Source organism: Capricornis sumatraensis, chromosome 12, assembly GCF_032405125.1.
Source record: "Capricornis sumatraensis isolate serow.1 chromosome 12, serow.2, whole genome shotgun sequence".
In the NCBI taxonomy this organism is placed as follows: Eukaryota; Metazoa; Chordata; class Mammalia; order Artiodactyla; family Bovidae; genus Capricornis; species Capricornis sumatraensis.
Genome location: NC_091080.1, coordinates 19,650,661 through 19,722,749, shown reverse-complemented (window position 1 = coordinate 19,722,749; position 72,089 = coordinate 19,650,661).

Here is a 72,089-nt window from a genome sequence, read left to right as displayed (position 1 = left end):
TTAAATATCTTCAAAATGCAAATATAAGAATAAATACAATAATAACAATGTATTATGTAGTTTATGTAAAACATACACAGTAGGAGCCTAGAGATCTGCACTGGAGAAATGGAAGTATTCAACTGTGAAATAGTAAAATTTGTATGTGGAGTGGTATAATAAAATTTTAAGACAGGTTGTGCAGAGTTAAAAATGTAAACTACAAATACCAAAGCTACAACTAAGAAGAGTTATAAATAATAAACCAGGCAGGTAGAATTTAACTCATACTTAATTGAAATGATAGTAGAGAGAAAGAAAGAGGTAACAGATAAAAGTCAGAAACAATCAATTGTATAAAAAGTTGCCTACAAAAATGCAATCCCTATATAGACATCAGTTCAGTTCAGTCACTCAGTCTTGTCCGACTCTTTGCGACCCAAAGAATCGCAGCACGACAGGAATCCCTGTCCATCACCAACTCCTGGAGTTCACTCAAACTCAAGTCCATTGAGTCAGTGATGCCATCCAGCCATCTCATCCTCGGTCGTCCCCTTTTCCTCCTGCCCCCAATCCCTGCCAGCATGCGCATCAGGTGGCCAAAGTACTGGAGTTTCAGCTTTAGCATCATTCCTTCCAAAGAACACCAAGGACAGATCTCCTTTAGAAAGCTGGAGGAACTATATTAATAGCAATTAAAGTTGATAGAAAAAAGTGCTTCTAGGTGTTCAGTTCAGTTCACTCACTCAGTCATGTCTGATTCATTGCAATCCCATAAACCACAGCACACCAGGCCTCCCTGTCCATCACCAACTCTCAGAGTTTACCCAAATTCATGTCCATTGAGTCGGTGATGCAATCTAACCAACTCATTCTCAGTCGTCCCCTTCTCCTCCTGCCTTCAGTCTTTGCCAACATCAGGGTCTTTTCAAATGAGTCAGCTCTTCACATCAGGTGGCCAAAATATTGGAGTTTCAGCTTCAACATCAGTCCTTCTAATGAACACTCAGGACTGATTTCCTTTAGGATGGACTGGTTGGATCTCCTTGCAGTCCAAGGGACTCTCAAAAGTCTTCTCCAACACCACAGTTCAAAGTATCAATTCTTCGGTGCTCAGCTTACTTTATAGTCCAACTCTCACATCCATACATGACTAGTGGAAAAACCGTAGCCTTGACTAAATGGATATTTGTTGACAAAGTAATGTCTCTGCTTTTCAATATGCTGTTTAGATTGGTCATAACTTTCCTTCCAAGGAGTAAGTGTCTTTTAATTTCATGGCAGCAGTCACCATTTGCAGTGATTTTGGAGCCCCCCAAAATAAAGTCAGCCACTGTTTCCACTGTTTCCCCATCTATTTGCTATGAAGTGATGGGACTGGATGCCATGATCTTATTTTTCTGAATGTTGAGCTCTAAGCCAACTTTTTCATTCTTCTCTTTTACTTTCATTAAGAGGCTCTTTAATTCTTCTTCACTTTCTGACATAAGGATGGTGTCATCTGCATATCTGAGGTTATTGATATTTCTCCCAGCAATGTTGATACCAGCTTGTGCTTCCTCCAGCCCAGCATTTCTCATGATGTACTCTGCATATAAGTTAAATAAGTAGGGTGACAATATACAGCCTTGACATACTCCATTTCTCATTTGGATCTAGTCTGTTGTTCCAAGTCCAGTTCTAACTGTTGCTTTCTGACCTGCATATAGGTTTCTCAAGAGGCAGGTCAAGCAGTCTGGTATTCCCATCTCTTTCAGAATTTTCCAAAGTTTATTGTGATTTACACAGTCAAAGGCTTTGGCATAGTCAATAAAGCAGAAATAGATGTTTTTCTGAACTCTCTTGATTTTTCCATGATCCAGCAGATGTTGGCAATTTGATCTCTGGTGCTTCTGCCTTTTTTACATCCAGCTTGAACATCTGGAAGTTCACGTATTGCTGAAGCCTGACTTAGAGAATTTTGAGCATTACTTTACTAGCATGTGAGATGAGTGCAATTGTGTGGTAGTTTGAATATTCTTTGGCATTGCCTTTCTTTGGGGTTAGAATGAAAACTGACCTTTTCCAGTCCTGTGGCCACTGCTGAGTTTTCCAAATTTGCTGACATATTGAGTACAGCACTTTCACAGCATCATCTTTTAGGATTTGAAACAGCTCAACTTGAATTCCATCATCTCTGCTAGCTTTGTTCGTAGTTATACTTCCTAAGGCCCACTTGACTTCACATTCCAGGATCTCTGGCTCTAGGTGGGTGATCATACCATCATGATTATTTGGGTGGTGAAGATCTTTATTGTATAGTTCTTCTGTGTATTCTTGCCACCTCTTCTTAATATCTTCTGCTTCTGTTAGGTCCATACCATTTCTGTAGTTTATTTAGTCCATTTTTCCATGAAATATTCCCTTGGTATCTCTAATTTTCTTGAAGAGATCTCTAGTCTTTCCCATTCTATTGTTTTACTCTACTTCATTGCAATGATAGCTGAGGAAGGCTTTCTTTTCTCTCCTTGCTATTCTCTGGAACTCTGCATTCAAATGGGTATATCTTTCCTTTCCTCCTTTGATTTTCACTTTGATTCTTTCACAGCTATTGGTAAGGCCTCCTCAGACAGCAATTTTGCTTTTTTGCATTTCTTTTTCTTGGGAGTGGTCTTGATCCCTGTCTGCTGTACAATGTCATGAACCTCCATCCATAGTTCATCAGGCACTCTGTCTATCAGATCTAGTCCCTTAAATCTATTTCTCACTTCCACTGGACAATCATACGAGATTTGATTTAGGTCATACCTGAATGGTCTAGTAATTTTCCCCATTTTCTTCAATTTAAGTTTGAATTTGGCAATAAGGAGTTCATGAACTGAGCCACAGTCAGCTCCTGGTCTTGTTTTTGCTGACTGTATAAAGATATCAAAATAAAAGCAGGCAAACGGTAGAGAAATAACAATGAAACTAAAAGTTGGTTCTTTGGGAAGGTCAATAAAGATGATAATTGCTAGGAAAAGAGAGCGGAAAATTAAAGAGAAGTGACAATAATTGCCAATGGTTAAAGAATGAGAAAGAGAATGGTATTACACATACTACAAATATTAAAGAGGAAATAAAGAAAAAATGGGCCTCCCTGGTAGCTCAGACAGTAAAGGATCTTCCTGCAATGTGAAAGACCTGGGTGCTATCCCTGGATTGGGAAGGTCCCCTGGAGAAGGGAATGGCTACCCACTCAAGTATTTTTCCCAGGAGAATTCCATATACAGAGGAGCCTGGAGGGCTACGGTCCATGGGGTTGCATGGGGCCTCTAAGAGTTGGAATGACTGAACAACTAAAAAACACACACAAAGGAAATATAAACAATCTTGAACAAATATTTGCCAAATTTGTCACCTTTGATAAAGTGGACACAGCTACCACAGCTCACTGACTCAATGGCATCCCCGACTCAGTGGACATGAGTTTGAGCAAGCTCTGACTCAGTGGACATGAGTTTGAACAAGCTCCGGAAGTTGGTGATGGACAGGGTGGCCTGGTGTGCTGCAGTCCATGGGGTCGCAAAGAGTTGGACCCGACTGAGTGACTGAACTGAACTGACCAAAGCTCAGGCTTGTTTCAGGTACTTTCCAGCACTTGTTTACAGCCGAGTTTTTGAAGGTAAATCATTCTATCATGCTTGTTTGCAATGATGAGAACAATTGGAACTTTCATATACTTCTTGTGATAAGGTAAAATGATACAGTTACTTTGGAAAAGAATTTGGCAGCTTCTAAAGATTTTAACCATAACCTTCCACATGACCCAGCTATTCTGCTCGTAGGTATTTACCCAAGAGAAATGAAACCCTATAACTATACAAAGATTTGAAAACACATTAATAGCAGCTTTATTTGAAACAGACAAAACTGGAAACAATTCAAATGTCCACGGCAGGTAGATGGATAAACAAGTTCTGGTGTATCCAAACAATCCAGTATTACATAGAAAAAATCAAGCCCAAACAAAAACAACCTGTCTGTAGAAGCCAACAGCATAAATACATCTCAAAACAGTTTTGTGGAATGATGCTTGACAAAAAAGAGCTTATGCTGTATGATTCCATTTAGATAAATTTCTAGAACTGCAAACAAATCTATAGTGACAGATCAGTGTTTGCCTGGGTACTGGCATAAGGAAGTGATTGCACAGAGACACTAAGAAACTTCTGTGGATAATAGATATGTTCATATCTTAACTGAAGAGATGGTTTTACAGGGTTTAAACATGCCAAATCTTAGCAAATTTTAAACTTTAAATATGTGTTCTATATTATTGTCTATATCATTTTTTAAAAAATCTGAAGGATAGCTCTATTTTATTTTTATTTTTTTAACTTAATTTTTATTGAAGTTTAGCTGCTTTGCAATGAGCTCTACTTTATGGAACTATCAACTGTTTGCAGTTTTACAATTTCTGAATTTATAAAATAGAATATAGAAATATTACTTTCTTTTCTAAAATATATTGAAGTAATGTTGACTTACAGTGTTACATTAGGTTCAGGTATGAACCAAATATAATAGGTTCATAGTTCATAGGAACTTGATACTTTTATAGATTATACAGCCTAAAAAGTTACTGTAAAATATTGACTATATTCCCTGTGTAGTGCATTACACCACTGTGACTTATCTATTTTATGACTGGTAGTTCATCTTAATACCTTTCACCTATTTCATTCGTCCCCCAACTCTCTCCCCTGCTAGTTTGTTTTCTGTAGTTTACTTTTGTTTTGTTTTATTCTGTTTATTTTATTAGACTCGACACATAAATGAAAACATGTTGTATTTGTCTTTCTCTGTCTGACTTATTTCACTAAGTTTAATATCCTCTAGATAATTCCACATGTTGCAAAGAGCACTGTTTCATATTACTCAGTCATCCAAAAGAAATCATGTGTAAAATAGTTGGTGGGAACCTGCACTGTAGCACAGGGATGACCTAGATGGGTGGAATTGAGGAGGGTAGAAGGGATGTCCAAGAACGAGGGGATATGTGAATACATATAGTGGATCCACTTCGTCATATAACAGAAGCTAACACAGCACTGTAATGAAAAACAACACAAAAAGAAAACATGTTCTTACTTGGATTTGGTACAAACAAGTCTCCAAAATCTGTAGTGCTTATTTACAGACTATATAAATGGTCTTTATTAAAGTGAAATAAGTTGGCAATTACACATTTAAGAATGAATAATTTTAAGTCATTAGTAGCATTCAGCATTTTATACATTGATTTCAATATTTTTCTTGTCATGGTCTTTAAATGACTTTTGTTTAGTCTTTATTTCTTTGACTGTTAACACCAGTTGTTTGACATACTTGCAACTAATTCATGACTGTGAGTAGCAGTTTACCTGCATAAAAATATTCCATTACCTCATATTTTAATTAGATGCTCCATAAAGCACTTTGGAATATAATGTAATTTTTATTTGCAATCACAAGTTCCTAGAACTATAGTTTATGAAGAGATGCATACCCATTTAATTTCTGTGATTTGTTTCATCCTTGGTACATTGTTATGCATGTTTAATGATAAACTTCTCAACTTTTCTTCTCTACCTAACAGAAACTATTGTCTGGTCAATTGTATATATTGTATTTTTAGTATTTTATGGTTAAAAAGATCTTTGATAAAAATTTTACAATGAAATTTCATTGATTTTATGTAATTAGATCCATAATATGTATATATGTCTGTTTTTATAATCTTTTCACAGTAGCCATTGATTCATAAAGATAACTAATTTCGATTTTTCCTCAAGATATAGCTTTAACGTGCACTTTAGACCAAAGGAAATTACACTGGGAATGCACTATTTCCAGAGAGATTTCCAGTTAGCATTCTAGATATCTCTTTTTTCTTGCTGGCTTGCTTCACTTCAGTTGTGTCTGACTCTTTGTGACTTAGGGACTATAGCTTGCCAGACTCCTCTGTCCATGGAATTATCCAGACAAGAATACTGGAGTGGGTAGTCAATTCCTTCTCCAGGGCCCCTTCCTGACTCAGGGATCTATCTCATGCTTCTAGCATCTCCTTCACTGGCAGGCAGGCTTTGAACACTAGCACCACCTGCTAGCTCAATTGGTAAAGAATCTGCCTGCAATGCAGGAGACCCCAGTGCCATTTCTGGGTTGGGAAGATCCGCTGGAGAAGGGATAGGCTACCCACTCCAGTATTCTTGGGCTTCCCTTGTGACTTAGCTGTTAAAGAATCCACTTGCAATACAAGAGACCTGGGTTTGATCCCTAGGTTGGGAAGATATCCTGGAGAAGAGAAAGTCTACCCAGTCCAGTATTCTGGCCTGCAGAAGTCCATGGGGTCACAAAAAGTCGGACATGACTGAGTGACTTTCAAATTCAGTTTCACCAGGGAAGCCCATATTTCTCTTTGGTGACTCTTAAAGTAGATTAACACTCTGATATCATGACTGGTATGATTCCAATGTCTACATTTATGCAGTCCAGTGCATGGTGGGTCTATTTTACATTTACTGTATTCTGATAGAGATCAGAACTATAAAAGCTAAACTGGTAACCATGTTTTGGAGATGAGGGTTCAGTTCAGTTCAGTCACTCAGTTGTGTCCAATGCTTTGCAACCACATGGACTGCAGCACGCCAGGCCTCCCTGTACATCACCAACTCCCAGAGTTTGCTCAAATTCATGTCCATCAAGTCGGTGATGCCATCCAACCCTCTCATTCTCTGTCTTCTCCTTCTCCTTCTGCTTTCAATCTTTCCCAGCATCAGGATCTGTTCCAGTGAGTCAAATCGTCACATCATGTGGCCAAAGTATTGGAGTTTCAGCTTCAGCATCAGTCCTTCCAGTGAATTTTCAGGACTGATTTCCTTCAGGATTGACTGGTTGGATCTCTGTGCAGTCCAAGTGACTCTCAAGAGTCGTCTCCAACACCACAGTCCAAAAGCATCAATTCTTTGGCACTAAGCTTTTTTTATAGTCCAACTCTCACATCCATACATGACTACTGGAAAAACCATAGCCTTGACTAGACTTTGTAATGTCTCTGTTTTTTAGTATGCTGTTTAGGTTGGTCATAACTTTTCTTCCAAGGACCAAGCATCTTTTAATTTCATGGCTGCCATCACCATCTGCAGTGATTTTGGAGCCCCCAAAATAAAGGCTGTTACTGTTTCCCTTGTTTCCCCATCTATTTGCCTTGAAGCAATGGGACTGGATGTCATGATCTTCATTTGTGAAATGTTGATTTTTAAGCCAGTGTTTTCACTCTCCTCTTTCACTTTCATCAAAAGCCTCTTTAATTCTTTTTCCCTTTCTGCCATAAGGCTGGTGTCATCTGCATATATGAGGTTATTCTTATTTTTCTTGGCAGTCTTGATCCCAGCTTGTGTTTCATCCAGCATAGCATTTCGAATGATGTACTCTGCATATAAGTTAAATACACAGGGTGACAATATACAGTTGACGTATTCCTTTCCCAATTTGCAAGCAGTCTGTTTTTTCATGTCCAGGTCTGACTGTTGCTTCTAGACCTGAATATAAGTTTCTCAGGAGGCAGATAAGATGGTATGGTATTCCCATCTCTTGAAACATTTTCCACAGTTGTGTGAGTCACACAATCAAAGGTTTTGGCATAGTCAATAAAGAATAAGTAGATTTTTTTTTCTGGAATTGTCTTGTTTTTTCAATAATCCAGTGGATGTTGGTAACTTGATCTCTGCTTCCTCTGCCTTTTCTACATCCAGCTTTAACATCTGGAAGTTCTCTGTTCATGTAATGTTAAAGCCTGGCATGGAGAATATTGAGCCTTACTTTGCTAACATGTGAAATGAATGCAATTGTATAGTAGTTTGAACATTTTTGGCAAAGCCTTTCTTTGAGATTGGAATGAAAACTGACCTTTTCCAGTCCTGTGGCCACTGCTGTGTTTTCCAAATTTGCTGCCATATTGAATGCAACACTTAAACAGCATCATTTTTTTGGATTTTAAATAGCTCAACTGGAATTCCGTCATCTCCACTAGCTTTGTTCATAGTTATACTTCCTAAGGCCCACTTGACTTCACATTCCAGGATGTCTGGCTCTAGGTGAATGATCACACCATCATGCTTATCTGGGTCATGAAGACCTTTTTTGTATAGTTCCTCTGTGTATTCTTGCCACTTCTTCTTAATATATTCTGCTTCTGTTAGGTCCATACCATTTCTGTCCTTTATTGTGCCCATCTTTGCATGAAAGTTTCCCTTGGCATCTCTAATTTTCTTGAAGAAATCTCTAGTCTTTCCCATTCTATTGTTTTCCTCTATTTCTTTGCATTGATCACTGAGGACGGTTTTCTTATCTCTCCTTGCTATATTTGGAAATTTGCATTCAAATGGATATATCTTTACTTTTCTCCTTTGCCTTTCACTTCTCTTCTTTTCTCATCTATTTGTAAGGCCTCCTCTGACAACCATTTTCCCTTTTGCACTTCTTCTTCTTGGGGATGGTCTTGATCACTATATAATGTCAGGAACCTCCGTCCATAGTTCTTCAGGCACTCTGTCTATCAGATCTAATCCCTTGAATCTATTTGTCATTTCCCCTGTATAATCATAAGGGATTTGATTTAGGTCATCCCTGAATGCTCTAGTGGTTTCCCATACTTTCTTCAATTTAAGTCTGGATTTGAGATAAGGAGCTCATGATCTGAGCCACAGTCAGCTCCCAGTGTTGTTTTTGCTGATTGTATAGAGCTTCTCTATCTTTGGCTACAAAGAATATAGTCAATCTGATTTCGGTATTGACCATCTGGGGATGTTCATGTGTAGAGTCCTGTCTTGTGTTGTTAAATAAGGGTGCTTGCTATGACTAGTGCCTTCTCATGGGAAAATCCTGTTAGCCTTTGCTCTTCTTCATTCTGTACTCCAAGGCCAAACTTGCTTGTTACTCCAGGTATTTCTTAACTTTCTACTTTTGCATTACAATCTCCTATGATGAAAATGACATGTTTTTCTGGTGTTAGTTCTAGAAGGTCTTGTAAGTCTTCATAGAATCATTCAACTTCAGCTTTTTCAGCTTTAGTGGTTGGGGCATAGACTTGGATTACTGTGGTAGTGTACGGTTTACCTTGGAAATGATCAGAGATCATTCTGTCATTTTTGAGATTGCACCCAAGTACTGCATGAGGGATACAGAGATATTTCTCATGATTTGACTAATATTAAAAGCAAATTCCATGGTATTTAATTTTTTGTGAGAGGTTGAATCTTCTCTCAAAAAGAAACAAATGTAAAGTTTTATAAAGATTACCAAACTTAGATATACTTGGGGTTGGATAAGAAGTAATACTGTTAAAATATAACAGAATATTACAGAATATTCTGAATTCCTTTTGACCTTTGTTAAGAGAGAAAAATAATGGTCAAAAAGACATTTATTATCTGAGTCAAGCTATATGGAAGAGATAATTTGAGTGTTTACGTATAAGCAGAAAACTAATGGCAAGAAATAAGAATTAACCATTTAAAATAAAAGTTTATATTCTTCACAATATTATACCTTATTGAATATGAAGGGGTTTGTGAGCTGCAGTCATAGCTCATGTTATTAGTTGTTTTATGACTATACTTACCAGGGCAAGAAATCACTCATACTTATTCACGCAAAGGCACAGGTACACACAGATGCTGAGAGTCACGGAGCTCACACATTTCATACTTACCTTTGTTGCTTACATTTCCCTATTGTGAAAAATGTAGGAAAATGTCATCTGAAATTATAAGCCATGTCTTGGAGAGTGGACATATAACCTGTAGACCCAAGAAATATAACATGTGATGGTGAGAAGCAGCCACCTCTTTTTGTCTCCTCTCAAATCTTTTCTATGTGATCAAAGAACATTGATTCTTTCCTGAAACTGTTAATGTGGTTGTTGTAGTAAAAGTAGAATCTCTGGTCAAAACCCTGAGAGTAGAATACATTTTGTAGTTCGAATAACTTGCTAATTTGCAATTGTTACATTTTCTAGACTGCAAGGAATTCTTTCTGGTTTGACAAGCTTGTGAGGAACCTCAGGAACCCAGAAACAGACAATACATACTTTTGCTGAAGGTTTCAGGACATATTATATTCCATTTATCTTATGAACTATGTTGAAATTTTTGTTCAGTTTCAGAATTTGGTTATTTGCACATAAATATTCTTCACCTATGGGCTTTCCAGATGGTAAAGAATCTATCTGCTAAGGTAGGAGATACAAGAGATTCAGGTTTGATCCCTGGGTTTGGAAGATCCCCTGGAGGAGGAAATAACAACCCACTCCAGTATTTTTGCCTGGAAAATTCCATGGACAGAGGAGCCTGACAGGCTACCTTCCATGAGGCCACAAAGAGTCGCACACGTCTGAGCACTGAGTGTACCTCATGTATAAATAACTCTCATATAATTTTTTCTATGTTATTGTAATGTGACATCCCTAAAAACAGAGTATCACTCCTTTTATTTTGCTATTTCCAACATGATGGAAAAATTGATAAACTAGCTTCCACTGCTTTGGAGAGTCTAAACTCTTCCTAGAGATTAGAAAGTCCATATTCTTGGGTGATATTTATCTTAAGTCCTTATAGAACTGCTATTGGAACTGTGTTTGGTAAGGACATATTTTCAGCTTTTACCAGGGAGCACTATAGAAAATACACTGCTGCTATATTTGCTGAAGAAATAGTATTGAGGCTATTGTTTGTGATATCACACAGCACCCTGATATAAAATTTCAACTGAGAAATTTCCTGTTGAGTCATTGCTAAAATGAACTTGTTTCCCAACCAAACTTGTTTCTGTTTGCCTACAGGCAGTAAAACAAATCTACTGACAGAGGGTTATGGTGAAGTGTGAAGGAAAGTGCAGGATTTATTACAGGGTGCCAAGTAAGGAGTCCAGGGCAGCTGGTGCTCAAAACACTCAAGCTACCTGATAGGTTTCAGCAAAGCATTTTTAGAGGCAAGGTGGCAAAAAGAGGCATCTCAGGGTATGTTTTCAGCTCATGTGCAGTTCTGATTCGTTGATCATAAAGTAACTTGGGAGAGTCACAGGGGTTAATATTACAGGCAAGAGTACTGGAGTGGGTTGCCATTGCCTTCTCCAATTATCAATCCTTAGGCACTAGTAACTCTGAGAACTCAGTGCCCATGGTCATCAAATTGTTAATTTCTTCCATTCGATTTTAGCATCTTTAAAACAATTTAGGGAATGGGCATCGTATATTAGTATGTAGGTCCTTTAGAGACGAGCTAAAGCAGAGGCTATGGGGAAGGGTTCTGTACCAAGAAGGCCCAATAGAGTCCTGCAGAATCGCAAACTTTGCTTCTTTTTATAATTTCAAATGTTTTAAATTTTTTTGAAAATAATATTTTTTCATATGTATGAATTATAAATTGTTGTTATTTAGTCACTAAGTCGTTTTCAACTCTTTTTCAACCCCACCAGCCTCCTCTGTCCATGGGACTTTCCAGGTAAGAATACTGGAATGGCTATTTCCTTCTCCAGGGGATCTTCCTAACCCAGGGATAGAACTCGCTTCTTCTGCTTGGCAGGCAAATTCTTTACCACTGAGCCACCTGAGAAGCCCATATATTATAAATTAATTATATCATAATGAGGTATAATAAATTAATTTATAACTTATATGGGAAAATACTGAATCTTAAATGTATAGCAAGATCGATTTTGACATGCATTTACCCCTGTATCCAAACTCCTCTATCCTCCTATCTTTTCAATATTATCTCCCAAAGGTGGTTACTATTCTGACAGATATATCAATAATTTTCATTCTACCCATTCTTGAACTTGATATAAACAGTACCATACAGTATGTATGAGTTTGTCTTTGGCTTGTTTCACTCAAGATAATGGTTTGAAGTTTATTGAAGTTGTTGCATTTACTAGCTTGTTCCCTTTTTTAGTATCAAGGTAATATTTATGCACATACCATTCTATTTGTCCATTTTTAATCTAGTCAATTTTCAGAAAAAATCTAGTCAATTTTCAGAATCATGAATATCACAAGAGCCTATTTTTAGAACATTCTAATCCTCCTGATAAAATGCCCCATGCTTATTTATAACTAATCATCTTTCCCACACCCAGCCCTAGGCAACCACTACTCTACTTTCTATTACTATAAATTTATCTGTTCTAAACATTACATATAATTGTAACCATACTATATGTGGTTTTCATGCCTGGCTTTTCTCCCTTAGCATAACGCTTTGTGTGTATCTTTCATGAGTGGTCTATGTCATTGTTTAATTATTTTTTATCATTCAATACTATTTCATTGTATAGATGAACCACTTACTTTTGAAATCTATTTACCAGCTCACTGACATTTATTTCTATTTTTCATCTGTTATAAATAATACTACCTGAAAATTCATTTGACTGTTGGGGATGGACATATGTTTTCATGCTTTTTCATTTATATATATACATATATATGAGATGAAACTGATAGGTTATATGATACAATTATGTTTAAAATTTTAATGAACTGCTAAACTGATTTCCAAAGTGACTATGCAATTTTATATCCCCACCAATAATATATCAAGATTATTGTTTTCCCATATTATTTTGCCTCTTTGGAAGAAATTTTAATAGATCTAGAATTCAGTGTTAAGATATTTTTTTCCTTTAAACACTGAAAATATGTTTTATTATTTTCTACCTTCCATTTTCTTAATGGCATATCAGTTGCTATCCTGAATGCAATGTGTATTATTTTTCTTTAATTTTTCTAAAAATTTTCTATTTATTTTTGGTTATTGATAGTTTTATTCTAATAAGTCCTGTTGCAGTTATTTAAAAAATAATATTTTGGGGATTTGCTGAAATTCTTAACTGTTTGGGTTGATTTTATTTGTTAAATTTGAAATTTTCTAAGTCCCCAACTTCCTTGAGTGTTTATTTTGAGTAGTTTTTTCTTCCCTCTCCTGTGTTTTCTCTTCCCTCTCCTTACTTTTATACAGGTGCTAGATCTTGTGATAGTGTCACTGACACTGTCTCCTGTATATATCATACATTAGTTTTATCTCCTTGCTCTTCAACTTGAATAGTGTCTACTCATCTGTCTTTGAGTAAAATGATTATTTTGCTTCATCCTACATATTGTTAAGTCTTACAATATATTCAGCATTTCAGGTATCTTAATTTAATTTCAATACATATTCTTTCAGTTTATCTTTGTCTTCTGAGATATTCCATATTTTACCCTGTTTCTCTCTCTTCCCCTCTACTTTATTTCACATATGTACATATAGTAGATATTGCCATAAATCAGAGGTTTATGGAAACTATGAAACCCAAGGGAAAAACCACTATTTTGTAGCCAATATCATTGTGAACAAAATCATTATAATCTAAGAATCAATAAATTTGATGAATCCATCAATGCAGAAGGAACAAAAAACCTACTTGGGCTCTATAAGCAACACATAGAATGCATTGATTCCTTTATCAAAAACGTTCAGAAGTATGCAGGTGCCAGGAGAGGCTTGTTCAGGTTGGGCAGGCACTGAGTCCCGCTCTCTCTGTTCCTACTCCTTTGCTCTTCTGTGGTGGTGGTGCAGTTCTTGGCAGACTGTTCCCTCATGTTTGACAGATGGCTGCCAGAACATTTGGAGCTTTCTCATTTGCATCTAGAAACTTAATTAGTTTTCTATTGCTGTGTAACAAATTGCCACAGACTTAATGGATTAAATAACAGAAATGTACAGTCTCACAGTTTCTTTGGTCAGATGTCCAGCCTAGTGTGTCTGGGTTCACTGTTCCGAGCTTTATAAGGGTGGCATTGAGATGCAAGCTGATCGAGCTCTCACTGAAACCCAAGGGAAGGTTTTCATCCAAGCTTCTTACTGTTGGAAGAATTCAGTTTGGTGTAGTCCTGGGGACTGAGGTTGACATTTCTTTGCTGGTGGTCAGCTAGTCTCACTCTCTTAGTCTGTCCACATTCCTTACTGTGTTTCCCCTCCATCTTCAGGCCAGCAGTAATGACACAGATTCTTCTCATCTTTTCTGATTTCTTTTCCTGTTACCAGCCTGAGAAAAATGTTTTGCTTTTAAAACATTTATTGATTAATTTACGTCCACCTAGAAAATCTCCCTACCTAAGGTTCATCTGATTCAGTTCAGTTCAGTTCAGTCGCTCAGTCGTGTCCGACTCTTTGTGACCCCATGAATCACAGCATGCCAGGCCTCCCTGTCCATCACCAACTCCCGGAGTTCACTCAGACTCACGTCCATTGATGCCATCCAGTCATCTCATCCTCGGTCGTACCCTTCTTCTCCTGCCCCCAATCTCTCCCAGCATCAGAGTCTTTTCCAATGAGTCAACTCTTTGCATGAGGTGGTCAAAGTACTGGAGTTTCAGCTTTAGCATCATTCCTTCCAAAGAAAACCCAGGGCTGATCTCCTTCAGAATGGACTGGTTGGATCTCCTTGCAGTCCAAGGGACTCTCAAGAGTCTTCTCCAACACCACAGTTCAAAAGCATCAATTCTTTGCGCTCAGCCTTCTTCACAGTCCAACTCTCACATCCATGCATGACTACTGGAAAAACCATAGCCTTGACTAGACGGACCTTAGTTGGCAAAGTAATGTCTCTGCATTTGAATATACTATCTAGGTTGGTCATAACTTTCCTTACAAGGGCTAAGCGTCTTTTAATTTCATGGCTGCAGTCACCATCTGCAGTGATTTTGGAGCCCCAAAAAATAAAGTCTGACACTGTTTCCACTGTTTCCCCATCTGTTTGCCATGGAGTGATGGGACCAGATGCCATGATCTTCGTTTTCTGAATGTTGAGCTTTAAGCCAACTTTCTCACTCTCCTCTTTTACTTTCATCAGGAGGCTTTTTAGTTCCTCTTCACTTTCTGCCTAAAGGGTGGTGTCATCTGCATATCTGAGGTTATTGAGATTTCTCCTGGCAATCTTGATTTCAGCTTGTGTTTCTTCCAGTCCAGCGTTTCTCATGATGTACTCTGCGTATAAGTTAAATAAGCAGGGTGAGAATATACAGCCTTGATGTACTCCTTTTCCTATTTGGAACCAGTCTGTTGTTCCATGTCCAGTTAGAACTGTTGCTTCCTGACCTGCATACAGATTTCTCAAGAGGCAGGTTAGGTGGTCTGGTATTCCCATCTCTTTCAGAATTTTCCACAGTTTATTGTGATCCACACAGTCAAAGGCTTTGGCATAGTCAGTAAATCAGAAATAGAGGTTTTTCTGGAACTCTCTTGCTTTTTCCATGATCCAGCCTTAATTACATTGCTACACAGTGCAGTGTAATGTAACATAATTATGGCAATAACAGAAGAGGATAAAGGCTATCTTTTAATCCTGCCTGTTTTATAATCTATCTTGTAATCCTTGGATCTATTTTATAATCCCACCTAGGAAACAGAGTTTACTATTCTTGTAGCTCATTGTGTTTATTACTGAATTAATCACTGTTGCCAGAGAAGCGGGATATACTGATTGGCTCTGTTGGTTTACAGTGCATCTCATCTGTATATTTGGGAAAGTGAAAGTCTTGTTAAATTGAAGATGGAGTAATACTCCATTGTGTATATGTACCACAGCTTTCTTATCTATTCATCTGCTGATGGACATCTAGGTTGCTTCCATGTCCTGGCTATTATAAATATGCTGTGATGAACATTGACATATACGTGTCTCTTTCATTTCTGGTTTCCTCCCTCAGTGTGTATGCCCAGCAGTGGGATTGCTAGGTGATAAGGCAGTTCTATTTCTACTTTTTAAAGGAATCTCCACACTGTTCTCCATAGTGGCTGTACTAGTTTGCATTCCCACCAACAGTGTAAGAGGGTTCCCTTTTCTCCACACCCTCTCCAGCATTTATTGCTTATAGACTTTTGGATAGCAGCCATTCTGGCGTGAAATGGTACCTCATTGTGGTTTTGATTTGCATTTCTCTGATAATGAATGATATTGAGCATCTTTTCATGTTCGTTAGCTATCTGCATGTCTTCTTTGGGGAAATGTCTGTTTAGTTCTTTGGCCCATTTTTTGATTGGGTGGTTTATTTTTCTGGAATTGAGCTGCAGGTGTTGCTTATATATTTTTGAGATTAGTTCTTTGTCAGTTGCTTCATTTGCTATTATTTTCTCCCATTCTGTAGGCTGTCTTTTCACCTTGCTTATGGTTTCCATTGTTGTGCAAAAGCTTTTAATTTTAATTAGGTCCCATTTGTTTATTTTTGCTTTTACTTCCAATATTCTGGGAGGCGGGTCATAGAAGATCCTCCTGTGATTTATGTCGGAGAGTGTTGTGCCTATGTTCTCCAAAGTTTCTGGTCTTACGTTTAGATCTTTAATCCATTTTGAGTTTACTTTTGGGTATGGTGTTAGAAAGTGTTCTAGATTCATTCTTTTACAAGTGGTTGACCAGTTTTCCCAGCACCTCTTGTTAAAGAGATTGTCTTTTCTCCATTGTATATTCTTGACTCCTTTGTCAAAGATAAGGTGTCCATAGGTGCATGGATTTATCTCGGGGCTTTTAATTTTGTTCCATTGATCTATATTTCTGTCTTTGTGACAGTACCATACTGTCTTGATGACTGCGGCTTTGTAGTAGAGCCTGAAGTCAGGCAGGTTGATTCCTCCAGTTCCATTCTTCTTTCTCAAGATTGTTTTGTCTATTTGAGTTTTTTTGTATTTCCATACAAACTGTGAAATTATTTGTTTTAGCTCTGTGAAAAATACCGTTGGTAGCTTGATAGGGATTGCATTGAATCTATAGATTGCTTCGGGTAGTATACTCATTTTCACTATATTGATTCTTCCAATCCATGAACATGGTATATTTCTCCATCTATTAGTGTCCTCTTTGATTTCTTTCACTAGTGGTTTACAATGGAGTATTACTCAGCCATTAAAAAGAATACGTTTGAATCAGTTCTAATGAGGTGGATGAAACTGGAGTCTATTATACAGAGTGAAGTAAGCCAGAAAGAAAAACACCAATACAGTATACTAATGCATATATATGGAATTTAGAATGATGGTATTGATAACCCTGTAAGTGAGACAGCAAAAAAGCCACAGATGTATAGAACAGTCTTTTGAACTCTATGGGAGAGGGAGAGGGTGGGCCGATTTGGGGGGTTGGCAGTGAAACACGTATATTATCATATAAGAAACGAGTCGCCAGCCCAGGTTCCATACAGGATGCTTGGGGCTGGTGTACTGGGATGACTCGGAGGGATGGTATGGGGAGGAAGGTGGGAGGGGGTTTCAGGATGGGGAACACATGTATGCCCATGGCAGATTCATGTTGTTGTGTGGCAGAACCAATACAAAATTGTAAAGTTTAAAAAAATTTTAAAAAAAGACTAAGTTAAGGGTAAAAAAGAGGATATGTGGTCTATAGTAAAACAATAATAAAGCCTGAAGTCTCGGTTCTTCTTAAAAAAAAAAAAATCAAAGGAGGGAATAGCCTCTGAGAAGGCAGTCAATAAATGTTCACTGCACTTAATAAGTTCTGGTCCTGGTACTGCCATTTAAAGCCTGGTACTGTCATGTGAGTTTTGACAGATTGTTTCCAGATCTGCAAAACAGTAATAATAACTCAAATGTAGCAGACACTATTGGTGCTTCAATAAACTCCCATCACACTTTTCATCATCCTTATGTAGACATTCCCCAAATTACACGTGCTTTGTTTCTAAAATACATACCTATTACTCTTATTATATAATTGAACTTAGGCTACAGCTTTCCCTCAAAGGTCAGATAACTGCACATCCCCCATGTTCTTAATGTTAAGAGATAATCTTTCATCACTTTCTATATCCTTACTGATAATGGGCTAAAATCCAGAGAGTTTAAAATAAAATTTATTTCATTTTGCAAATATTCTGTTCAAACATAATTCCCAAATAGACAGGATTCCCAAACAGTTTGCCATTCATTCATCTCAGAGGATGTATCAGGAAAAGTAGATTGTTTTCTGTTGCAAATCCCATGTACATGTTATTGAACTAGACACACATTATTCTTTTTTTCTTAAAGATTATGGTGTTTTATACTAACTTGAAACTTTCATAGGCAAGCAACACTGATGACCCTTTGCCCTAGAAATTTTGCCATCAATTACCCAATTAATCATTTTCTAGTAGAGCCAGGTGGAGAAGGAAATGGCAACCCACTCCAGTACTCTTGCCTGGAAAATCCCATGGACGTCAGAGTCGGACACGACTGACTGACTTCACTTTTGACTTTCATGCATTGGAGAAGGAAATGACAACCCACTCCAGTGTTCTTGCCTGGAGAATCCCAGAGATGGGGGAGCCTGGTGGGCTGCCATCTATGGGGTGGCCCAGAGTCAGACATGACTGAAGTGACTTAGCAGCAGCAGCAGCAGTAGAGCCAGGACTAATTTCTAAGGGAAAAAACAAAAAATGGAAAATTACACCAAGTATACTTCTCTAAAATGGTTGGCATTCAGGCATAATTCTTCATTAGATTCCTTATTTATATTTGCTCTTCTCAACTGGTTGGCAAAGCCTATGATTGTGCTTTGATCAGAAGAACAAAAGTTCTCACCTCTAGATTCTTGCCAATAATATAATCTTGAAATTCCTACTGTCAGTTTGTTATTAAATGCCCATTATGAGACTTAATATGTATGGAGAATTTCCTGAAGGCCATTCAACATATGCTGTCGTGGCTGTTCAGAGTGTTGCTTTTGGATCAAGTCAAACCATCACAGGTCTATTATACTGTGTTGGGCTGTATTATTTTGACCCCTCTTAGGTTTACTTCTACTGAATTATGCTTTAGTGCTGGTCATTGACCAACATGAAAAGATTATATTTGAAGCAGCTACATGAAATGCATTATTATAGAAAGAGTAAGGAAGCATAGGAAACATTGAACTTTTTATCACACAGAGTCCTTTTTTATGAAAAACCAAAGGAAGAAATTTCCCTCAGGTTTACCAATCATGACCAGCTCTGCTTCTACTGAAAAACTGATTTGATTTCCTATTATGGCCCCTGTGAATCTGGTAACAGATAATGCTTTGGTCACTAGGAGCTACATTTGTGGAACCTCATTCCCCATGCTTTTATAATGGAATATGGAATGCTTTCTTGGTGTGCTTATTCAAACCAAGGTGTGATTATTTCCCCTTTGTAATGACTCTCTTAACTGTTTATTTTATCTTTTGTACTGAAACATTTTTGTAAGATGCTTCAAATTCTTTGTGAAGTGGAAAAGGGTATTTCAAGAACAAGTCAAATACTGCTGTTTTATTCTTCTCAGTTTTCTATTTCTTTTTAAAATTTGTTAATTGTTTGTGTTGCATACATTGCCTACTTAAATTCTGTCATTCTTCTATTCATTAATCAAGATATTTTATAGAGCTTTTATGGCCAAACTTAGTGCAGAGAAAAATAGATGAAAGGTAAAATTCCTGTTAGAAACAAACCTTATATTTTGTCGTACCTTCTCCAGTGGTAGAGACAATAAACTGAGCGTGATATGGTGTGAGGCTAAGGGAACAGATATCAGGGGATACCTAACTCAGACCTGAATTTCATCAGACAAGATGTCACAAAAAACGAGTTGGATTTTGAAGGATTCCTTTTAGACAGGCCCAGGGATTGGAGGAATAGGGGCTGGGGAAGAGTTGTTGCAGGAAATTCACAATGGAAATTCACCAAGACAACAGGGGAGAGGCATGGTGACTTCAAAATGGCTTGAGATCAAGTTCTACCATAGCGCTCTCAATAAGCGATGCTAGATCACAAGCCGTCTCTGATGTCAGAAAAGGATTCATTTTTCTCTCTTTTTTCTTAAGCAACACGGAGCCACGACAGGATCGTGGAACGTTCCTCTCATGGAACGTAATGAGGTCAAACAAAGAAATTTCTTCTGTCTCCCTCAATAGTTGGCATTGTGTCTTTCAAATGTTAGGTATTAAATGGATTTTGTTGTTGTTGTTCTGTCACTAAATCGTGTCTGACTCTCTTGCGACCCCATGGATTGTATCCCCCACAAGCTCCTCTGTCCATGGGATTTTCCAGGCAAGAATACTGGAGTGGGTTGCCACTTCCTTCTCCAGGGGATCTTCCTGACTCAGGGATCCAACTCTTGTCTCCTGCCTTGCGGCAGATTCTTTACCACTCAGCCATCAGGGAACCCATTCAACTGATATGACTAAAACATTGGGAACACTAAAAAATATAACTGCATATTTCACTTGCAATCTTCTAAACACTGTTTACTTCAAAAGATTTTAACTCATGAACTTTGTTAGACAAAGAAGTCATTTGATCATTTTCCCTTTTCTGCTCATTACTTGAGGTATCTTTTGGTGAAGTTGTGCACTCGAGTCAGGAAGCCAGTTTGAATGTTGACTCTGCCACTGATGATGTGCCTGGAACAAAGTTCATAACCTCTCAGGGTCTTCTTCACAGGGCTGTTGAGGGGTTTAATGAGTAAATGTACTCTGAACTGTTTAAACAGTGCTTGGCTTTTAGTGACCTTACAGGGTTAGTGCTATGTAGAGGTGGTATTCTATTTCTAATCACTCTCTTTTCACATGTGTTCTATTCCTCACTGATGTGTCTGCTTTGGCAAAGTGGCAAATATCTATAGTATAATATCTATAGTAGTTTCATCTCACAAGCTTCTATAGAATATATGCAATTAACAACATTTTTTAATATACATGGTCTTTATTTTACTGATGTGAAGATAGCTTTTGTCTCACTATTTCTACCTTTTACTTTAGTTTTGAAAATTTTATGTTATTGTTCTTCATTCTCATTCTGAGAATCTGAATCCTTGCAAATCCTCTTCTGATTTTTATTCCTATTTGGATGCATTGTATCCTCTCAAAGTAAGTTTCAGTAGGCAACCCTAAATTAACAAATAACTCATTAAACTAATCTTTTTTTATATAGGTGAGTTATACATTTATTATCATATATGTATATATATAAAGCAAATTATATATAGATATATAATAAATATAAACACACAAATATATATTAATACATATTTCTTTTAATTTTCATTTTCTCTAGCTTGAAAAACCTAGGGAGTACCAAGATTGAAAAGTATTTTTAAATTTTATTGTGAATTAATTTATACTCTGCTGTGTTCCAGAAAGAATTCCAGGTCATGTATAATAATAATTTTAAAAAGTTATAAAACTAAAACCCATTAAATTCAGTATAAAGCAACAAGAGTCCAGTAATAAGAGAGCAAGGGGACTATTGGAATCTATAGGAAAACACTCTTTAAACATTTTGTTGGAACACAGAATCCAGTGGGTTCAGTGAAATGTATTCTCTGGAAAGTCTGCTTTTATCATCACTAGCAGCTTGTTTTAAATTGCCCCCGAACAGGGAGTTTGGGAAAAACTCTTTTTCAAGATTCTGCTAAATCATTATTATCTCATTGCCTCAGTTACGTCTCAATCCATCTATCAGAAGCCAGTCTTTGTTTTCTCTCCCAGTGGCCCAGATTTCATTGCTCTCTTCAGGGTCTCCACCATGCTTGTTTCATGAGACTTGGGTCTGTCATTCAATACTCACTCTTGTTTTCCCAGATTCAAAGTGGTGTTTCATCTCAAGAATGACATTTACTTTCCTTGACAAAATACTTTTGTTACAACTGCCTGCCTACCAGCATTTTGCTTTTTCTAGAAGGAATGCAGAATATGCAGGCCAGACTGAGATAGGAACTGAATTTTCTGGCTCCTCTCTTTCATTATGTGGCCCTTTTTAGTACTTACCCCATATGTTCATATGAGGCTTATCCATTTCCTCTTTCCCCTCTGATCCTGGACTTTTTGGAGCTTTTTTTTTTTTTTTTTTTTTTTTAATTCTGGGTCTCAAGTTTGGGCTGGAAGTTTGATTGAACAGAAGGACCAAGGGGAAACAAACACAACTCATTTTATATTTATGTCATTTTTACTTGGGGGCTCAGAAGTGCCATAGCAATTATCTCGTCTAACAGAGTAATAGTTATGAAGCAACTTTGCATAGATTTCTCTGCCAGTCCCAGTGCCAAGGCTGAACTTTCATTTTCCTTTGTGCAGTATATCACACGTAATGATTTTGTCCAACTTAGTACTTTTCACACTGTTCATTGCCCCCTGATCTTTCAACACAAGCAAACAATCTTCTGAAAATACCTCTCTCAGTTTGAAGGACAATTAATGAGAAACATACCAGAAAGGTTATAATGCCTATTTTCTGGCCGGAGCCCTTTGAATCACCCAAAGGGAAGCTAAGTATTATTTTGACATTCATTATTGGCCGAACACCGACTATGTGTTTCTGAAGATCAGATTGGCAAACTGCTTCCACAGTCGGATCCACACAGCATGGCATGTGCTTCTGAAAGGGACTCATCTGGTCTAGGTTCTCCTGCCCTAATAGCATGCAGAGTTCAGCTGCAATTGAAGGCCTGAGTAGCATTTCTTTCCAAAGGCCATTAACTGTCCATGAGACCCCAAAGTTATTAGCAGCTGTAACATTCCATCCATCTTGGACTATTGACTAATCATACGCCTAATTGCATGGTAACACAGTAGACGGTCAGTTTTTATTGCACTTGTTAATTTAGAGATTTTTTTTCTTTAAGGTGAAGAGCATCAAATCACCAGCTCCTAATAAAGAAGAAAAGCTTTCAAATTGCACTGTTTTATAGTCCTTGGGTTCTTTCTGGATACTGGCCCTTGTTTTCCCTCTAGGTCCTTTTTTTGTGTTTTCTTAACTTTTGTGACACTTTTTCTACACATTTACATTTCTACCCCTAGCAAACTTCTCTTTCCCCAGTGCTGCCTTTGGAATATTTAGGATAAATCCTTCTAGCTGTCAGCAAATTTCCATGCCTCACCTTGTCACACGCTTATTTTGCATAACAACCCACTCCAGTATTCATGCCTGAAAAAATCCCATGGACAGAAGAGCCTGGTGGGATGCAGTCTATGTGGTTGCAAAGAGTTACTCTGACTGAGCAACTGAGCCCTTTCACTCCACTCAAAGAACCCAAGAGAGTACTTAGAACAGGTGGGAAAATATGAGCTGTTTTCCTATTCCATCATCAGCTTCCATAATTTCTCTTCTTTTACCTTAAGCCGATATACAACTCTATCATGCTGCTTTTATAGCTGCTATTCAAACTTTAATGAGGACGATCAATGCTTGCTCTGCCTTTTTAAAAAACAGATTAGAACTCAGAAATTACAATGTCCAACAACTCTAATTGAGCAAACACAATTATATTAAAGCTGTGAATTAAAAACAGTATCTTACAAATTTAATACCTTAATTTATAGACTGTTATGCATCTGAAATTGCTATTCAGTCGTGGTGACCTTGCTTTGTTTGGCAAATAACATTCCAACCCATTTATTCTTTTTCCGGCCTGAAGAGATCAGTTATACCTCACTGTATTTTTTCAAACAAAAGGCATATGATAAAAATAAGTTTAGTATACCAACATTTGATTATCCTTGAGTATCCACCTTAGTGACTGAATCAATTATACTAACAGTTGCTATTTGTTCTATAGTTTTATTCCATAGCTTGGCAACTAAATAAACTTAAGTATGGAGATTAAAATTAATTAGAAATGATAACAGCAGACACACCTTTTTTCTGGGTTTTAATATTGCAAAAGTACCCAGAGATGACCTCAGTGAGTGAGATCTTAGACTTTATGGAGGGTATTGCAGGGGAACAGAGTATAGCAAGAATGTCCCAGGTCTCAAGTGAGTTCCTGGGGTGCGTGCCCAAGTGGAAGTGTTTGGGGGATGGATGGGGATTTCTAGGAACTGTGTCATCATCCATTTTTGGCCTGGGAACTGTCATGGTGCCTGTGGGTGCGTTACTGAGCGTATGTTAATGTATTATGATTACTGTATAATGAGGCTCAAGGTCACTTGGAAGTCGAATCTTCTATCAATGTGAGGCTAATCTGTTCTAAGCAGTTTTTGTTATATCTTCAACGTCTATGTCATTCTTTTAACAGCTGCCCCTTTCCTCCTCCTTCCTGTCTCACTGGTGAAGGTAACTTCTGTACCTACGTTCAATATGTGAACACTTTCTGATAGTGAGCCCTCACTTGGATATAACAAAACTCTCTTTTCCTTTCTATAAATTGAGGATGAAAGGGCCTGAGTCACTGAACACAATGACTTTTCCTTCCATGGAAATGGTGACAGGAGAGAGCCACAGTTATTTTACCCATTGTGAGGATTAACTACAAACCTAGGACCAAAACCCCACCACCCAGAAGAATTATACCGTTGCATTCTGCACAGTCCTGGCTGTTTTTGGAGAAGCGTGAAAGATTTTCCTAAAACAAGTGAGCAGGTGTTAATTATACATATCAAGTACAAATGCCACAAATGAATCCATCAGTGGAGGCTCCTGAGTTATACACAGGCCTTCTCCACGTGTGCATTTTTCTTGCCATTCTAGCTCCTGCTGGCTCTTATGTGTGTCCCAATTCTTCACTGTGTTTAAACAGGGACTCCTGCTTCTCAGTCATCTTCAGTGTGATGGTAAGAAGGGAAAACAGCCAAGCCCTGGGAGGATAGGAAGAGACTATGGGCCATCCCATGATTAGCTCCACCTTGTGAAGCAAATTCACAGCCTTCTCTTTCCCATTAGGAAGAATGTTCACAGGGTTTACCGGCATCACTTCTCTATGCACAGTATCTAATTCTTCTCTTTGATTTTAATTCCATTTAAAAGACCTTTGCTTCTTTTCTGACCCATTTCACTCTTTTTTTTTTTTTTTTGCATATTATAAGGTCCAGTCCCATTAAGTACGGCCCACTCATACCTAAATTCAACAAGCCTTGATCATATTGCCTTTCACATCTCCTCCCTACACCATAATCTTTCTTCCATCCCTGATGGGTACATCTGTCTCTCAAGGTTCTGTTGGCTGTCCCTAGGGCCTTACCTGCCTCATGTTCAGGGGCAAAGACTCTGCAGTGGATCTTATATTTTACTTCCTTTTATTCCCTGGTTCCCAGGTTAGTGATACACTTCTGGTGCCATTTTATCTCCATTACCAGCTAAATATTTCAAAAAGAAGAATAGAACATATAATTCAACTTTCTCGCCCATAGTTTAGAGTTTTCAATAGCTGACAGTGTTAAAATGGATTTAGAAGGCTGGTGGGAAAGAACCTTGATTGCTTGACTCTGGGGGATTCACAGATTTGCCTGAGAAGAGGTGACACTGGGACCACCCTAAATCACAGAGATGATCATGTTAAAAAGAAAACTTAAGTAGCCCCTTACTGAAAGATATGCATATCATGCTCACTCTTAATCTAGACAACTTTCTCCACCTCCTTGTAGCTTCTCCTTCTTAAGCCAGAATCAGCACTATATATTACATATTATAGTGCCTCTATATTATAGTGCCTGTGTCTCAGCATGCCTTTCTCTTTGCATTTTCCCCAAGACCTTTAAGAGTCCTGATATAACACTGGTTTAAATCTTGCTCCCTTTGTGAGGTATCCCGTAATAAGCTTTCTCTCTGCCTCCCTGTTCTATGAATGGTGCACAATACCCTTCTCACTTTCTCTGCTTTCTCCTCCTATTCTTTCCTTACCATGGATCTATGTGTTTCCATGTTGCAGAATATTGGAAGTGAAATCTCTCTTCTCTGCCTCAATCTACCTCCAACCTTTCCTTGTCCGATTTCAGAAAACTGTAACTCAGAGAAGTTATGATATGCATTTTTTTTATAGTTATTGACAGGACAGAACTAGAACCCAGTTGTCATGCTAAATTGTGAAAGCAGGCCAACTACAACCATCAACCACAAATGATTGCTTTGTTAAATTATCAACTCCTCAAATAACCGGGATATTTTGAGCTTTATTTTCTGTGGAGAGTTGTCAGTACAGCTTCTTTTAATGGGCTTCCCAGGTGGCATTAGTGGTAAAGAACTTGCCTGCCAATGCAGGAGATAAGAGATGCAGGTTTGATCCCCGGGTCAGGAAGGTCCCCTGGAAAAGGACATGGCAGTCCACTCCAGTATTTCTTGTCTGGAGAATCCCATGGACAGAGGAGCCTGGTAGGCTATAGTCCATATAATCACACAGAGTTGGAGATGACTGAAGTGACTCAGCAAGCATGCACTTCTTTGAATATCAATTTCTCATGTATTTACATTTTAGAAGTAAGTCCTTATATCATTTTATACGGAAGTAGATCTGTTTTTTCTTTATGAATATTATTCTTCTTACTTTGTGTACTAATTCCTCGCTTACTATATTCTTTGGTCCTTCCCTTTTCTCTTACCCTCATTTTTTGCCTCTTTTCTAGGCCCTGGTCTCTATGATTTTGTCCCTTGGTCTGCCCTGTTCCACTGTTTTCCCTGAACTTTTCTCACCCAGCATCTTGATGGGCCTCAAACTTGGTCTCTGCTGGTGAAATGGATGTATCAGTTGTCTTAGATCCACGTTACAAACTGTTGTCAGATTGCATTTGCTTTTATCATTCAATTGTTTGGCTACTCCTTTTCCATTAAACTGACCTAAAGCAGTGAGCTGTAAATTTTATGAGGAGTGGGGTAACTTCATGTTCATCTTTGAAAAACTCATGTGACCACCATGGAGAACAGTAGGAGGTTCCTTACAAAACTCAAAATAGAGGTACCATATGATCCAGCAATTCCACTACTGGGCATATATAAAAAAAGAAAAAGGACATGTTTGAAAGGACATAAGCACTCCAGTGTTCATTGCAATGCTGTTTGCAATAGCCAAGATGTGGAAGTAACCTAAATGTCCATCAACAGATGAATGGATAAAGAAGATATAAATATATACGAAAGAATACTATTCAACTATTAAAAAGAATGAAATAATGACATTTGCAACAGCATAGATGGAATTGGAGATTATCATAATAAGTGAAGTAAATCAGATGGAGCAAGACAGGTTTCATTTGATATCACTTATATGCAGAATCTAAAAAAATGACAGAAATAACTTATTTATAAAAAAATAAACAGACTCACAGACATGGAATACAAATTTCTGGTTATGAAAGGAAAAGGGTGGTGAGGGAGGGACAAATTGGGAGTTTGGGGTTGACATATACAAACCACTATATTTAAAATAGATAACCAACAAGGACTTATTGTATAGCACAGGGAAGTTTGGTCAATATTCTGTAATAACCTAAATGGGAAAAGAATTTGAAAAGGAATAGATATATGTATATATAACAGAATGACTTTGCTGTACACCTGAAACTAACACATCATAAATCAACTATAGTTCAATATAAAAAGAAAATAAATGCTCACACAAATTCAAAAAGAATACCTAAAAGAAAAATGTGTTGATAGTGTGTCCGATAAATGCTTGTTGTACTAGAAATAAGAGCAGAACTGTTCTCCATAATTGTTGGAGTCTTTGACTTAAACTTGAAGAAGACTAAAACAAATTGTCTGTGCATGTGTGCATGCTCAGTCGTGTTCAACTCTTTGCAACACCATGGACTACAGTCTGCCAGGCTCCTCTGCCCATGGAATTTCCCAGCCAAGAACACTGGAGTGGATTTCCAAGCCCTAAAACAAACTATTGCCTGTTAATAAAAATAATTTAGAATGTTTCTCTGCTAGCATCATACAAAATGTATAGAAAAGTGATAGAAATCTATTCTTATTGATTGATTTCTGCTAATCCAAACCTTAAATTTGCAAATTCAGCTTGCACAATTTTGGGATAGAGAGTTTAAGTGCTTAAATGTTTTGAAAAGAACTCATGTTACCTTCTCATCTGAAAAGGGAAGAAGTTATTACAATTTAATAAATAATTACTGAGAAAAGAAAATGCTCTGATAGCAGAATTTACTTGACCACAGTGCATCCACATATTACTATTGATGAGTAGCCATGCTTCTAAATCTATGTGATACTGAATTCAACTGTTAAGTGCGGGAATAGGTAACATCATAAAACCTCAGAACTTTAGATCCTATGATTCTCCTTGGAGCAAGCAATCACATCTAAGGCAGTTCCTACCTCTCAGGACAAAACCTTAGCCACATTTTCTATTTATCTCCAATATTGCTACCAGACAAAACTTTGGAACTATCTAAACTTAAATGTATAGCAAAAGACTAACCAAATTAATCCATAGAGTTCACGTACGTGTAGAATTGAATCCTAAAAGCAGTGCTCAGAGACAACTTCTTTCATTTGAAAGGAAACACATTTTTTATGTCCAAGGTTAATTAGTGTCACGTTCAAAGCAGGGACACTGATTGTTAGAAACACTATCACTTCTATTTCCTGTTCAACTCTGATTTTGGTTGAGATTTAGTTCTTTTTGTAGACATAGGAAATAGATTTGATTTATATTTGAATCCTAGATTTGCAGGTTGCTGTCCATGTTAGTGGTTTTCACACTCAAGGTAAACAGTAGAGAGGTCATAAAAACTGCAGACTAAATGCTTAATGGAAGGCTGATGGAGTAAACTATGGCACTTGGATTTTTAATACCTCATTGCAACTGATTCTACAACACTCAGAAATTTAAGAACTACTGATGAGTGTGATTTCGGGCAAGTTTCCAAACCCTTCTGACCTTTAGTTTTTTTCATGTGATATTGAAGAAAATAATACTGATTAAGTTGTTGTGAAGGTCACATAAAATAGCATATGTAAGTGGCTACTAAATGCTGATATGTGCACTCTTTGGCTACTCTGTTACTTGAATCTGACCTTCTGATATCCTGGGTACACTTGAGCTGCACCAATGGTCGTGGCTCACCCCCTTAGGCTTTCTTCTTCTTCTTCCTTTTGGAAACTGTTCTCTATTCCCATTTGGACTCTGTTGTATTTTTTTTTTCCAGTTATTAGTCTATTCCATATTAATAGGGAAATAGCTCCTTTTAATGGATGAAATCTTGCTGTATCTCTAAAGCTGTTAAATTGAAAGACCTTTTCATTAGTGGAAATGTTCCTAGGGAAACATCAGCCAAAATCCCAATTAATAACAAAAGAAAGAAAGAAAAATTTAATCAAAGGACAAGAACTATGTAAGCCTTTGGAAACAGTTTCTTAATTGATTTGTGCTCCAATATTGTTAGGTTTATAAATATTATTTCTGTTAAAGTCTCTTCAGTAGCAAAGTTTTGGTAAATGCATTTTGATCTGGACCTAAAGTGAGTCAAGGTTTCCAAACCATTTCTCCTTACCAACTGTATTACTTATTTCTCTTTATCATTGCATTACTTAAATAACCATAAAATCAATGAACTAACAAAGAAATCACAGTCATTACTTCATTTCTTAATAAGACATGGAGAAACACTATGTTAACAGAGAAGGCAATGGCACCCCACTCCAGTACTCTTGCCGGGAAAATCCCATGGATGGAGGAGCCTGGTGGGCTGCAGTCCATGAGGTCGCTGAGTCTGACACGACTGAGCGACTTCACTTTCACTTTTCAGTTTCATGCACTGAAGAAGGAAATGGCAACCCACTCCAGTGATCCTGCCTGGAGAATCCCAGGGATGGAGGAGCCTGGTGGGCTGCTGTCTATGGGGTCACGCAGAGTTGGAAACGACTGAAGCAACTTAGCAGCAGCATGGTAACTGCAGATGAAGGAGGGAGTTCTAATTTTTGTTTCTAAATAGCTTCATCATGAAAATATAAAAGGTAGATCAAATACTCTGATTTGATAAATAACTTTGAAATAAGGAGACAGTCATGAATACTTAATAACTGCACTTGCTAGGCTACACAATATAGACTTCAGTTGTGTAAAGTTCTCTAATTGGTGCTCAAAGATTTTGAATGTCTGGCTTAGGTAGTGAGCTTATAAAAAGACTTGCAGGTTTAAGTTCAGGATGTCTTCCTGTGTCAGCTATGGAAAGATCATTACTGATGTATGGCTTAAAAACTTAGAGCTCAAATCCCCGTACATCCCTAAATGTTTATGTTCTTTTATTGAGATATAGTTAATATACAATGCTCTGTTAGTTTCAAGTATGTAGCAAGGTGATTCAGTTATACATATATAGGTTCTTTTCAATTTTTTTTCATTATAGGTTATTATAAGATATTGAGTATAATTCCCTGTGCTATACAGTAAGTCCTTGTGGTTTAACAATTTCATGCATAGTACTGTGTATATGTTAATCCTCAACTCCCAATTTATCTATCCCTCAATCTAAAATACTATGTTTTTAATTCAGAAGTAAGGGGTGTTGGGAAAATGTTTGCTTATTAAATAGGTATAGATTTTGAAGGTTGGAGAACTACTGCTTTGGACATAATATGTTTGAAGGGATCTTGCACGTCTAGCCATCAACAATCTAGTTATTTTTTCCTAGATGTCTGTGTCTAGACCTTTGTCTGAACTAAGTTAGTAACGGCTGCCTTGCACAGTGATTCTGAATGGAAAAGCAGGTTCTGTTTTGCTTTATGGGGAGGAACAGGGCACACATGCCTCTGAATGCAGCTTAGATGCAACACACTTTCCAGAAGAGTGAGGAGGAAATCTGTCCTCTCTATTGTTTGAGGTTGTGGTTACCTTTGAGGAAGTCCGCATCACGCTTCACCCAGTGACAGTCCTAGCACCACGGTTGCCAGGCAGAACCACAGCTTGCTCTGGGAGGGCAGATGGTTGGCGTCGATGCCTCCCTGTCCTCTCAGAAACTGGCGATAGAAATTGGTTGTTCCCAATCTACCTGAGCACACGCTCATGATCCAGAATTTATCCTTTGATGGAGCAGCTTCTAAAAATTAGTTTTCAAGGGCTGTGAGACTTCTCTATAGGTCAGATTCTAAGCACATGCCATTTTCTCCTATACTTTTAACATGTCTTTAGTAACTTTTTATTCTAAACTAAGCATTTAGTCTACTCACCAACATAATCTGGTCACAAATCAATATTATATTGCTAGAGAAAAGAAAGAAAGTGAAATCAATAGGCGTATTTCCCTGCAAAAGAGAAGTGCATACAGTAATTGTGGTCATGATGTATGGATATGACCAATGTTAAAAAAAATAGTTAATAAAAATCATTTTTTAAGTACCCTCTCAGATTTTCTCTGAATTCCCTGACTTTTGGATGCTCAACCTCTTGCTCCTCCTCTGATACTTCACTGACCTCCCAGCCCCGTGTGTCTCCACTTATTTTTTCCCTTCCTGAGGTCAACTGGATTCATATCATTGGCTCTTTGAAACATTAACAAGCTTAAATAAAACAACGCACTATGGAGTTTAAGATCTCGCTTTCCAAGCAGTTGGAGAAGAGCCAAATGATGCAAGCAGAAAGTTCAGGAGCACTAAATCCCCAGACAGCTACTGTGACCAATGGAAACATGAGCTAGAAGTGAGCAGCAGAGATCAATGTGCTCTTCTTCTAATAGACTGATCCTAGATAGGGTTTCCCATTGATCACTTCAAGAGATAGTCAATGTGCCTGAGCAAAATCACTGGGAAACAACTTTCTGTATCTCTCAGCAGTTCATTTTGAAGCAGTGGCTACGATTGTAATATATCACCTCACATTACTTCTCATAATATTCTCATTAACTAGATTCTTTCTGCATTCTTGTTGAAGATTTAGATCTTCAAGTGTTAGAGATAACACATTATTTGGACTTTCCTAAGTCTCTGTTCCCTACGAAGAGAGGAGTCTGGCGGGCTACAGTCCATGGGGTCACAAAGAGTTGGACATGACTAAGCAACTTCACACACACGTACACGTCTCTGTTCCCTAAGTCCTCATGGCTAAGACACAGATCATCCTTAAATCAGTTGAATGCAACTAAAATTGAAGAGAGACAGTCTCTCTTTTAGGACCTAAACAATTAATTTTCATTATAGATACTATCCATTCAAAACACAGACCAACTGTATTATGAGCTATGGCTGTAGATTTGGGGGAAGCATCTGACTTTATGGAGGGTACATTCTAATGTGAGAAGATTTTCAACAAATGAAATAAGTAAGAACATTTTGTCAGCCTCCTATGCCATAGATGGTCACAAGTGTTGTGGTGAAAATAAGTAAAAGAGGGAGGGAGAGACAAAGTGGATTGGCAGATGGTATACAATTGAAGGCAGATGAGTTGAGGAAGACTACATTGAGAATATCCCATTTATGGAAACATGTGATAAAGGTGAAGGAGGAATGGAGCAGGCAAGTTTTAGAGGAAGAACATTTTAGGAAATGGAAATAGGAAATGTGAAAAGTACTAATGCTGAATGGTGTTTTGTGTGCTCTGAAATGGCAAGAATGCAGATATGGCTGGATGAATATGAAATACGGGAAAGTAGCAGCAAAAGAGGCCACTGAGATAATATATAACTCATTATCTTAGCACACTTTTGAAAGTGAAAGGTGATGAACTTAATTTTAAAAATTGGGTACTTTTCTAGAAAACTGGAGTGAATGGTTATCCTATTTGAAGGCTATTTTAACAATTGTAGACTTTTGATAAATAGATAGAAATGTGCTAGATAACTTGGAGCAAAAGAGTGACATGATTGGATTTATCCTTTGATAGTATCACACTGACCTTTGGGATTGAGAATAAAGTAATTTTTTTTAATTTATTTATTTTAATTGGAGGTTAATTACTTTATAATATTGTATTGGTTTTGCCATACATCAACATGAATCCTCCACGGGTGTACACGTGTTCCCAATCCTGAACCCCACTTCCACCTCCCTGTATAATATCATATAAGAAATGAATCACCAGTCTAGGTTCGACACAGGATACAAGATACTTGGGGCTGGTGCACTGTGATGACCCAGAGGAATGGTATGGGGAGAATAAGGTAATTTTTTTTTTTAAAAGGAGAAATTAGGAGCCTATGTCCATCATACATGTTCCTGGAGACCTAGAATGAAGGCATATATTTGACAGTTGTATTAATCCATATAGACTAGGCTATATGATGTGATCATAAAGAGACACCAAAATCTCAGAGGCTTAGAGCAACGGTCAGCAAACAATGGTCCATAGGCCAAATCCAGCTTACCACCCATTTCGGTTAAATAAGCTTTTGTTGGAACACAGCTACATTCTGATTCATTTATATCATGCCCATGGCTGTTCTGTCACTAAAATGGCAGAATTTAACTGAGTAGTTGCAACAGAGATGGCATGGTCTACAAGCTTGAAATATTTATCATCTGTCATTTTACTGAAGAAGTTTGTTGACCCTATGTATAAAATAGAAAAGCTTTATTTCTTGCTCATAAAAAGTCTGCTATGTGCCCAAATACCTTCCCCAGATTAGATTGCTTTTAAGCACTTGATTCAGGAATCTAAGTTGCTTTTGTATCAGGATTCCACTATTTGTATATGAGGCCTTCACTTTCATCATGTATCACCATCACCGTGTGACAGGGGTTCACATTAGCTCTCAAACACTGTCTAGAGAGATAGACATCACCTATTGGTGTTGAGTAATCTAATGGGCCCACTTAACTAGAAAGGGTCTGTATAATGTGACTGAGAACATAGATATTTGGTCAGCAGTAAAAATTCTAGTCATCAGTCATCAGCATATACATGACATTGAAAGTCATGAGACTGGATTAATTCCCCAAGGAAAAGAATTCTGAAAGAGAGAACATGTTCAAGGATGATCTTGGGCTCTTCCTAAACAACCATGAGTTCAGAAAGATTAGGAACAAGCAAGGAGACTGAGAGGGAGCAAGCAGAGTGGTAGGTATAAAACCAGTTACCTGTGGATGTCCTGGATGTCAAGTGAAGAAAATGTATCCAGCAGGAAGATATTGCTGTCGTCTGTCAGTATCCACAGAAGATCCCATGGATACCAAAATCTGAGAATACTCTAGTATCTTTGTTTTAATTTTATATTGTGCCATTGATTTACAGTGTTGTGTTAGTTTCAGGTACACAGCAAAGTGATTCAGTTATACATATACATATACATATATCCATTCTTTTTCAGTTTCTTTTCCACTATAGGTTATTACAAAAAATTTAGAAGAGAGTTCCCTGTGCTATATAGTAGGTCTTGGTTGATTATCTATTTTATATAGAGTAGTGTGTAAATGTTAATCCTAAACCCCTAACTTCTCCCCACTGCTCCCTAGCCTTTCCTCTTTGGTAACCGTAAGTTTGTTTTCAAAGTCTGAGTCTGTTTCTCTGTTTGGTCTAGTCGTATTATAAAACGGTGTAGATTTGCACATATCTTCTGCACATCTGCTTGTATACGTTAAATCATCTCTAGATTACTTATAATATCTAGTACCAAGTAAGTGCTATGCAAATCGTTGTAAATACAATGCAAATTCTATGTAAATAGTTGTAAATGCAATGTAAATGCTGTGTAAATAGTTGCCAGAGTGTAGCAATCTCAACTTTTGCTTTTTTGGAAATTTTTGGACTTTTTTCCCCAAATATTTTCAATGTGAGGTTAGTTGAATCCATACATGTAAAACTTGCAGATACAGATATGGAGGGCTGACTGTAAAAAGCAAGTGTTGCAGTGGGTGTTTGCCACACACTGAGCTTGAAAGAGGAGGCTGAGGAGAGGACAGTAGACTGTACACCGGACTTAGGAAGATCATCGATAACCTTAACAAAAAGCCCTTTCAGTTATTGAAATGAAAGCTGTGTTGATGTGAATTTAAAAGAGACTTTGAAGGAAGACATGTGAGGCAGAAAAAAACCAACAAGTGCTTTAGGAAATTTTCCTATAAAGAAAATAAGGTGGTAGATAGAAAAACAATGATGGCAAGAAAGCATTTTGTCCCCTATTTTAAATGAGATGGAAATTTTCATGTTCATCTATAACTTTCCATATTTGCATATTTCAATGGAGAGAGAAAAAAATGTTGATGCAACTTGAGAAAATCCACTTCTCTCCAACCCCTACAGAAAAGTGGTTGGTGGGGGAAGTTGAGAAATCTAGTGTACAAATGGCAAGGGCTTCCCTCAGTAAGAACTTGAATAATCTGAAAGGAAATTAATTAACACTATTCATGTCTAATCTCTTTGCTACCAAAAAATCCTCACTTATCAACTCAACATTTAGAGATCAATATTCTCATTATGTTTTTTTGTTTTGAGCAAAGTTAATTCTAACATGTTCCCTTATTCTGAAACATTTGGGGGAAAAGCACCTCCAATTAAGCCAACAGCTTTCTGACTTTTAAACACAAATGTTTTAACCCTGGTAACACTTTATAATTAGTAAAACACTGACTGGATTTCTTTTAATTACTATAATCCTAATACTATCCCCATGGTGCTGGGATGGCCAGATGTTCAGCTTATAATCTACAATAATTGTATAACTGGACCTCTAAAAAAGCTTTATTTTTCCACAGAAAGTAGCTCTTTTCAACTGGAAATGACATATTCCTTCTTTGAATGCTGTTTAATTTTTCCAATGTTCCAGTCTTGTATTTTTCAAACTGCAACTTTTCTTTTTTACTGTAAAATGAAAAAGTACCTTTTCATAATAAAGAAAAAAAGAAAAATTAAAAGCAAGTGATATAACAGCCTTGTGATTGTACTTAATTCTACCATATGGTTTTGTTCATGGATGTGTGTCTTTTAATCAGGAATAAAACAAAGGGTAGAATGTAACAATCCCTTTCAGTTAGCATGTTAATTTCTCATTTTAACAAGACCTTCTTTTTGAGATACAATAGTTGACATGAATCCCATAAGTTTCATTACCTTTTTTCTTGCCCTTTTTAAAAAAACAGCTTGCACATCTCCAGCATTGCATAAAATACCCATTTGTAATTATGCTTAACCTTTCTGAAGCCTCTGGGTATAGTCTGCTCATTAATCTTTAACCTGACAAGCCTTGGGGGTTGTGAAATTAGTACCTCTATGTATTAGAGACACAGATACCATAGACCAGGGGTACAAAAGGGGTAATTAAGAGGAGGAAAGAAAAGAAATAGAACAAAACTAGAGGGACATGATTATATTATGGTAGGTGTCAGGGAACAGCAGGGACAATAGAATGCAAATCATGATAGACAGAGTTCAGGAAATAATTGAAGCTATACGTTTTTAGAACAAAACCAATTGAATCATACTCTGTCCTACTCATTGGAAATACCTTGTGGCAAACTGATCTAAAATAAAGATTTACAAATATAATCATACAAAATATGGATCGGCTCTGCCTTTACAGAACATTCCCCATGCGCATTACCCCATGTTTTTACCAAAGTCTAACAAAGGATATATTTTAAGTAAAACTCAGATCATTGCCTGAAAAGCTACTATTTAGTGATGAAGGAAGCATCCTATTTTTTATCTATACAGACATTCATTATTTTTGTATTGAGTAGCAATGAATACAATATAAGATATAGATTTCTTTATATCACATTTTGCTAATTATCAAATTCTGCCCAGGCATCTGTGTGTCAACTGTGGAAGATCTGTTGCCAAAAATGATGCACATAAGTTCATGCAATTATTCATACATATTAAAGTGCTACATTTGCTTAATACCAAGGCAAGGACTTTAAAAATTTTGTGATGACTTTGTTTTAGTCTTAACCAGTATTATTCTTTAGAAAAGGAAGAACCAATTTGTGATTGAATCTTTATAATTATTAACATAGAATGAGGAAGAAAAGGGTGAAATGCATACCTTTATACTAAACATGAAAGTGCATAAACCAATCTACTCTGACCACCTCCTACTTGGATTTAGTGATATCTAGAATAACAGCTAAGTTACTATTGTTGTTACCATTCAGTCACTCAGTCTTGCCCGACTCTTTAGGCCTCCCTATCCATCACCAACTCTGGGAGTTTACTCAAGCTCATGTCCATTGAGTTTGAGTAAAGTCTGTCGTCCCCTTCTCCTCCTGCCCTCAATATTTCCCAGCATGATGGTCTTTTCTAATGAGTCAGCTCCTTGCATCAGGTGGCCAAAGTATTGGAGCTTCATCATCAATCCTTCCAATGAATATTCAAGATTGATTTCCTTTAGGATTGACTGATTTGCTCTGGGATTGACTGGGACTCTCAAGAGTCTTTTCTACCATTACAGTTCAAAAGCATCAATGCTTTGGCTCCTGGCCTTCTTTAATAGATTGTAAAATATAATGAGTAAGATACACTATAAATTGATTTCTCTCAGTATCACAGCCTAGAGGATAATCGAGCAGGTATGGTGGGGCAGATCTATCAACTTCAACTTTCTGTTCCTGTGTTTGCATTTCTCATCCAGTGGCAAGGAAGAATGCAGAGTACTGGACAAACTTCTTTAAAGAGATGGTCTGGAAGTCCCTCCCACACGATACTTCTGCTTCTATCCCCTTGGCCAAATTTAGGCACATGTTTAAATCAAACTATAACAGGAACTAAGAAATACTGTATGTTTCTGTCAAACAAAAACTGGAGGATTCCCTTTACTGAAAGGAAGAAGAGACTAACTAGTTGAAGATACTTCGTTAGGGCCACTTGCTCAATAGTGTCTGAATCTTTGTGACCCTGTGGACTGTAGCCTACCAGGCTCTTCTGTCCATGGGATTCTCCAGGCAAGAATACTGGAGTGGGTTGCCATTTCCTTCTCCAGGGAATCTTCCCCACGCAGGAATAGAACCCAGGTTTCCCACATTGCAGGCAGACCCTTTACCCTCTGAGCTACCAGGGAAGCTCCAAAGATAATTATGTGGGACCTTATTTCTATCTGAGCTTCCCAGGTGGCTCAATATAGATGTTATGCATTAATCATTTATAATTTGTTAAAATTATAGAAGTAAATATATATACACATACATATATATATATATATACACACACAAGTGATTACAGACATAAAAATAGACTTTCTAAGTATACTCTCGAATTTATTTCCACTGTTTTTATACTTATATATTTTTATCTATATAATCTGTGTATATGTGTGTGTGTGTATTCAGTTTTAGACTGAACTTTTATGCTTTACTTTTTCACTGTCACCAACTGTTTCTTGAAGCCTTTTTCTTGCCCATTTCATGTCCTTTTTTTAAAAAAAAAAATAGTGATTTCTTCATAAGCAGAAGATACTTTTGGGACTCACTTTGATTTATTCAGCAATCTGATGTTTTCAGTGAACACCTATTATAAAACAGGCATTATTTTGAGGACTTTGGGTGTAGTCAGGAGAAGGAAATGGCAACCCACTCCAGTGTTCTTGCCTGGAGAATCCCAGGGACGGAGAAGCCTGGTGGGCTGCAATCCATGGGGTCGCGAAGAGTCAGACACAACTGAGCGACTTCACTTTCACTGTTCACTTTCATGCACTGGAGAAGGAAATGGCAACCCACTCCAGTGTTCTTGCCTGGAGAATCCCAGGGACGGGGGAGCCTGGTGGGCTGCCATCTTTGGGGACATAGAGTCAGACAGGACTGACACAACTTAGCAGCAGTAGCAGCAGCATGAATAAAACAGATAAAGATCCCTGCTCCTTAATCTTATATTCTTGCCATGAGAAAGAGAGAATACATAGTAAAGATAACAAACAGTCAGTCTATGGGTTAAAAGGGCTAGAAACACCATGGTTTAGGTATTGCCATTGTTAGGTCAGAGGAAAAGGACCCAGAAAATCGTGGCCAGACAGCTGACTACTCTGGCCAGGAGGACCAAACCTCATTTACATTCTCAGGTTATAAGCAAAAATTCATCACGTGGCTCCATTTCAATATGAGGGCCAACCAGAAAGTACAGCCCTGCCAATTGCCTTGTATCAGGGAGAACAAGAACTATTTGATGCATAATGTTAATGATTGCCTCAGCAGGTATAGTGGATTTCAGAGTTCAGAGGTTATCAGCTGTGGGGAACTAGAGGACATAGGTCTCACTGTGATGGTGACATTTGTGAGAAATTAAAGGAAATAATGAACTTACTCATGCAGATATCTGAAAGGAGAGTCCTCAAAGCAGAGGGTGTAGTCATTGCAAAGTTCCTGGGGCCAGACTGTACCTGTCTTGTTTGAGGACACTTAGGAACATCTGGAAGGCCAATGTGCCTGGAGCAGACCGAGTGAGAACACTGGTGGAAATGAGGTCAGGGATGCTAGGCACTCGAAGGCTGTTATGACTGTCCTTACTACAATGAAAATGAGGGTATTAAAGAGATACTTTGATGACTTGACTTACATTTAAAGAAATTTGTTTTCTGTTACATTGAAAGTTGAATTACAGTTGACCCTGAACAGGAGAGACTTGAACTATAGAGGTCCATTTATACAAGGATATTTTATTCAACAGTAAATATTTTGGTCCTATAAGATCTGAGTTGAATCCACAGATACAGAGCCGTGGATGAGGAGAGCCCACTAGAGGTTGCATACAGACTTGGGACTATACAGAGGGCCCACCCCCTAATCTCAGCATTTTTTAAGGATCACCTGTAGAGTAGGGCAGAGATAAGAGCAGAGAAACTTGTTTACCTTCTCCAAACTTGCACCACCACCTATTCATATAAGATATACATTTCCATTGAATTTAACTACCGAGGTGTATGGGGCTCCTTTGTTATGGCAGTCAGCATTATACTAATACAGAATTGGGTTCATTGAAGTGAAGTTCTGCATAATATTTGGCATCACTTTACAATTAGGAGACAGGAGTCCTGCAAAGAAGCTTATGGTTTATTTTATATATTCAAACATTTGGCAAAATTCTTCTAAGAGAAATGTGAAAGGTGAACCTCATTCATTCAAGTATATAGCTCTAGGAAGCAAGTGGAAAAAGCCAAAGTTTAGGAAAGGTTGGCTTTTATTCACTGCAACTTCTTAGTACATACCAGTGGTTTTTGCTCCTCATGAAACATTGAAATGTATAGAGCTTTTTTAAATTAACTTTTATTGGAGTATAGTTGATTTACAATGTTGTGTTAGTTTCTTCTGTACAGCAAATTGAATTCACTATTAGGAAGTATCACTAAGAACAAAGTTAATGTAGGTGATGGAATTCCAGCTGAGCTATTTCAAATCCTAAAAGATGATGCTAGTAAAGTGCTGCACTCAATATGCCAGACGATTTGAAAAACACAGCAGTGGTCACAGAACTGGAAAAGGTCAGTTTTCATTATAATTCCAAAGAAAGGCAATGCCAAAGAATGTTCAAACTGCTGCACAATTGCATTTATTTCACACACTAGCGAAGTAATGTTCAAAATTCTCCAAGCCAGGGCTTCAATAGTACATGAACCAAGAACTCCCAGATGTTCAAGCTGGATTTAGAAAAGGCAGAGGAAACAGAGATCAAATTGCCAACATCCATTGAATCATAGAAAAAAGCAAGAGAACTCCAGGAGAACATCTACTTCTGCTTCACTGACTATGCTAGATCCTTTGACTGTGTGTATCACAACAAACTGTGGAAAATATTTGAAGAGATGGGGATACCAGACCACCTGACCTGCCTCCTGAGAAACCTGTATGTAGGTCAAGAGGCAACAGTTAGAACTGGACATGAAACAATGGACTGGTTCCAAATTGGGAAAGGAGTACATCAAAGCTGTATATTGTCACCCTGCTTGGTTAACTTATATGCAGAGTACATAATGCAAAATGCCAGGCTGGATGAAGCACAAGCTGGAATCAAGATTGCTGGGAAAAAATATCAATAACCTCAGATATGCAGATAACACTACCCGTATGGCAGAAAACGAAGAGGAACTAAAAAGCCTCTTGATGAAGGTGAAAGAGGAGAGTGAAGAAAATTGGCTTAACCCTCAACATTCAAAAAACAAAGATCATGCCATCTGGTCCATCACTTCGTGATAAATAGATGGGGAAGCAATGGAAACAATGACAGACTTTATCTTCTTGGGCTCCAAAATCATTGCAGATGGGTCTGAAGCCATGAAATTAAAAGACACTTGCTTCTTGGAAGAAAAGCTATGGCCAACCTAGACAGCATATTTAAAAGCAAAAATATTACTTTACTTACAAAGGTCCATCTAGTCAAAATTATGGTTTTTCCAATAATCATGTATGGATGTGAGGACTGGAGTATAAAGAAAGCTGTGTCAAAGAATTGTTGCTTTTGAACTGTGGTGTTGGACAAGATGCTTTGAGATTCCCTTGGATTGGAAAGGGATCAAACCAGTAAATCCTAAAGGAAATCAGTTTTGAATATTCATTGGAAGGACTGATGCTGAAGCTGAAACTCCAATACTTTGGCCACCTGATGTGAAGAGCCAACTCATTAGAAAATACCTTGATGCTGGGAAAGATTGAAGGAGGGAGGAGAAGGGAATGACAGAGGATGAGATAGTTGGATGGCATCACCGACTCAATGGTCATATAAATATGTATATGCTCATGCTTAGTTGATAAGTCCTGTCTGACTCATTGCCTCTTTGTGACCCCATGGATGATAGTTTCTCTGTCCATGGATTGTCCTAAGAAAGAATTTCCTTCTCCAGGGGATCTCTCTGACCCAGGGAATGAACCCACATCTCCTGTTGCAGGCTGATTCTTTACTGCTGAACCACCTGGGAAGCTCGTATATATATATACATATATATGCACACACATACATATACATATAGACAAGGTCTTTTGTATTCTATTCTGATAGAGGTCATTACAGAATATTTAGTAGAGTTCTCTGTGCTCTACAGTCATTTCATATCAGTTATCTATTTTGTATATATTAGTACTTGGATGCAATCTCAAAAACAACAGAATGATCTCTGTTCATTTCCAAGGCAAACCATTCAATATCACAGTTATCCAAGTCTATGTCCCAACCAGTAATGCTGAAGAAGCTGAAGTTGAATGGTTCTGTGAAGACCTACAAAACCTTTTAGAACTAACCTCCAAAAAAGATGTCCTTTTCATTATAGGGGACTGGAATGCAAAAGTAGGAAGTCAAGAACCACCTGGAGTAACTTCCGGGAGCCAGCGTGAGGAATCCCACCCGTGACAAGGTCATGCGGCTGAGGTCTTAATGGGCAAGGTGAATCACGCCTCAGGGTTTCCCCCTGGTATTTCCTGAGCATGTACCCCCCAAAAAAAATAAGAATATGCCTGCCTTATTGTATCGTACTTTTCTACTTTTCTGACACTCTCTGGAAAAAGTTAATTCAGGGCTTCAGTCTCCTGCAAAAGAATGTCTCGGCTTAAAACCCCCTCTGATAACTCTCTAGCTTGCCTAACAGGTTCCCCCGGACCTCTTACAGCTTGTGAATTGCTTGTAGCCCCCAACCTTGAGAGGCACAAAGCTTAAAAACATCTTAAAGATACAGAGCCTTTTCTAAAGAGCCAAAAATCATATTGGTGATGGATTTCACTCAATGATTGCTGCCAGGCCTCCATATTCTTTATCTTTTAGGCACCTGGGAGGATGTTAATCAATGTAAATGGGATATGAAAAAGGATATATAATAGTTTTGATGTTAGCAACACTAAGCTTTTGAGTTAATTACTTTTCTTTTGTTACAAATCACTGTATTCCTTTTACTTGTTATAAATTGCTGTATCTTTGCTATATAAGAATGTAACATTATTTAGTGTTTTCTGAGAGTGGCACCAGACTTTGAGAAGAACAATACAAATAAGTCTTCTGGTTGACAAACCCTTATCAGAAAAAAAGGATGTAAAATGTTAATTGGTCCTTTTGGTTGGAAGATGATGTAAATCACCTAAGACCTGTGTATACAACTAGGTATGGAGAGAGAAAAGCCTGGTTTTGATAAGAGTTTGGGTTGCTAACGCTGCATAACTTTGTGTTACCTATTGATCTCTATCAAAAGTATAAAAAGCCTTCTGAACAATAAAGGATGGACCAGTTTCTCGGACTAGTCTCTCGGCCTAGTTTCTTGGGAATCTGGCTCCCCCCATGTCTCTCTCTCTCTCTTTTTCTCACTCTCCCTTCCTCTCCTTTTCTGGCTGAATTCCCATCTGCAGCAGGGATGCTCACCACGTCTACTTACTTGCCCTGGCATCTAAGACCTGAGTGAAAAGGAGCCTAAGGCAGGGCACCCTTCGATATTCAAGTGGGCACCAGTGGCCCCAAGTAGATGGTGCAAATCTCTTGTCCTGAGATTTTATTGGTTTTCCCCATAAACCAAGTTATTCAGCCTCTTTTCTCCACTAAAATTTCCTACTATACTATTTCCTCTTAATCTATATTTCTAATTAAATAAATAAGTTTTTCCTTGCCAACGCCGTCCCCGCTTCGAATTCCCTGGATCCACTGAGGCTGGACCCCAGCAAGTAACAGGCAAATATGGCCTTGGAATGCAGAATGAAGCAGGGCAAAGACTAATAGAGTTTTTCCAAGAAAATGCGCTGGTCATAGCAAACACCTTCTTCCAACAACACAAGAAAAGACTCTACACATGGACATCATCAGATGGTCAATACCAAAATCAGATTGATTATATCCTCTGCAGCCAAAGATGGAGAAGCTCTATACAGTCAACAAAAACAAGACCAGGAGCTGACTGTGACTCAGATCATGAACTCTTTATTACCAAATTCAGGCTTAAATTGGAGAAAGTAGGGAAAACAGTTAGACCATTCAGGTATGACCTAAATCAAATCCCTTATGATTGTACAGTGGAAGTGAGAAATAGATTTAAGGGCCTAGATCTAATAGATAGAGTGCCTGGTGAACTATGGAATGAGGTTCATGACATTGTACAGGAGACAGGGATCAAGACCATCCCCATGGAAAAGAAATGCAAAAAAGCACAATGGCCATCTGGGGAGGCCTTACAAATAGCTGTGAAAAGAAGAGAAGTGAAAAATAAAGAAGAAAAGGAAAGATATAAGTATCTGAATGCAGAGTTCCAGAGAATAGCAAGAAGAGATAAGAAAGCCTTCTTCAGCAATCAATGCAAAGAAATTGAGGAAAACAATAGAATGGGAAAGACTAGAGATCTCTTCAGGAAAATTAGAGATACCAAGGGAACATCTCATGCAAACATGGGCTCGATAAAGGACAGAAATGGTATGGACCTAACTGAAGCAGAAGATATTAAGAAGAGGTGGCAAGAATACACAGAAGAACTGTACAAAAAAGATCTTCACAACCAAGATAATCATGATACTGTGATCTCTAATCTAGAGCCAGACATCCTGGAATGTGAAGTCAAGTGGGCCTTAGAAAGCATCACTATGAACAAAGCGAGTGGAGGTGATGGAATTCCAGTGGAGCTATTTCAAATCCTGAAAGATGATGCTGTGAAAGTGCTGCACTCAATATGCCAGCAAATTTGGAAAACTCAGCAGTGGCTGCAAGACTGGAAAAGGTCAGTTTTTATTCCAATCCCAAAGAAAGGCAATGCCAAAGAGTGCTCAAACTACCGCAAAATTGCACTCATCTCACATGCTAGTAAAGTAATGCTCAAAATTCTCCAAGCCAGGCTTCAGCAATACGTGAACTGTGAACTTCCTGATGTTCAAACTGGTTTTAGAAAAGGCAGAGGAACCACAGATCAAATTGCCAACATCTGCTGGATCATGGAAAAAGCAAGAGAGTTCCAGAAAAACATCTATTTCTGCTTTATTGACTATACCAAAGTCTTTGACTGTGTGGATCACAAGAAACTGTGGAAAATTCTGAAAGAGATGGGAATACCAGACCACCTGACCTGCCTCTTGAGAAATCTGTATGCAGGTCAGGAGCAACAGTTAGAACTGGACATGGAACAACAGACTAGTTCCAAATAGGAAAAGGAGTATGTCAAGGCTGTATATTGTCACCTGCTTATTTAACTTCTATGCAGAGTACATCATGAGAAACACTGGACTGGAAGAAACACAAGCTGGAATCAAGATTGCCAGGAGAAATATCAGTCCCCTCAGATATGCAGATGACACCACCCTTATGGCAGAAAGGGAAGAGGAACTGAAAAGCCTCTTGATGAAAGTGAAAGAGGAGAGTGAAAAAAATTGGCTTAAAGCTCAACATTCAGAAAACGAAGATTATGGCATCTGGTCCCATCACTCCATGGGAAATAGATGGGGAAACAGTGGAAACAGTGTCAGACTTCATTTTTTTGGGCTCCAAAATCACTGCAGATGGTGATTGCAGCCATGAAATTAAAAGATGCTTTCTCCTTGGAAGAAAAGTTATGAGCAACCTAGATAGCATATTCAAAAGCAGAGACATTACTTTGCCAACTAAGGTCCATCTAATCAAGGCTATGGTTTTTCCTGTGGTCATGTATGGATGTGAGAGTTGGACTGTGAAGAAGGCTGAGTGCTGAAGAATTGATGCTTTTGAACTGTGGTGTTGGAGAAGACCCTTGAGAGTCCCTTGGACTGCCAGGAGATCCAACTAGTCCATTCTGAAGGAGATCAACCCTGGGATTTCTTTGGAAGGAATGATGCTAAAGCTGAAGCTCCAGTACTTTGGCCACCTCATGTGAAGAGTTGACTCATTGGAAAAGACTCTGATGCTGGGAGGGATTGGGGGCAGGAGGAGAAGGGGACAACAGAGGATGAGATGGCTGGATGGCATCATGGACTCGATGGACATGAGTCTGAGTGAACTCTGTGAATTGGTGATGGACAGGGAGGCCTGGCATGCTGTGATTCATGGGGTCGCAAAGAGTCGGACACGACTGAGTGACTTAACTGAACTGAACTGAGAGTGTATATGTCAATTCCAGTCTCACAATTTATCCCTCTCTGCCTTACCTCTTTGGTAACCATAATTTTCACAGCTGAGGTCATATGCTACTTTTGTCCAATGGTCAGTAATGTTGCTAAAGATTCAACTACACAGGTCCACCATCCAGAACAGAGATTTTATCTGTTAAACTTATCAACGTTGAAAAATCTGTAATGGCCCAATTGGCTAGGTGACTATATCCATCCAACCATATCTCTGCCTGTTTCCTTTTAATTCACTACATTAAGGCCTTCTTGAAGCACTGCTAGCTGCTTGTCTACACTAATATTTTACGGCCTTTCCATATGGTGTTCTCCTTGAAAAATTTTTTTCTCTTCATTTTTTCCATGGCTAATTACTTGATTTATAGATTATAGCTTAACTCTTCACCAATCATGATCTATTTCTATTCTAAATCCTGAATGTATTTCCTATGCAACAATATTTAAATCTGTAATAGAAAATATGCATACAGGTATGTGTGTCACTTTCTATTAGACTCAGTATTTATGAGGGTACACATAGTGTTTTCCATGATGGTAACACATAGTAAGTGCTCAATATTTTGTTAAGTAACTAAGAAAAAAAGAGCAGTATTCCAAGGGGAAGGGGAGTTGGGGAGGGATGTATTGAGAGTTTAGGATTCGCAGATGCAAATTATTATATATAGGATGGATAAATCACAAGGTCTTAGGGCATAGCACAGGGAACTATATTCAATATCCTGGATAGACCACAATGAAAAATACTATAAGAATATAAGAATATAGATAGATAGGTAGATAGGGCTTCCCTGGTGGCTCAGTTGGTAAAGAATCTGCCTGCAATGTGGGGGACCCACCTTCAACCCTTGGGTCTAGAAGATCCCCTGAAAAAGGAAACCACCCACTTTAGTATTCCTGCCTGAGAAATCCCATGGGCAGAGAAGTCTGACGGGCTACAGTCCATGGGGTTGGAAAGAGTCGGACACGACTTAGCCATGAAACAACAACTCAGCATTGTAAATCAATTATATTTCAATAATATTTTTTTAAATTAAACTAAGGGGCTCAGTGATGAAGAGCTGGTCTGCCAATGCAGAAGGTGTGGGTTTGATCCCTGGTCCCAGAGGAAACCACATCCCATGGAGCAATTCAGCCTGTGTGCCCAAATTATAGAACCTGTGCTCTAGAGTCTGGGAACCACAGTGACCGAGCCTGTGCACTGCAGCGGTTGAAGCTGGCGTGCCCTGGTACCGTGCTCTGCTTTGTGAGAGGCTACTGCAATAATAGCCCCAGGTCTCTGACAAGTCGGACACGACTGAGCAACTTCACTTTCACTGTTCACTTTCACTTTCAATTTTCACTTTCATGCATTGGAGAAGGAATGGCAACCCACTCCAGTGTTCTTGCGTGGAGAATCCCAGGGACGGGGGAGCCTGGTGGGCTGCCGTCTGTGGGGTCGCACAGAGTCAGACATGACTGAAGCGACTTAGCAGCAGCAGCAGCAGCTCTCTGAACCTAGAGAAAAGCCTGCACGGCAACAAAGATCCAGCATATTCATTATTAATAAATACACATTATTAATAAAATTATTTTAAAAAGAAAAGTTCTAAAAGAAAGTTAAATTAAGATCCAAAAAAATAGCAATGTTGTTGGAATATAGCGAGTTGTTTAAGACTTAAACAAGGTGAATAGTTAGGCTAGGCTCTATAGGCTATGGGACATCATTTATGATTTAAATTTATTCTAAGTGCTGTTGGAAGCCATTGGATTGCTTTCAAAGAGAAGTGACAAGATCTGATTGTTTTCTTTAAGGATCATTGGCTGCTGTGGAGAGGCTGGATTAGAGTAAGAGAACACAGGAATGGGGCAATTAGGACAAGATAGGAGTGGTGTATATGGTAATGGTGAGTTGGATTCTTAGTGCTAAAAACAGAATGAAAGTATAGAAAGTAAATAGATTTTAGATACATTTGGAGGTAAAATCAAGGGTATCTTTATGTATTGCATGTGGAAGATGAAATAAATCCAATCGTTAAAGATAATTTCTTAGTTTTTAACTTGGGCAACTGGTAAGATTTCATTCCAGTTCCCTTCTTAGAGAAGACTAAAGAAGGAAAATTTTTTAGGAGATATAAATAGTAGCATTTGAGCAACATTATGTTGATGATGTTGTTCAACAATCAAGGAGGAATATCAGTTTACTGGATGTCTGAGTTCAGAGGAGTGATATCATTCTGATCCATGAGTTTGGAGTTTACCAGCATAGAGATACTATTAAACAATTAATACATTACAGTGTTTTACTCACAGTAAAGATTTTTACAGAGTGAGTGGAGTTAAAGAAATATTGCGTACCTGCATCAAAACTTGTGCCAGAGAAACAAGTAGAAGTGAAGTGAAGTAAGAGACGGAAGAATGAGACTGAAAATTGCATTCAGTGAGAACAGGAATTCACGGATGTCCACAAAGGAAAGTGTTTCCAGCGGGAGAGAGTAGCTGCCTGGATTCTATGCGTAAGGGCTGAGTCAGGTGAGCATAAAGCAGAGTCTTTTGGTTTGGGTAACCCTGGTGAAATTCAGTATTCATGGAATTGTTCTAAAGGAGTCGGACATGGCTAAAATGACTGCGCATGCACACGTATGCTAAAGAAGTGAAGCTAGATTGAAGTGATTTAGTATTTGAATGATAGTTGAGTTGCAATGGCCTTTCTAGAGAGCATTTTTGAGAAATTTTGATGTGAAAGGGAATACTAATGTGGGGAAGTAGCTCTAGAAGTCATGTAAGGTCCAGGAAGGGTTTGGAATGCTGATGGTATTATGTGATTGAAAGAAAGAAACTTAAGGTGCAGAGAGAAAAGGAATAACAGAATATTCTGGCTATAAATCTCTTACCTCTAATCTTCAAGTCCATTCTTCTTTGTTCTACTCTGTGATGCTTGACCAGTGATGCTGAAACATATTTCTCACTTACCTGCAGGTTTTCTGATAGATTCTACCAATATATCTTCCATATAGCTCAGTCAGTAAAGAATCTGCCTGCAATGCAGGAGAACTGGGTTTGATTCCTGGCTTGGGAAGCCTCCCTGGAGAAGGAATTGGCAACCCACTCCAGTATTATTGCCTGGAGAATCCCATGGACAGAGGCGCCTGGCAGGCTACAGTCCATGGGGTCGCAAGAATTGAACACGACTTAGCGGCTAAACCAAACCAAACCAACCAGAGGGAGCCTGGAGACAGGACAAATGAAGGAAGGGACTTGTGGCTTCTGTCAGTGTCCTCCCAGCAACACCTGTTTTCAGATTCTAGCTTCTGGCTATACCCTCACAACACCAGAGCTGGGGCCTTCACATGGAGCTCAGGTCTGGGAGCACCGTTTCCTCGGAGAGCCAGTTTCTTGCTCCACAGGGCTTTCTTTCTAGCTTCTGATAACCCCAACCCACTTCCCTTTTTCTTTAGCTCAGAAAATTGCCATTTTAAATTAGTGATTATACAGAGAGATAATATATGATTTATATTAAAATCACATTGTTTGGGAAGTATTGGTTTCTACATCTTCTCCAATGTGCTGGCGTATAGCCTCTGCATACTTAGATCATTAAACTCTTCAACTTTTTGGCCCTTGTCAGGAGCAGATTTTTTACTTTGGAATGCATCTAGAATCCTGGAACCAATCTTTTCTCTGCTACCCACTCCAAGTGTTTTTGTGCTTCAATAGGACATTTTCCTATCCAAATAGATGGGTTGTTTATAAAGGAAAAATTATGTGTCTGATATGTCTGGTTAAGTTAATAAATATTTCAGTGCCACATACCTTCTGTATCTTTATTTTTTTAAAATTGTTTCCTTCTTCATCTTTAAAATCCATCCTTTGTGTTAATTTCCAAGTGGAAAAGGAAATCATGCTGGACTTTCATATGAATAGCAGATGTGTACTTTATGTCTCTTAGGAAATATATTTGTAATCTTCTAAAAGCCACAACACTACAATTCTTGAAGTGAAACTATCCATAGAAACATCTCCTTAACAGAATTTGCAAATGTGTCATAAATATTTATACTTATCAGTAAGCATCCTGAGTGTATATGTTTAAAAAAGCTATAAACACACACACACAGCCATACATAACAGATCACTGATCAGCTAGCTTTTACAAATACAAAATACAAATCTAGCTATTATTAAATACAAAATCTAGCTATTTCAACAAATTGCCCCCCAAAAACTGGCTGTAAATCGTTGATTTTTATTTATTTATTTTTGTCATTCTCCTAAGACAACGGATTTCTTGCCCTACACTCTCTCCTTGCTTTCACTTGTCCCTTTGTTAATTAATGGGTAAAGTTATTGAGTCTACAGGGATTGTAGCTAATCAGGGAGTTTCATTTATTGGTTTAGGTAAAAGCTTTCAGAATGTTAATACATCATCTGAGGTGAGCCTGGGAGCATATTTTTGGTAAGAAACCCTTCCAAAGAGAATAGTTTGGAAAGAACACTTAGCTCAGGCTTGCAATTTACCTCTCCAGGCAGCTCACAGCCTCTCTCGTTTCTCCCTATTAAATTATTCATTCATTTTATATACTTAAAACTAGTAAAATACATATTTTAAGAAGGTGCAAATTTAAAAAATTTTATTTACCTTTGAATGCTCAGATAGACACAATATTTTCCTCTCCTTTAATTCTTCCCCTCAGTCCCCCAACCCAACTATCAGTTTTTGGATACATTTTATTCTAATGTTTGATGCTTTCATTTGGCCAAGTATTATATGCCGGACAGAAGTTCCCAGTGCCCTTTTCACTGAAAGACCTTTACTTTGGCAGATGTCTCCTTAACCTGAAAGTTTGCTCATCTTCTCTCCAAATGTTCCAACAATGCTGAGCAAACTATACTGCCTTCTCTCCACAGTGATATTAATATTTCTCTCTTTTGGCTATTTCATTAAAGCTTATTGTTGTGCACACTCAGTGAGGCACCAAATATGTGGCCGATTATAAAAATCAATCTGTGGCAAACTTTATTTCAAGTTGCTTCATTATCTCTTCTTCCCTCAAAAAGGGCTCAATGGAGAAAAGGGAACCCTCTTACACTGTTGGTGGGAATGCAAACTAGTACAGCCACTCTGGAGAACAGTGTGGAGATTCCTTAAAAAACTGGAAATTGAACAGCTTTATGACCAAGCAATCCCACTACTGGGCATACACACCAAGGAAACCAGAATTGAAAGAGACACGTGTACCCCAATGTTCATCGCAACACTGTTTATAGTAGCCAGGACATGGAAGTAACTTAGATGTCCATCAGCAGATGAATGGATAAGAAAGCTGTGGTACATATACACAATGGAGTATTACTCAACCATTAAAAAGAATACATTTGAATCAGTTCTAATGAGGTGGATGAAACTGGAGCTGATTATACAAAGTGAAGTAAGCCAGAAAGAAAAACACCAATACAGTATACTAACACATATATATGGAATTTAGAAAGATGGTAATGATAACCCTGTATGCGAGACAGCAAAAGAGACACAGATGTATAGAACAGACTTTTGGACTCTGTGGGAGAGGGAGAGGGTGGGATGATTTGTGAGAATGGCATTGAAACACGTTTACTATCATGTAAGAAATGAATCGCCAGTCTAGGTTCAATACAGGATACAGGATACTTGGGGCTGGTGCACTGGGATGACCCAGAGAGATGATATGGGGAAGGAGGTGGGAGGGGGGTTCAGGATTGGGAACTCATGTACACCCGTGGTGGATTCATGTCAATGTATGGCAAAACCAATACAGTATTGTAAAGTAAAAAAAAAAAAGAGAAGGGCTCAGTGTTTAATAAAAACCCAGAAATGCTCCACTCACCTGGTTTATTTCAAAAACTACAGATTTTTGAGCTTTCAAATTCTATATAAGTTATGCCATGGGTAGAAAAGTACTGGGAAAAAGCACCGAGGTGCCTGGTAGTTGGAGCTTGCGGTCTGCTGACATGTCCTTGCTTTTCCAGCTCTTTCTGTAAAAGCATGAGTTTTGCAGTTGATACCATGTCCCATCTGTTGGCAGTTCCCTGATCTAGCTTTCTTCCCCCAGCATTTACTGTTCAGACTCGCTAGCAAAACCCCATGGTACTACAGCCCTTGCAGACAGCTGAAAACCTGCAGAGCAGGACCCACCCACTGATTCCTTTGGTTTCTGAGCTTTTGAGACAGATCTGACTTGGAGAGCTCCCTAGGTGGAAGGTTTTAAGAAAGTCTCTGCTCTACACTTGTTAACTATTTTGCAATCCAAGTACATCACCACACTTTCATCCTAAAGACACACAGGCAAAGGGTTGCTTGTGGCTTTCTGAAACAGTCAATGTTTTCATTTCAAGCATGCACTTTAAGTTTTGGAGTAAAGGCAGAGTGCCTGTCTTTATTTGGTAACTGCACGGAGACAAGCTTTGTCTCCTTCAGGGAGTGTGCCCCAGTGAGAGTAAAATTTAAATAAAGTAACAAGGAGGGCATTTTGAAATTGATGGAAGTATTTCTGGAATTGTTTCCTGGGGAGACGGAAAGCGTCTAAAGGAACAATTATAGGCATTTTGAGGATATATGGTGAAGAATTCACAGTAAGTTACTGTGGTTTCTAAAGGCTGTCTTGATGCAGGAGAAATAACACTTGCTTAAGAGCTCTGTTCCTTCACTGATAGACTATCATAGCACATGCTATTTGGCTGAAGAAATCCAAATTACCAGATAAGAATATTTATTGAAATTTAATGCCAGTGAAGCCCACTGAAGAGATTATAGAGAAATGCTGTCATGAATGCAGTTATGGCATCCACTGCCCTGGCTGCAGGTGACCAGGCCTTTTGGTGGGCACCTGACCTGAGATCTTCCAATACAGATGCTTGCCCCTTTGTCTGCTAAATATAAGACCAAGTAGACTGTGCTTTAGATGTGTGCAAATTAAGATTCCATATCTGCTTTGGACAGCCTTTGGAGAAACATGACTGCTTTGGTACTCTCTGAAATATGGATAGATGTCAAATAGTCCTGTTTCCTTGTTTTGCCATCCTGAAGTTCAATTTCAAGTCATCGATTGGCTGATTTGTTGATTTTGCTGAAAGCCTTGGCTGCACTAACCATCTCGATTGGCTGGGGCTTGTTGTTAATCAAAACTCTGAATGTATTCTTTGTTCTCATTGATTCTAGATCTGTGCTGTACTAAACAGTAGCCACGATCCACATGTGACTCTTTAAATTTATTTAGTTAAATAATACTAAAATTTAACTTTTTTAACATAGAAAGAGTCAAAATCATCAAAACATAGAGACCAAGATTAAAATGGTGATTGTCAAACGCTTTGGGGAGGGAGACATTAACACTTGATTTTTAATAGACACAAAGTTGCTTATGTAAGGTAACAATGTTCTAGAGTTCTACTATGCACCTTGGTGCTTATGGTTAGCAATGCTGTACAATTAAAAATTTGTAAAAAGGGTAGAGGTCATGTTCTAACCTAAAGAAGAAGAAGAAATCCAATTCCTCAGTCACTCTAGCCAACTTTCAAGTGCTCAGTACCCAGAGGTGACTATGACTACCACATACACAGAGCATTCCCATCATTACAGAAACTTCTCTCAGATACTGTTACTGACATGGGTCCCAGGACTCAATAACAATAGAAACTGACAGGAAACCAGAAGAATTCAGGCAAAGCTTTACTGGGATTTGTGCTACAACACGAGGAAGCAAAAACAAGCAATAGGTCCTGAGAAGAGGTGAGCTGCTTCCTTAGATGGAAGGAAAGTGAGGCAGATGTGTAGGTTGGACTTAGGGGGTCTGCCCATGTCCTTATTGACGCTGTGTGCAGGGTTCATGTACAAGTGGTGGTTCAGTTTTGACATTTTTGTATCTTGTTCATAATATGCCCCAACTACACATATATGCAGTTACTTGTAGTCCCTTGAAGTTATTTATTTATTTATTGTATTCTTTTGCTCCAGGAGACATTTGTCCAAATGTAGGCAAAGAGTTCCATATCCCAGGTTCCAGCTTGTCTCAACAGCGTTCTCTAAACTCTATTCATTTGTCTAGAACAGTTTTTACATTCTTAGATAAAACACATTCTTTGAATAAGTCATGCAGGTGGTAAATAACACACAACATAATTCAAGCAAGTTTTTCAATAGAGAGAATTATATTCATTTATGAAACTGGAAGGCTGCAGAGTTGGTTTTAGTCAAGTGCATAATAGCTTGTCAAAAACTTGTCTTTCTGTTTGTCTTTCTCTTCTGACTCATGTCAGCCATGGTCTAACAGCTGCCTCCCCAAAATGGTTGCCAGCAGTTTGCCCATATTTCCCACAACTAAATACTTCTACAAAACGAACAGAATTTTCAGAACATCAAGGAAGTGTTTTGTTTTGTTTTTTTCCCAGATATAATCACAAACAGTTATTGATACCAAGCTTGCTCTGTACACGGCAGGCCAGTAAATCCCAGAAACCAGGCATTGAGGCCAGGAATACAACTTTTTGGAAGGCCAGCTGATCAAGAAGATGGCAACTAATGTCTCAAAATAGCCATCTTATCAGGGTCTACATGCCAGGTTCTTTTAAGAACAGAGAGTGGAGGAGTAAAAGAAGGTGAAGTGAAAAAAGCCTTTAATCTTATAAATATCTTCTGGAATGGCAAGCCTCAGGAAGGGAATGTGTTAATTTCTTCCTTCCTGTAGCCATCCACAGGTGGACAGGGTCCTGAACAAAAGAATTTTAATTTAACATTTAGGCTGAGGAGCAAGGTTCCTTGAGGCAAGCCATTAAGTATGGACAATATCCTTTTAGTGAACAAAAGCAACCTGAAGCAAAGGTTAGAGTATAAGAAACAGACCCACCAGGGAATCTTATCTTCCCTGTAACAAAAGCTTTCCTGAAATTCATCAGCCCAGATTCCATTTGTCAACCTTCAAACAAAAACGTGACCAAAGAATAGGATAGGTTACATGGTTTAGTCTAGATATCAAAGCAAGGGGTGTGAGATGGCACGACTGATAATCAGAATAGTTAAAAAGAGGTTGTGGTTGATGGGAAGGTGTTCTAAAATGTCTATGAATGCTTTATATTAGGGATTCTCAACAGAAGGCAATTTTGCCCTGCAGGGAACACATGGCAATGTCTGAAAACATCATTAATTGTCAGCACTGGAGATGTTCTACTGGTATCTGCTAGGTAGAAGTCAGGGACTGAGCTAAACATCCTGCAGTGAACACGACAGTCAACAAAGATTCCTGTGGCCAGTGTCAATAGTGCTGAGGTTAATAAATCCTTTTCTATTTTATTTTATTACATGCATGCTAAGTCACTTCAATCATGTCTGACTTTTTGGACACTAAGGACTGTAGCACGCCTGGCTCCTCTGTCCATGGGATTTTCCAGGCAAGAATACTGGCATGGGTTGCCATTTCCTCCTCCAGGAGAACTTCTTGACCCAGGGATTGAACCTGTGTCTCCTGCAATGCAGGCAGATTCTTTATTGCTTGAGCCACCAGGGAAGCCCAATCTATTATATGAAATACAACTTAAATTTTAAAAGCAACTTTAATGATTAGCATACTGAAAAATACAGTTAGACTTGGCTTCAACCATGATCTGATCCAGAGTTTTGCCAAGTCTTACATATTTCATCTGCACTTTCCTCCAGTTGTGTTCCCTCTTCCATTACCTAGGTTCTCAAATTGTCTTATTATAGCACCAATAGTGGTGACACTCTGATATTGTTGCACCCATGCAATAAGCCATCTAGTGAAAAGAAACTTATTTTTTTCCAGAAGTTTTCACAAAACAGAGAGGAATCTTCTTCTCACAAACCTATGAGCATTAGCTTCATTCTTTCAATTAGCCAGAATTTTATGACACATCCATTACTGAACCAGTCTATGACTAAGAATTTGGTCACTTTCACCTGACTGTCACATAGCTGAGAATAGGAAGTGGGTCATTTTAGAAAGTAAAACCTGGACACGCGGGCTAGGAGTGGGAGAAACTTACTCCACATAGACAACTAAAAATATTGATTGCTATGTTGGTGGATTGCATCACTGGTGTGTGACTATGACGACACTGGGAAGTATAACTGCAGAAATGGGAAATCAAGTTAAGTTCATGAAAAACTTGCAACATATGCTTGATCAGACAGCTGCTTTCTCACTGATTCCTTGTAATCTATTCCTTTTGAATCATCTCCTTCAACACTTTCCATAATATTTCAAATCAGCAAGAAGAGGTAATATTTATAAGATGTTTTTACTTTCAATTTAATTGGTATGGCCACCTTTCATTAGTTGTATACCACGAAAAAGTCTCTGAATCTGTGTAACATACTTTCCTCTTTTAAAGAATGAAGATAATAATGGTGCCAACTTTCTGGAATTGCCCTGAGAACTACATTTTTTAAGTGAATAATGACTTTAAGGAGTAACCGTATTTTTATAAAAACTTATTTCGTATTAGCTATGATTGTTTGTACTCAGACGTATTCAGATATCTCCCCTTCATGGATTACAGCCTTGTTGTTGCAAAGGAGCTTGTGAAACTCAATAAAGCTATGAGCCATGCCATGCAAGACCATCCAAGATGGACAAGTCATAGTAGAGAGTTCTGAAAAAAAAGCGGTCCACTGGAGGAGGAAATGGCAACTCACTCCAGTATTCTTGCCACAAGAATCCTATGAACAGTATCAAGAGGCAAAGATATATGACACTGAAAGATGAACCTTCCAGGTTGGAAAGTGTCCAATATGTTACCATAGAAATTGTTGTTGTTCAGTCTCCAAGTCATGTCCACTCTTTGCAACACCATGGACTGCAGCACACCAGGCTTCCTTGTCCTTCACCATCTCCCAGAGTTTGCTCAAACTCATCTCCATTGAGTTGGTGATACCATCCAACCATTTTATCCTCTGTTGCCCCCTTCTCCTCCTGCCTTCAATCTTTCCCAGCTTTCAGAGGCTTTCAGAGTCTTTTTCAACAAACCCCCTCTTCACACCAGGTGGCCAAAGTATTGGAGCTTCAGCTTCAGCATCAGTCACTAGGGAAGAACAGAGGGCAATTACTAATAGTTCCAGAAAGAATGAGTGATTGGTGAAAAGCAGAAATGATGCTCAGTTGTGGGTGTGTCTGGTGGTCAAAATAAAGTCCAATGTGCTAAAGAATAATATTATATAGGAACCTGGAATGCTAGAAGTCAGTGAACGATAATGGATGGGAATGGATGAATTTAATTCAGATGACTATTATAACTGCTATTGTCACAAGAATCCCTTAGAAAAAATGGAGTAGCCCCATAGTCAACAAGTCTGAAATGCAGTATTTGGATGCAGTCTCAAAAATTACATAATGATCTTCGTTCATTTTCAAGGCAAACCATTCAGCAACACAGTAATCCAAGTCTATGCCGCAACCACTAATGTGGAAAAAGTCAAAGCTGATCGGTACTATAAAGACCCACAAGACCTTCTAGAACTAACTTGGGGAAAAAAATTTAAAAGATGCCCTTTTCATCATAGGAGATTAGAATGCAAAAGTAGGATGTCAAGAGGTACCTGGCATAACAGGCATTTGAGTACAAAATAAAGCAGGGGAAGTCTAGTAGTGTTTTGTTGAGAGGACACACTGGTCATAGCAAATACCATTTTCTGACAACACTGCAAATGGACGTCACCAAATGGTCAATACCAAAATCAGTTTGATTATATTCTTCATAGCCAAAGATGAAGAAATTTTATATAGTCAGCACAAACAAGACTAGGAACTGACTATGGCTCAAATCATCAGCTCCTTATTTCAAAATTCAGGCTTAAATTGAAGAAAGTAGGGAAAACCAGTAGGCCATTCAGGTATGACCTAAATCAAATCCCTTATGATTATACAGTGGATGTGACAAGTAGATTCAAGGGATAAGATCTGGTGGACAGTGTCTGAAAGACTATGCACAGAGGTACATGAGGCGGTGACCAAAGCCATCCAAGAAAAATAAATGAAAGAAAGCAAAGTGGTTGTCTAAGGAGGCTTTACAAAGAGTTGAAGAAAGAAAATAAGTGAAAATTAAGGGAGAAATGGAAAGATATACCCAGCTGAATCCAGAGTTACAGAGAATAGCAAGTAGAGATAAGAAGGCCTTCCTAAATGAGCACCACAAAGAAGTAGAGGAAAACAAAAAAATGTGAAACACTAGAGATCTCTTCAAGAAAATTGGATATATCAAGAAAACATTTCATGCAAGGATGGGCATGGTAGACAGAAGCAGTAAGGACCTAACAGAGGCAGAAGAGATTAAGAAGAGGTGGGAAGAATATACCAAAGAACTATACAAAAATGGTTTAATAACTACTATGGTGTGGTCACTCACCTAGAGCCATACATCCTGGAGTCTAAAGTCAAGCTGGCCTTAGGAAGCACTTTTACAAACAAATTTGGTGGAGATGATGGAATTCTACCTGAGCTCTTTAAAATCCTTAAAGATGATGTTGTTAAATTGTTGCACTCAATATGCCGGCAAATTTGAAAAATTAAGCAGTGGTCACAGGACTGGGAAAGGTAAGTTTTTATTCTAATGTCAAAGAAGGGCTGGAGAAGGAAATGACAACCTACTCCAGTATTCTTGCCTGGAGAATCCTGTGGATAGAGGAGCCTGGTGGGCTGCTGTCCATGGGGTCGCACAGAGTTGGACACAACTGAAGTGACTTAGCATGCATGCATGCATTCGAGAAGGAAATGGCAACCAACTCCAGTATTCTTGCCTGGAGAATCCCAGGGATGGAGGAGCCTGGTGGGCTGCCACCTATGGGGTCACACAGGGTCAGACATGACTGAAGCAACTTAGCAGCAGCAGTAGCAAAGAAGGGCAATGCCAAAGAATGTTAAAACTACTGTACAATTGCATTCATTTCTTATGCTAGTAAGGTTATGCTCAAAATCCTTCATGCTAAGCTTCAGCAGTATGTGAACTAAGAACTTCCAGATGTACAAGTGGATTTATAAAAGACAAAGGAAACAGAGATCAAATTGCCAACAATCACTGGATCAGAGAAAAGCAAAAGAATTCCAGAAAAATATTACTTCTGCTTCATTGATTAGGAGAAAGCCTTTGACTGTGTGGACTTCCCTGGTGTCTCAGACAGTGAAGCGTCTGCCTACAATGCGGGAGACCTGGGTTTGATCCCTGGGTTGGGAAGATCCCCTGGAGAAGGAAACAGCAACCCACTCCAGTACTCTTGCCTGGAAAATCCTATGAACAGAGGATCATGGTAGGCTACCGTCCATGGGGTAGCAAAGATTCAGACACAACTGAGCGACTTCACTTTCACTTTCACTTTGACTGTGTGGATCACAACAAACTGCAGAAAATTCTTAAAGAGATGGGAATACCAGACCACCCTATCTGTCTCCTGAGAGAACTGTATACAGGTTAAGAAGCAAGTTAGAATCAAGTGTGGAACAGACGACTGGCTTAAAATTGGGAAAGAGCTACAAAGAGGCTGTATGTTGTCACCTTGTTTGTCTAACTTTCAGGCAAACTACATCATGCAAAAAACCAGGCTGGATGAATCACAAGCTGGAATCAAGATTACTGAGAGAAATATCAACAACCTCAGAAATGTGGATGACACCAATCTAATGACAGAAAATGAAGAGGAACTAAAGAGCTTCTTGATAAAGGTGAAAGAGGAGACTGAAAGAGTTATTTAAAATTCAACTTAAAAAAATATAAGATCATGGCACGAGGTTCCATTCAGTTCAGTTCAGTTCAGTTCAGTTCAATCGCTCAGTTGTATCAGATTCTTTGTGACCCCATGAATTGCAGCACCCAGGCCTTCCTTGTCCATCACCAACTCCTGGAATTTACTCAAACTCATGTCTATCGAGTCGTTGATGCCATCCAGCCATCTCACCCTCTGTCCTCCCCTTCTCCTGCCCCCAATCCCTTCCAGCATCAGAATCTTTTCCAAAGAGTCAACTCTTCACATGATGTGGCCAAAGTACTGGAGTTTCAGCTTTAGCATCATTCTTTCCAAAGAACACCCAGGACTGATCTCCTTCAGAATGGACTGGTTGGATCTCCTTGCAGTCCAAGGGACTCTCAAGAGTCTTCTGCAACACCACAGTTCAAAAGCATCAATTCTTCGGTGCTCAGCCTTCTTCACAGTCCAACTCTCACATCCATACATAACCAGTAGAAAAACCACAGCCTTGACTAGATGGACCTTAGTCGGCAAAGTAATGTCTCTGCTTTTGAATATGCTGTCTAGGTTGGTCATAACTTTCCTTCCAAGGAGTAAGTGTCTTTTCATTTCATGGCTGCAGTCACCATCTGCAGTGATTTTGGAGCCCAAAAAATAAAGTCTAACACTGCTTCCACTGTTTCCCCATCTACCTCCCATGAAGTGATGGGACCAGATGCCATGATCTTCGTTTTCTGAATGTTGAGCTTTAAGCCAACCTTTTCACTCTCCTCTTTCACTTTCATCAAGAGGCTTTTTAGTTCCTCTTCACTTTCTGCCATAAGGGTGGTGTCATCTGCATATCTGAGGTTGTTGATATTTTTCTCAGCAGTCTTGATTCCAGCTTGTGCTTCTTCCAGCCCAGCGTTTCTCATGATGTACTCTGCATATAAGTTAAATAATACTTCCTGGCAAATAGAAGGGGGAAAATTGGAAACTGACATATTTCATTTTCTTCAGCCCCAAAATCACTGAAGAGTATGACTGCAGCCATGAAATTAAAAGATGTTTGTTCCTTGGAAGGAAAGCTATGGCCAAACTAGACAGCATATTAAAAAGCAAAGATGTCACTTTACTGCCAAAAGTCCCTATAGATAAATCTATGCTTTTTCCAGTAGCCATGCATAGATATGAGAGTTGGATCGTAAAGAAGGCAGAGCCCCAAAGAATTGATGCTTTTGAACTGTGGTGCTGGAGAAGACTCTTGAGAGTCTCTTGGACTGCAAGATCAAACCAGTCAATCCTAAAGGAAATTAACCCTGAATATTCATTGGAAGGACTGATCCTGAAGCTAAAGCTTTAATACCTCTACCTTCTTATGCCAGGAGATGACTAATTGGAAAAGACCTTTGTGCTGGCAAAGATTGAAGGCAAAAGGAGAAAAGATCAGCAGAGGATGAGGTGATTAGATAGCATCACTGACTAAGTGCACATGAATTTGATCAACTTTTGAAGATACTGAAGGACAGGGAAGTCTGGTGTGCTGCCATCCATACGGTCGCAAAGAATTGGACATGACTTAGCAACTGAACAACAAGTCTTACATCTAAAGTCATAAATGCTATTCTCATTTCATTGTTTTTAACCTAAGAATTACTGGGCAATGTTTCTATGATGCTTCTTTCTAAATTACAGCTGTTGAGCTCCATAATATTTTGTTTTACCCTATTTTTTGGTATTATTCTACTGTCTCAAAATTTCCTTCCTCATTTCTGTTATTGAATAAAAGCTCTTTTTCTGGAAACTTGATTCATTTTTTATATAGATATGATTACTTAGCACATTTTTCATTATTTTTCAAAATCATAATCTTCAATTCAAAAAAAGAAAGAACAGTAACCTTTTTTCCAGTCACACTTAAAGATAGAACTGCATGACAGATAAGTGCTGTTGTTATTTTTGCTCTTCCTTCTTTTACACATGAAATAAGCAGAAAAAGAGCATTGAATGTGACTTGAAAATTAGAGACAATTTTCAGTTTAACATCTTGATCTCAGGGAGGATCTAGGTAATTAATTAATAAGATATGTTGCTTTATTTGGAAATAATAAAATTAGATCTCCAGAAAGTTTAGTAACTTACTGAAATTTGAGAAAATGGGGTTTGAACGAGGACCTGATTGGCTTCAGCTTCGGTTTTTTTCTACAGTATCCCAGCTGACTTAGAGACATATTCACAGGCACTAAAATTTTACTCACAAGAAAACTTCTTAGGTTTTGTTTTTTTGTTCATTTTACCTTTTTAAATGAAATGAAGGATGCTGATTCTTTATATAGTAGGTGTATAACTTCCTTTGAGTGAGTGAGTCTTTCAGTCATGTCAGACTCTATGCAGCCTCACACACTGTAGTCAGCCAGTCTCCTCTGTCCATGGGACTTCCCAAGCAAGAAGGCTGGAGTGGGTTGCCATTTTCTTATCTAGAGGATCTTTCCAACCCAGGGATTGAACCTGGACATCTTGTATTGCAAGCAGATTTTTTACCATCTGAGCCATGAGGGAGGTCGATAACCTCCTTTGGAAGAACTACTTCTTTGTTAGTAAGTCATAGATTATGTTGAATCTGTTCTGCTTTTTTTTTTTTTGCTTTCTGTGTATGTTTTCTTCTTTGCAAACTCTCCTGATACAGGTTCTGAATCATCTGTGTCTCTCAAAAATATCCTATCATGGTTTATTAAAATATATTTTGCTTCCATCTAGAAATCCTTTAGACTCTAATTCATTAGTTTGATAAATATATACATAATATTATGAGTGCTGTGCTGGAAACTAAAGCACTCCTCAGACTTTTATCTAAGTAAGGGCTGCCTGAGAGCTCATGGTTAGATATTTTAATTTCGTTTGATTGATTAAAATTTTATTTTCATGATTTCATTATTTTAAATGTAGTATTTTACATGGCTATCAAAAATATATAGTAGGGGACCTTTGTGTGATTTCAAAACACTTTCATTTGCCTGGGAAAAGATCACTACTAACTTTATCTGAATATGACTTTTAAAATGAAAATAAAATATAGAACATCAAAAACAAAGATGATGCTAAAAGGGAAAAAGAGTCGGGAAGTCACTAAGTAGATGAAGTTTACACTTATTTTTAGTAGTAGACCAAAATAGATGTTGAGTTTGTCAGTAGGAAAAATATTTTGCAGTCTCTATTGATTGCATAACTAAACCCTCTAAAACTTAGAGCCTTGGAACATTAATCTTTTTAAAAAATATATATTTCCAGTTTTGTGGGTCAAGAATCCTGTTAGGTATCAGATGGCAGATTTTTCTACTCCACATGGCACCACCAGGGTAACTTGGTTGTATCTATCTGGTGGATGGACTGGCTGAGAGGGTCCAAGTTAGCTTCACTCACACATTTGATACTTTGGCAGCAAGAGGCTGAAATCTGAACTCAGCTGGGGCTGTCAACAGCAGGTCTCTCAAATGGCTTCTTCTAGTATTGTGGTCTCAGGATAAGTAACTTCTTACTTGGACACTCAAGATTCCAAAAGATTATGTTTCAAAAGACTTGGGCAGAGATGTAAGACTTCTTTTCACTTAGTTTGGTATGTTCCAGAACATGAATTCTGAAGTGTTTTATTAGTCAAACAAGTCACAGATTCAAGCTCAGATTCAGGAGGAGAGGAATTAGATACTACGCCTTACTGGGAAGAGTATCACAGTGTTTTCAACTATTTTTTAATCTGTTATGTTCATCTTTTGGTGTATGCATATGTATGTGCAGTCACTCAGTCCTGCCTAACTCTTTGTGACCCCCATGGACTTCAGCCCTCCAGGCTCTTCTGTCTACGGAATTTCCTAGGCAAGAATACTGGAGCAACTGCCAAGATCCAGGAGATCTTCCCCACCCAGGGATCAAACCTGTGATCTCTTGGGTCTCCTGCACTGGGAGACACGTTATTTACCACTGTACCACTTGGGAAGTCCCTTTTGCAGTATGCCATTATCCTAAATTAGATGATGGGCTAATTTTCAGTCACAGTTTCTATCCTTGAATGTATAGTAATTGTTGAGACAGAAACAACACATAATAAAGAGAAAGATAAAAAGTAAAATCTATAAAAATCACCTGAATGCTTATAAAAATTCAGCAAAAATTTCTTGCATTGCAGCCACAATCCAACTTCTAATAGTCACATAAATTCAGCTAGAACTATATTGTCCTGAAAGATGGGTATACTGGAGTTGACACCTCAGAAGTTGCTTATAGCTTATATTTTCCCTTACTTTGATTTTCTCAGCTCTGCTAGTGATCTAATTTGCATATCCTATGTTTGTGTGCCAAGTTACAACTCAGTGGGCAGAAGAGCCATTTTTTAAGACTATGACTCCTTTCTAGAGAAAAGAAACAAAGGGGTATACAAATAAGAGTTTTTACCAGTTGGTAAACTTTGACCTCAAGGCAAATTTCCCCAGGATGCCTAAATTGAATTCATTTTATTCTTGTTTCTTTAATGAAGTTACTGAAGGGAGGACATCTCAGGTTTTTCCTCCAGATGCCATGGTTCCTGTTCATAAATTTTTAACATTTCTACTATTGGCTAAAATGACACCTACTGCAAAAATTAAACTCAACTGACAGGAACTAAGATGAGATGAGTCCTCTTCACTCTTTTCTAGTAGAACATTTGTTGGGCCTTTCCAAAAAGGTTAAAAAACATCTGAAAATGAAATAAGATGGCCCAACCTATTTTTATAATGACTGTGGAATGGTTACAATTATATTTAAATTCACATAAACACGAATATATTAAGCTAGCAGACAAGAATTTTACAACTGGAGAAATTTGAAAATAAAGCTGGAATGCACTTAATTATCTGAGTTACTGTCAATATCTATCATTACAAAGTACCAACAGCAGTACAATTTTGTCCTACGTCTCTAAACACTCAACCAAAGAGTGAGACTATGCATATTCCTACAACCCCCAGTGGAGATATTGAGATTACACATGCTTTTACTAATTTAAAGAGGGACTTTCACACTGGGATGCATTAAAAAGAGAACATTTAAATAAAAAGCAATTTGCTTTGCCTTTAATTGAACTCCCCTTGCTATTATTGCTAATTATTGATAATACTTGTGATTGACTAAGAAGCTTTTGCATTCAGAGACAAAGTTATTTTTCTGCTGGATTTTAGAAGACAGCGGCAGTCTCTTTAGCATCACATACTGTTACCATGGAAATAATTGCTATTTCAGAAATGTATCAGCAACATGCAAAAAATTGCTCTGTACAGAGAATTCCCTTCCCTTCACTGCTGTGGGCATTTTACAGTCTTGCATAGTAAGTACATGATAATGACTTCTCACATTTATATAATGTGCCTTTGTCTTACAAAGTACTACACAATAGAGCGTGGTATATGCAACCATAAAAAAAAAGAGTAGAAAAACAAATTGAAGGCAATGAAATGGAATTATTATATATCTTAGGAGAAATTTACAATTAGAGTATAAATTATGCTTTTAAACTTAACATTGAGAAGATATCTGTAAATAGTAGTAATCTCAATAAAAAAAATGATTAAAGCACACTTCTTATTTCTAGATCTATTATCAGTTTTTGCCACTTATTATTTTTTGATGTGAATAGAATAGTTAGATTATCAGTTCATTTATCTGGCTGAACAAACATCTTCTCTTCCCAGACCATCAGAAGAGGCTTCCTTACTTTCCACATGTTTCAGGCTAATTTGGAATCCATTCTTGAGAGATTCTTGAGATAATTTACCCTATAGAGAATTTGGCCTAGATGATCTTGTTAGAAGACTAACACATATATGGAATTTACTTTGAAAAGCAGGGGATGGAGGAAAATGAATGGGATGCCTTAAAATAAGTAAGAGAAGTGGAGACTGGGTAGCCACAGGGACTTTGGCTTCTGACTTTGTGATTTCTTCATCCAGTTCCTAGAAGGTAGGGCTTTTCTGCTCTGAGGCTCACTCCATCCTTTCCAGTTGAGTTCTGGGAGTGCGAGTTTTTGTAACCTGGCAAATTCAGAGGCTCAAACTAAAATATATGAGTAATGGGGTAGCAAGCAGCCTACAGACAAAGAAAATGCAGAATTGGATACAAAATAATGGCGGGGGCTGGTGAGAATTCGTCTGCCTGAGACGTGAACTTGAGGATCCGCAACGTGCTAATAAGACAGCTTGTGATAGCCTGTCGTTTGTGCGACTCATTCCTCCAACCTGATGGGGCACCCCACTTCCATGTGGCCAGGCTGGAAGCACATGCAGACAAGCACAATATTCACACTTAAACTCCCCAGGGAGACCCTTTTGTACTCATGGTCAGGTTCCGTGCCTAATATGAATTTGCTGACATACCAGGTGTCTTTAATTAGTATTTTTTTTTTTTTTTTTTTGGCAAAACTAAATATTCTGAGAGTAAGAATGTCAGTGTTTGGAGAAACAAGATTTATAAGATTTAAACAATTGCACGGTACTTTCCAATGTACTGGTACATCCCAGCCAATAATAATTAGTAAAGAAACAGGATCATCCTATCTTATATGAGGTGGGACTGAGATTGCTGTTCAGTTCAGGTTCATTTTCCCAAGTAGGCACTGAGAGAAAATTCTTTACTGCAGGACTGTAATACTGCATAATTAATGACATTAGTTACTATGTAACCCTTTGCAGTCAAATACTGCATTTGTTCTAGCTCTCAAAGAGTCTAAGGCTGACAGTTTTACAAACAAGTTTAAAACAATTTTTGAAACATTAATCATTTTATATGAATTGTTCTTGATAATAGGGAAATAAAGCTGTGCAGCAAATTTTATTAGTCAAGTATAAACTGTATTTATAACTATACAAAGACAATATCAGAAAATAAATTATAGATATATATTACTCAGATGAAAAAAACAATATAGTATTAGCTAATTAAATCCACTTAGCTAACTAAATAATACATTCTTATCAAATAGGGATTATCATGTATGGCTGATTGGTTTAATATTAGAAAAGCAATCATTGTAATTTATTACCCTAAAGGCATAAATAAGAAATATCTCATTATTATCTTAATGAAAACAAAATCATTTGATTAGCTACAAAATATAATTTAGAAGCAAAGGTGAAGTTAATTAACTTATTAAGGGCTATACACACAAAATGTTAGTTGCTCAGTCATATCTGGCTGGCTTTTTGTGATTCCATGGACTGTAGTCCACAGTCTTCTCTGTCCATGGGATTCTCCAGGCAAGAATACTGGAGTGGGTTGCCATTCCCTTCTCCAGAGGATCTTCCCGACCCAGGGATCAAACCTGAGTCTCCTGCATTGCAAGCTAATTCTTTACCATCTGAGCCACCAGAAAAGTCCTAAACCTACAGTCAAAATAATTAACTGACAGATTTAAATAGGAAATTTTAAATTGAAAATAAGATTGCAGTGTTTGCTATCATTATTTCTGTTAAAATGGGGCTTGAAGGATGTTGAATACCACAAGACTGAAAAATTGCAAGCTACAAGGTTGGAGGGGATGAATCTGTTGTTCTTCAGTTGATATGATTACCCACATAGAAAATTCAACAGACAAAACAAACTATTATAACTAATATTATATTTCTGTAGGCATATTGAATACAAAAACTGATTTACCCAGAAAACATAATGGTACTAACAGTACAAGAGTAAAAGAAAGCACCATTCATGATAGCAAATACAACAAAAATATCTTTTAGGAATTAAATAAGGCACAAAATTAATCATAGAAGAAAATGTAAATCTATTACTGATCTTAAAAGAAAATCAAGATAATAGATATACAATGAATAACAATGGAAGCATTCCAACGGAAATTTGGAGGTATCCCCCCCCTAAAATTCTGAAGTTCGACACTTAATAAGGACCTCCAGTGAGCTGAGGCATGCTTTTAAAATGGGTAGGACTTCTGACCAGATCTTAAGACACAGTATAAAGTTATTGTAATAAAGATTAGTTTTTCATTGGCATATAACAGATGAACCAACAAATATTACAAAATATAGGGGTCAAAAATAGGGTTGCATACATACAAAAAGTGTGCATATGGTGAAATACATAACATAGTAAAGTAATAGTCATATTAAACTTATTATGTAATAGATGACATTTGGAAAACTCTATTTTAACACAGAGAATAAACACAGCTTAACTCCTATTTTTGTCATATATAAAGGTGGACATGAAGTGGACTAAAGTAAAATGATAAAGCTAATTGAAAGTGATGAAAATTCCCTTTATAAGCCAGGGATAAAAGACTTATGCAACAGGACTCAGAAAGGACAAGCCAAGTTTTAAAAAGATGAATTTCACTACATCCAGGTTTTTAAAAGTTTGCTTCATTAAATATACAGATGAAAAATGCTGAGAAAGATTGAAGGCAGGAGGAGAGGAGGACGACAGAGGATGAGATGGCTGGATGGCATCTCTACTCGATGGACATGAGTTTGAGTGAACTCCGGGAATTGGTGATGGACAGGGAGGCCTGGCACGCTGTAGTCCATGGGCTCGCAAAGAGTGGACACGACTGGGCAACTGAACTAAACTGAACTGATATGGTATAATAAAATATTTGCTGTGTCTAAAATAAGTTGATATCTAGACTATACAGAGAACCCTAGAAAGTCAAAAGTATGATCCTGAGAATACCAGTTAAGCATGGAAAGAGATATGAACCTGCTGAAGGGGTGCTCAAAGACTGGTGGCTCTATGAAGATGTGATCACCCTTAGTAATGATGAAAGAAATGCAAACGAAACAATCTCTTGTATCCTTCAGATTCACAGAAATCAGAAAGAATTGTCTTGGCATTTATTTTCAAGGGTACAGAAAGAAAGACACTCAATAGCCATCTTTCTGAACTCAAATATTGTCTATCTATTCATGCTAAGTGAAGTGATACAGTCATATTCACTGGAATGAAGAATGTCTATTCCTCATGAACTAGTAGTCCTCCTTGGTGTGTGCATATGCCTATTATATCTGCACAAATTATATTTTATAAGGTTTATAATTTATTATGTATTTGTAATTATTCCATGTGCCTAAAGGTTAAGTATGATTATTTTCAACTTTGCATTGCCTTTGATGTCTGAGACTCAGGAATAAGAGATATCTACAACTAAAATATACACTTGTAAAATATAGAATAAGATATGGTAGTGAAAAGTAAAATTTTAATCTATAAACATTTAGATGGAGGCTAGAAATATAGTTTAAATGAAAACACTGAAAAAGAATGGCAAATATAAGAAAGAAAGGAATCTGAAAATATAAGAATAAATGAAAAATGAATAACATCACTCCATGTTATGCAATGATGCATACCTATTTAAGGTAATAGTTCAAATACATCAGGTTGGAAGAGAAAATAGGTTGAAAGTGAAAAATAACATTAAAAAATAAAAGACATGTCACCAACAGGTACAAGCATTTGCTATGAGAGTATGGTAACCTGTGTGTACAAAGTTATGACTTAAAAAAAAAGAAAAAAGAACAATCAATGAACATGTTGATAATTCTGATTTTATAAAAGATGGTTGTCATTAAAGGTTAACGCCTAAAAATTTATCATGTTTCATGTTATTCTGAGCTTTTGCCAAAATGATCTTATTAATTTCCCAAAATTTTCAGGCAAAAAAAAAAGATTTTTTAATTATTTCATTCTATGTGCCTTAACTGTTTTATCTCTGCTCATAATCATTTGTGCACTCTGAATAACCTTTAGCAGGTATGGATCCAATTTAGATTTAGTTGTTGCTTTGTTTCTTATTATTTCTCATTTTCTAGGATTTAAGAGGGAATTTTAGAGAAAAGCATAAGCAGAGATTTCTGAGGTGAGAAAGTTTTTATCAGGTTAGTTTCTGCAGAGGAGAAAATGACATTTGTGCTTTATAAGGGATATAGAAAGCAATTGGCTTTAATAGTGTAAGCTGCACATTAAGAGGAAAGACAATTAAGTGTTGGGTACTATATTTATGCAAAGCAATTTCTTAGGTGGTTCTTAAACTATTTTGTATGAGCTATTGCATATTTCAAATTTGCCTTTATTCAATTTCCTTCACTTTTAGTGGCTGAATATAACATTAATGAAAAAGAGAGAAAATGAGACTGAAACTCACAAACTTATAAATAAAACCTTAATATTTGTTCTGTTTGAAGCACTCACTGGACGAGACACAACACAATTCATTCCAGAAACCTTAACCAGGAATTTCCACACTTTCTGGAATGGGCAAGGATCCTGTATTTATCTTTCCTTCACTTTTTTCCTTATTCTTAAAATAGGCTACAGTCTAAACATATTTCAGAACACTTAGAATATAGAAAACAGTAAAGCTACTTGTATTCCCAGCACCCAGATAAAATTCTAGGGATATAGAAACTTGTGTAGCTAAGAGCAATCTGACATTTTGTAATCTGCTTTTCTGACATTTTTTAAAACACTTTACATCTCAACAGTATGCTAAAAATAATATTCCTTCATATGGCAATATCTTAAGTGATTTAACAAGGTCCTATAGATTTATTAATATTGTATGGAATACTCTGCTATTGTCAATTACATGGTCATAAGCATTCAAGCACATGATTTGTTTTGCAAATTAGCGCTTATTTGCCACTTTATTTTATGTATGCATTTTGTCTAGAGTATATTGTAGAATTCTGATGTTTTTCTCCATTTGGAGACTCTGTTTTTATTATAGATTTTAGAATTGATTTGAGGTTACTAGGGCAATGGATATGCTTGTCCTCTAAGCTTGCTCTATGCCTTCTCTCATTTCCTATTATTTTCCTTCTTTTAAGTTATTGATTTGGAAGGTAAATATCTATCATTTTCTGATATCATTGATTGCCTTCAAATATTTAGAAAAACATATTTTAGAAAAAACATGAACAACATCGTATATTTATTCTTTTGTTAGAGATTTTAAATGTTTAATTTCTTCCTATCTTCCCTCTTCAATTTTTTAGTTTTTATTGACCTAATTTACATTTAAACTCACACTGTTGTTATGAAATTTTATTACTGTTACATATTTTAAGTCAAGTTTTTCTTTTTAATTTATATTCATCTATAACCATAATTGGAGAAGGAAATGGCAACCCACTCCAGTAATCTTGCCTGGAAAATCCCATGGAGAGAGGAACCTGGGCGGCTATAGTCCATGGGGTGGCAAAGAGTTGGACACGACTAAGCGACTTCACTATAAGCATAATAGCAATATTTTAAAAACACAGCTTTAATATTTCCAGGGTTTTTGGTTGATCATCATCATAGTCTTGTATCTCTACTTTCCTATTCTTATAGCCTTTGTTTTAATTAATTGTCCAATCTCTAAGTGTATCTTAAAGATACAAATCATTCCCCCTCCTCTTTTTTCCTATCTCTTTATATCTATATCTATCTCTTTAAAAATTAATTGAATTATAATGGTTTACAATGTTATTAGTTTCAAGCATACAGCAAAGTGATTCATTTATACACATACATATATCCATTATTTTTTAGATTCTTTTCCATTATAGGTTATTAAACAATACTGAGTAGAGGTCCCTGTGCTATACGACAGATCCTTGTTGTTTACCTATTTTATATACAGTGTGTATATGGAATTTAGAAAGATGGCAATGACGACCCTGTATGCAAGACAGGAGAAAAGACACAGCTGTGTATAACGGACTTTTGGACTCAGTGGGAGAGGGAGAGGGTGGGATGATTTGGGAGAATGGCATTCTATCATGTATACTATCATGTAAGAATTGAATCGCCAGTCTATGTCTGACGCAGGATACAGCATGCTTGGGGCTGGTGCATGGGGATGACCCACAGAGATGTTATGGGGAGGGAGGTGGGAGGGGGGTTCATGTTTGGGAACACATGTAAGAATTAAAGATTTTAAAATTAAAAAAAGAAAAAAAAAGAAAAAGAATTAAAAAAAAATAAATATTCATCTTGGTACATATCTATTGGTCTCTTCACAAGTTTTCTGATACCTAACAAATCCATTCAATTTGTCTATAGATTTGGTTATTTCTTCAACTCTGAAAAACTGTATGTGTTTGTTTGTGTTTAAAGTTTCTTTTATTATATTTTCCATTGTTTTTGGCTTTTAAACTCTAGAATTCCAGTTATTAGTATTTTTACAATCCTGGACCTATCATATCTGGCCATTTTATTTTTCATAAGTTCATGTATCTCCTCAGAATTTTGGGTGAATTACTTGAATTCTTTGAGTTTGTTACTCAGTTCACTATTTCAGTTATGCAATGTTCTATATGTCTCTCTTTGCGATATAGTCTAATTCTCAACCATGACTTCCATTTTAAATATTCTTTCCTAATTTCAGATTAATATTTCACTGTGACTGTGCAAAATCTTTGTGAACCCAAAGTTGGTATTTTCTGGAACAACATGCAGTACATCTGTTGCAGAGAGTGATGTTTATTTTGATCCTTTTGATTCTTCAAAGGGGTCCCTCTGCTTGTATCTTCACAGGTCTGATGATTTACACTGTGTGTTTATTTCAGAGTGTTGCAAAAGCTCATGCTGGAAAGGCATCAAGACTCTGAAGGCTTTGTTCTGTATGTAACCTGCAATCAAAATGAATTTTGACAATGTAGACAATTTTTGTTACTCATCTAATTTAAAGAATGCCCTCTTTGTACTGGTATCGTCACTTTTAAGAAGCAG